We start from the raw sequence: 72,089 nt of genomic DNA, 5'->3' as shown, positions 1-72,089 counted from the left end.
TATGATTTTCGAATTTTCATAATTTGTTGCGAATTGATTTCGAAAAAGAAATTATTGATATAATAAAAAATAATGATCCAATACTCGTATTAAAATTTAATTTTGGGAATGGGAAATTCTTCTGGAATCAGATGCCCCATATTTTCCCCCAGAGTGGAGACTATGGTCATCCTCAATACATCGGAGAGGTGGCTAGGGTTATCGCGGGCCTTCAGGGGAGATCTACGGGGGAGGTGATAGAGGAGGCGTCCAGGAAATGGGCGCAACTCTACCCGTAAGGTGGTTCTTTATTATACAAATTTTATACCCCAGGTAGGGAGCTTTATCTTTAGAGTGATATATTATTAGTTGTGTATGGTGTAAATACCACTGAAGGAAATATATGGGTAATCTCAATTAAGTAATGGCCCATGAGAGAGAAGCTTAGATGGCATAGGGACCTGCATTTTGCTAGTCCTTATTTCCCACGTATATAATGGGGGCTATCTTCAAAACGGGGAGGAGCGTAGTGTCGATCGGGTTTGTCTACACCCGGCAGTGACGTCACCGGAAATATCTTTTACTGTGAAGCCTTTACAAAGACAATACGATATTCTCAGACACTTAGGTAAATCCATGTGTATCTAATCTCGTGTGGTATAAAGGAGTCGTTATTATTGTACCAAGTGTACAACATTGGCGCTGCGAGCAAATCGTATCGCTTGGAGAATATTATTTTCACGTATTTTTAGAATTTGAAGCGAGTTCACGTGCTGTTGGCGATTTTTTCGTCTGCACAAGGAGCTTGGGGGTTCAATAGAGGGCTGGGAATATTGTTAAACGGGGTAACAAAGTTGGTTTAACAATATAGTTTCATTATCTACAGTTCGTAGATATATTTTTGGATGTGAAACTGATCTTCGGAATGTGGCAAGTCTGTTCTGCACATCTGTTTTTGTACTTTTCCATTGCTAAACGGGGATAAAAGTTGGTTTGGCGAGGGTTCAGTAAACAATTTAAGCTAAACAGGGATAAAAGTTGGCTTGGCGACGATTGTTTATTTAAATTTGCACCTTGGTGTGTGTAACATTTTACATCACTATACGGGAATAAAAGTTTGTTTGGCGTGGATAAAGTGAACAAAACCTATTAAACGGGAATAAAGGTTGGTTTGGTGGGGTTTGTTTATTTTAATTGGTAGTACTAAGGTAGATATACAAGGTAAAACACTGACATAAATTTGTCTTTTTTTTTCTTTCTCTAAATCGGTGATTAATATTTTTACAAGCTTATTCAATTTGATAAGTTATTAAATCAATTAACAATCAGTCAATCTGAAATAAAAATTCGAGGATATCAGTCAAAATACTCTTAATATAAACAAAAAAAATCTTATCTTATTTGTTTTTTTAGATTTAATATAGGTTTTATTATTCTGATGTCAATCTAACACATTATATAATGCGTTTAATTTTCATGAAAATATCCCGTATTACACGAGAGGAAGAATATAGTTAATAATTATACCTTCTCTGGAAGAAACTTAATATTGTAAATTTTGATTCTTTATTGTCAAAACGGAAGGATATTTTAGCTATTAAAAGATATTGTTTTAAAATTATTTTACTTTAATAGATTTAATCATATATGCACATTTATGTCTCTTGTGGAAGAACCTTAATATTGTGAATTTTGTTTCTTAATTTTATAAAACCGCATGATATTTTAGCTTTTTATTGTTGTAAAATTATTTCACCAATTTTCTAGATAGAGAATTTACAACTTCTCCAAGGAGATTACTTTGAAACAAGAACAGACGCCCGCCGCCGATAGTTGTCATAAACCCTATATAAGATGTGTAATAATCAGTCTGCCCCAAAAATCCGCGCAACTAACATAGATTATACAAAATGTATACAAGATATATACGCATCGCAACTCTTCGATACAACAGGTGAACTTCGTGTTCAATTTCGATTTCTACAAATTGATTGATTTTAATGAACAGATAAACATCAAGACGCCTTGGCGTAATGGAAAGCACAGACTTTCATGCGGGGGTGGGGTTGGGGGTTGGGGTTCGATTCTGGCTTCCTGCAAGAATTTTTTTGGCATTTTTAATTTTTTTTTTTTATCGAAAATGGATTATTTAATGCTATTATAATAGGAAAACGTGAAATAAAATTCCTAAGTTAAAACATAAGCCGATTATTCAATAAAAGATACAACTGAAAGGTCACTGAAATGTATCTGCCATTCAGTCGACTGAATGATAACTGAAAGATCACGGAAAAGTCACGGGAAGAGATCTTTTCAGTGACTATTCACTGGGCATTCAGTTACTATTCCGTCGACTGAATGTTGTAATTTCATCCTGTGATAAATACAACTTTTTTTTTTTACTATGAAATACGCTTCATAAACATCATAAATATTCCTTCATCAAAATCATGTCTTTTATGCACGCAATAGCAAGAGAAGTAAGGGGAAAAGATAACGTTATCAAACAGAGATAAATGTAATGTTATTAAGTAAACCAAATGACCAGGGAACTTTCTTAGATCATGCAAGGAACCTCCAATAAACTGAGAATTTTTAAGGAACATGCATGTGTGTCGAAATCATATAATGCTAAAAAATAGCGATAGATCTCTCAAAATAGTATTTACTGACTCTACACTGCTTAAGAACTTTTTGATCTATTAATTGAGACCGATAACTGCATATAAATATCACGATCAACTATAGCCTTTTTATATGACTTGCCAGAATTTCCTCTGCCTTTTATTGGACTCTGTAAGTGTATAATTGATTTTTCGAAAACTTAAAAATTATTTGTTAAAAAATCAGGGTTAAACACTGGTACTATCCTTACAAAAAAGGACTAATTTAGGAATGACTCTAATTCTTGGCCAAATTATTCGAGTATAACCTGGTTTGGGTCAGTTTACGCTTTATAATCCGCGAAGCGGATTATAAAACAGAGTAAACTGACCCAAACCAGGTTATACTCGAATAATTTGGCCGAGAATTAGAGTCATTCCTTATAATTTAATTTTAAAATCATTAAATAAGTAAGGGCGTAAAATTTCGTTGCTTTTTATTAGTTCAAATTTGCCGCTCAATAATACAACCGTAGTAACGGAAGTAACGGAAGTGATGGGAAGCGAGGGGAGGTAAAAACTGATGCATAGGCCTAGTGGCAGCCTTGTTGTTTGTTTACATGTGGTAAGATCGAATTATTGTTAAGTTAAAGGTACATTTATTAAATCTGGAATTTTCCATGAATCCCGAGGACTGAAAATGAGAGGATTGTATGGATACAGATGATTCAGCTGGTTGTCAGGGGGGTGTGTCCCCATACCAAACCAGGTTATACAGAAATAATTTGTGTTCCTTTTTGGATATTAACCAATCAGAGGCTAGAATACAAACAAAATTAAATTATTGTTAAATATAGCTCATTTCACTTAACTATAGTATACTTTTTAATCAAAGTTTGTACTATAGGAATCAAAGTTTTATTAGGGATGGCAATTTCTAATCGGTTAACCAATCGGAACAAGAGGAATCGATTAGAAAATCTGTTACCGGTTAGTCGTAGAAATATAATATTAGTGTAAATTCTAACAAAATTTCCATAAAATTCAGTTCTAAAAATCACAAATAAAATATATAAAATGATAACATTTTCACCTGATGACTTGGAGATAATTAAGGCTCTCTGAATTGACACTATGGGGATAATCGGTTTTTGAGATGTACATTGTTGTTCAAACACTATGTCGTTACCCAGTCTGACTCGTGTTTCCTTAATGATTTAAATTAAATGATCGAAAAGTGCTACGAACTGATTATAACACTTCAATTACTTCATTTATCCTTTGCAGTTACCTATCACATTATATTATTAAAAATATACAAACATTGTTAATTAAGCGACAGATCAGATTTAGTTTCAGACCTGCCTAATCCTATTATACCAAAAATCGTAATCTAGCACTTATTTTGGTTGAATTTTAGAGACAAATGCGTAATTTTAACTTTTTTCTTATTTAATTTCTGATTATCTGATTGTGATTCTATACAATCTAAACCAGACTTTAAGTATAACACTGTATTTGATATGGACGTAAAATCTATTGGAAAACCATTAAGTAATATACTAAACTCTTCGTTTCGTACATTGTATGATATTTAATCAGGATCAACATCTGCCCTCTAATACACTGAACCATACTTCTAAGTGTTCACCTAACATTTTTTAAGTTATAAAAAACAAATGCATACATTAAATGTTTTCTTTAATTCATGGTTAATGATGCATATTTCAGTTCGATTTTGCGTAAATTTTATGTAAGTATCTCGTCAGACTTTAAAGCAAAGTGGCAAGGACATGATGTACATATGTACCCTTAAAATGAAAATTCACATAAAATAACCTCTATGGAGTAAGACCACCACTCGCTCTAATTACTGAAAAACATCCTTTTCTCATTGATACCATGTACCCCTGAATAGGAGGTTGACCTATCTGCTGCTACACCTACTGCATGGATCTTTCTAAACCGTTGAAATTGTGTGGAAGTGGGGGGGGGGGGCTTTGACATTCCCTTTAAAAGTCCGAAATGTGTTCAATAGGATTCAGATCCGGGGATTTGGCAGGCCAGTGCATCATACAGATGCCTTTTGGTCAACACTTAGACCCTCCTTGGGCGTCTCGCACGTAAGTGTACCTCTTTAAGGATGATTCAGACTGTTTGAGATGATACTGGACTGCCATGAGCTCCAATGCAATTTGTTGCCATTTTCTTATCATTGAAGTTGCCGATTTAAATGTTTCTAAAGTGGTTCAGGACCATGTAGCAATCTTTTAACCTGGTTGTGACGCGCGGAACCTTGACCTCAGACGAAGATCCAGATCACTTCCGGTTTGATTTAATTTTGTCCAAAGCTTTCAAATTGTCATAAGTTGGCGATAAAAATGACGCACAACCTATAGAAAAAATGTGTTTAAATGGATTTTTATACTGGTTGTTAATTTTCAAAAGTAATATCAAGGACAAATAAGCGCTAAAATAAAAGTGAGTAAAACGTGTCATAAGGATGATCCAGATATCAACATTCCAACGGTTCTCCCTCCTTCCCCAATGGACATTTTGCCCATGTTTTGTGTTTTTAATTAAACCAGTTGTTAAAAATTAATAATGGTTACAAAAAGAAGCTGATTACGCAAAACACATGCCGCAAAGTACAGATTTATTGTTTTTAACCTTCGTCACGGGACATTGGTTTTCATCGGTGATAATTGATTTTCTTTCGACAGTTGTTGAGAAGACTCATTGTTAATAATAATTTGAAAATATCATATCATTCTATCATGCAGTTTTTAATTAAATACATTTATTAGAGTGAACACTTAGAAGTTTTATTAAGTGCATAACATTCCATCATGTCTAAAACTTAGGATAGTTTCACACGGTCGTATTTGGTCTTTTTAGTGGTATAATATAAATTGATAATATACGTTTATGAAAGTCTCTTATGGATTTGCATCTGCTTCTTCCAAATATTTGGTATGTGTCGTGTGCTTAACTTGACATCTTCTCTATGCCTATAGTGTCAAGTTATACATTTTGTTTAATTGAGTAAAGCTGCCTAAGAATAATTTATACGATTAACACGCATTCTCAATTTATAGTGCCAAATCGACCTTGGGAAAAGTCAAAAAAAAATTGTGAACTGAAACTTACACTTTTATATGTCATTTGAAACATGAAAGTGTATAGTTATTAAAAATCACAGTTTGAATTGCAAATAAAAGTTTCCAGTTGTAAACCAGTTTTCACTGAGCTTTTTTAAAACATTTAATATCACAACTTTTTATGGTCTTCACAGTTCTATTTACGCTTGAAAAAGGAGCCGGGGTCTAATATAGACGGGGAATGTTTGACTTCATACAAAAAGCAACTCTTCAAAATATTGGAAAATTAATAATTTGAAATTATAACAGTATAAAACCATAAATCTACACAAAAATTTGCAAACACTGTATTCAGTTTTTGTTAAGTACCACACATCAAGATGCAAACAAGTTACTGATTGTAAATGCAGTTTTCGACATGAAATCATATTGGAAAACTTTGACGCTTATTATGTGCTCTAAAGATGAATAAAAAATATACAGTGAAAAAAGTATACTATTAAACAGGTCTTGTGTAAAGAAAATTCTTACCGATTTGAAGTCAAAAGGTCAAAGGTCAAAAATTTATATATTGAATGAAATGATTTCCAGAAAACAACTTTCTTTCTTTTTTTTAGCTTTTTTTCAAAAAAGTTATTGACCCTAACTCCTGATGACTTAAAAAATAATTTTAGTTCTTAAGGTCAAATTGCAAAAAAAAAAACAAAAAAAAAACGTTTCCACATGATAACTTCTCTACCTTGATTTAAAGAATGCCATTGCGATTTTTAGAGGCAAATTATAGGTAAAAGTGCCCCTGTTCAGTAAAATATGAATGCTGCAGTAAGGCAATCTTAATATATAAATTGTGATATCAAGTTAATTTTACAGTTTTTACTTGTTTGGAGAAATGTACATCATTATGTCTTTAATGTGTTGTAAGCACTATTTAAAATCCACATACATGTATCACTTAACTCCAGGAAGCAAACAAGTACAGGCATAGCAAGATGACAATATTGAGCATTGTTAAAAAAATTCAGCAAAAATTGTCTGAATTCTGAAAAAAAAATGATAAAGATTCTTCATTTATTATTGCTTATTGAATTAATGTGTAATTTGAATATATCTTTGTCCAGTAAAGAATAACATAAAATGGAAATGTTACGTTATGAAAACAAATATATATACAAGGATATACAAATATATATGCAAGTTAAATACTTTTATGTCCTGAATAATACGTAAAATTAAACAATTGATTTTTGACATGAAGATAATATAACTTAATCAGGACCTTAATTTTTTTTGACTATTTTTTGGTTTGTTTGTTTTTTCTATCGTTAATAAATAAGAAAAACAGTACTATTTTACTCTTAATTTTGCTAGTTTAATAATTTTGCATGTATTAATCAAATAAGTCTTTCTTCCTTCAAATTCTATGGTGGTTATAATAACCTTTTTAGCAAATACAACCGAGCATTTCTTGTATTTTGACTAGCATTTCATACCCATTGTTAGGCGTTTGTTTTTTCTTTAATCTTAAATTTGTCTACGGGTAATTCCGTCTTCCTGATCAAAACATAATGTGTGATCGGTCAAACGGGGATGTTTACTCTTCCCAGACATCAGATCGATCGTTGTCCCTTATTGTCATATTGTGTTTTATCATATCATTCAGTTTTACTGCATAAGATCTTAAAAGATAACCAATTCTCCGAAATGAGAGGGAGAGGAAAATATATGTTTTTCCAAAGTATATGATGTCTTATCAATAATTTAATTTTAAATGATGTGTTGTGAAATGAGTTTCCTTTTGTAGAGTAAATATAAAATTTGCTTTGATAATAATGTCTTCATAATTTGGCGTAGAATTAATTGGTCCATAAAAATAACGATTATATGTAATGATTGAAACAATCAATAACGTTTATACTTTTCAATCCATTAACCAACTATCTGCAAGGAAAACAAAACGTATCATTTTTCGTAAAGAGAACTTTTTTTTGCTTTTAGTTATTCATGAAGGGAGAAGAATTTTATAGAAACGCTTTGTCTACTAAAGATCAATGAAAACGAAGCTAAAATATTACATATCATCTTCCTACTAATAGAATTTCTAATTGGATTTCTCATTCATAATTCATCTACACAGATAATTTAAATGAATTCAGGGAAAAAGATCGTCATGAAAATTCTAAAAATCAATTACCAAATGTTTGAATGTTTTTTGTTTTCTTTTTACTTTATAAAGGTATGTGAAATAATTTGAATATCGTTTTTCGGTTGAATAATTGTGGATTAACGGCCATATTTTGTGACTTATTTTGTTACTCAGTCTTTTTATTTTAACTTTCTTAGATGTACAAAGAATATTTGCTTCTTCAAAAACGGTTAGGTTTATCATTTCTAGATAAATGTAGGAATGGTTTATAGGGGTGCAATTCTTAATTCACAATAATTAGGAACCTAGATAATTTTTTTTACGCATGGTTTAAGTAATGGATAAATAACGAGATGGTGTTGAATAGTTTAGAGAAAACATTCCCTCCGAGGGCCGAAGGCCCAAGGAGAGGATGTTTCTCTAAACTATTCAACACTATCGAGTTATTTATCTTACTTAAAAATCTTCCCTACTGTGGACTCGAAAGAAACATTCATATATCCAACTTTGCTGTAATACAATAGGATCTAGCCCATTTAGATATCCAACAGTGACACAATACAATAGCCTAATCGAACACCCCTTTTATTCATGGACTAGTGAGCATGAAACTGCATGGTGCTAATGTCATTTCAAACCTTTCCATTGTACTGAACAGTCATGAAATCAGATGAAGAATAGTTTTAAATCCAAAGTAAAATTAGAGCGGTTCAGATAGTGTTCTGAATACTTTTGACCTGAAAGCAGAAGAAAACTACAGAATTTTGATAAAAGGTTGGAAATCTATCATTACATATAAGATGATGATTTGTTGGGGAAAAATGTTTGAATCTTATGGAGTTCCACTCGGACAATACTTCTAGTAGTGCTAAAACAGATGAAAAGATTGTCGGTGTTATGCGGAACCTGCTTTAAAAATATTCCATATCAAGATCTGCAATAAAAAAGGAATCAAAAATAGATGGGCTGTCAATTTATTAAATTGTTTTGGGAAGTATGCTGGAAAAGTATCAGAACAGAGATGAACCTCGAATAATCTGAGAGGATTTGCTGATAACGGACCCCTGAAATAATTTTCAGCAACAGGAATTGATGTGATTTAAGGTTCAAGGTGAAAATGTATTTAAAAGCGTGTCAAAATGTGATACTTTCAAAATTTAAGACCGAAAACATTCTGTTAAAAAACTATGGATAAGTATTGGATATTTTATTGACGACAAGAGTCAAACAGTGTGCAAATTCAGAGGAATTGTAATTTTTGTGAGCATTGGAAGTACATTTTTAACACGATTCTAATGGTGTGATAAATGCAAAGTGATTAATTCTGTGTGCATTGGACAAATTCTAATAATGTGACAAATTCGGAGTAATTGTTTTTTATTTGCATTGGAAATACATTTTAAACTCTTTTATCTCCTTTTTTCCATTGCTTAATTATGTTTGTTTGCACAGTTGGATATTTAAATATCCAACCGATGAGCAGTTGGATATTTGAATATCCAACTGATGGCCAGTTGGATCTTTAAATATCCAACTAGTGCTGGTTAAATTGGTAAGATATACGTAGACTAATAACACTGGGTGACGTCATTGAAGTTTTTTAAGCTGTTTGTAAAAAATGCCTTTTTATGGATCCTTAATATAACGTGAGTCTCAGACTTCCTTTCTCTATTGACAAGTAAGACAAGCTTAGGAAGACATACTATAAATGACATTGTCACATATTAAAAGGGCCAAAATTTAGGGAACCCCGATTCTTAACTTAGTTTTTTTTAATATGACTTTTTTTGGAAAATTACGCCAGGCGATGAGCCAAACATGATAAAGAAGACCTTGACACTTTGTCAGAATGGATTAAATGTATCAGGTTGATGTTAAAATCTAGCAATATGCGATTGAGGGGCAAAATGAAAACATCTATCCTTCTGTGTTCAATAACTCAGAAGGGAAAAAAGAAATTAGATAGATTACACGATCAGTTTGTACTGGTCCGAGCTGACAAAGCAGTTAACAGCATTTCCTTTGTTTGTAAGGCTGATTATTTTAATTGTATTTTAGAAGAACTGGGATTTAATTCTGCAAGTCGTAGTCCAATTTATACCCATAGCACCCTTTCCAAGGTGCAAAATCTTAAAAATCATATGTCAGTTTTAAATATTAGCAGCAGTGAAGGAGAAACTTAAGAAGTATTGTACAAGGAAATATTCAAGAAGTGTTGTACATAGGAAGTTGACACTTTAAATCCCAAGGAACTTTTTGAAAAGTTGAAATTAAATTTTTTTACAAAAATCAATAATATCAAAACGAAAGACTTTTCAACACTTTTTACAACCATTCACCACGATTAATTAAAGTCCGGACTTTTTGATTTCATTGACAGATGCTTTTTCAATAAAAAAAAAAAATCGTAACTCATAAATTTGCTTACATTGTCACTCGTTATTTAATTTGTAAAAGTATTTTGATAAAATAAACAAAAGGGTACTCTTAACGTGACATTCAGAAGATGCTTTAGTTTTTCACCTACAATCTATACGTAGTTTTTGGAGACCAGGTCTTCCAGCACTCTGTCGGAATTGCAATGGATGCCAATTAGGCCCCTTTAAAAACAGATGTTTTTTTCTATTCATACGAAGCAGAATTAAATCAAAAACTTTACACGAGAAGAGAGGAACACTTGCTGTGGCCTTCAACTCGACATTTAGATATATCGACAATGTATTATCAATTAACAATAGTTATTTCCATTCATATGCCGACACGATATATCCCAGTGAGCTTGAAATAAAAAATAACACATTTGTTTTATATTTGGATATTTTACTTGTAAAAGATGTCAATGGTAATTTAACAACCAATCTTTATGATAAACGTCAACTTCCTTTTCATTTGCAACATTCTACTACGATTATTGCAAAGATCAAAGAGATGCCGCGGACATTATTATCTAATAGATCACCAACCTAATAAAAAAATTATGGATAATTTTAAATCGGTTATCTTTAATTTTTTATTGCCCTCACTAGGAAAAGGACAGAGGTATCTTTTGATTGTGATGCAAAGTTGTTGGAAAAAATGTAGTTTGGGTTCGGATTACATCGTACTTTTTCTGATCATTGAGATACAAATGAAAGAGAATAGCATTCAATTGTGACGTCATGAAACACTTATGATGACGTCCAAACCTTGCTTTTGCATTTCTCTTTAAAGACGTTTAACGTAGGTCGCGGGTTTGATGGCGTCATTAAACTGGGTATGCAACTTAGATGATTTGGGCGACTTTCTTGTGCACATTTGATTATGACGTCACAATGAAAACGAAATCTGTATTGATATTTTTTGTATAACATTCTTTAGTATATCATTATTTAGCTATAACTATTGTTGGAATTGCTAGTTTAGGCAACAACTTATCACAAATAATGAAGGTTTTTAACGATTTGAATAGTCCATACAATATTTAGATATAACTTTTGTTGGCTGTTAGTTTAGTGAGTGCTGTCCGACCAGAGTGAAATTCTCTAAACCCAGATTGTTATTTTGGAAGTTGAGGTTAAATCCCGAATTTGGTTTCCTATTTGCTTTTCATTTTATTTGGATAAAACTGCTTGCGATGCAAAGTCATAACATTCTTTCAGTCAGAGATAAAGCATTTACATAAGAAAAAAAATAAATTGAAATGATTCCGAATATGCAGGCTCAATTTTTTTAAATTTCGATCACTTATATTTATGAATCACAGAAAACTGCATGTTATTCGATTTTTGGCTCTAAAAAACATCATTTTACTAGTTTATTTTTTTTATACTATATATGTATATTTTTGAATTATAAATGATAGGTTTTTTGGCTGGCATTACAAATGATGTTAAATCTTTTGTAAGTATAATTGTAAGTATTTATATATATAAATATATATATATATATATAAATATATATATATATATATATATATATATATATATATATATATATATATATATATATATATATATATATATATATATATATATATATATATATATATATATATATATATATATATATATATATATATATATATATATATATATATATATATATATATATATATTGTATGAAATGAAGTTTAAGCATAATAAGCAATTGAATATTATTTTTAATTGACTGTCATATAAGTTTTTGGGTGTTAAATTAATTAGACATGATGAAAATAGTAAAATTGCTGAGTTTGTTTGATGAAATAAAATTTGTAATGAAAGGGTTTTTTTTAATTATTACAGGATATATTTATTATTTGTGAAAAATAAGTAACCCTACTATTGAGTGATTGTTTATCAAACAACTTTAAAAAAAATGTTTTATTGTAATCAAAATTTTATTAGTTGAACTTCCTTTGTCAAAAAGTTATAAAGTTGTAAAAGATGACTACTGTCTGTGTCCCATTTTTCTACGACGATTTACATTTAATACACAATGATTTTGATAATTTTCAAACAAGAGGGAATAAATACGACGTCTTTTTAATAGTTTCATACTTCCGACATATTATGAATTTGAGAATTATTGCATTATCTATGAATATTTATACCCCATTATAACTAAAGTCGGCCTGTTTTGTGATAATGTTTTTTATGGAAAGAGAATAGGCGGGTCTTAGTAAAATAGAGGGATATGCATGTCCGAGAAATCTACCATATATTGCTATTGTTATTATTTCGCATATTGTCACTTATACCGAGAACAGTTGTCTAATCCGATGACTGAACGGCAAACATGCTGGTTTACTACCCGTTTAAATTTTATCAGAGACATGTGTTTTAGGTCAATTGAAACATTATTATCGTCTTCCTTGGAAGATGGTATACAGAGTGGAAGTTTTTTTACAGTCTCCTGACTATGCAATTTCTCTCTTTTGTGATTGCATGATGAGAAAATTCTCAATTATTTCATCGGTTGAAAAGCTGTTCAAGACAAGGGAGATAATTTTCTGATGATCTAATTTTCGTACGACTTAACAATTTTTCAAAATTTTCAATCGTCAAAAAATATGACAAAACGAACAGTCGAAATTAACAGTAATCAATTTAAAAAAAAATATGCTAGTTTTTTATAGCAATAACTAAAAACGTTTTTTGTTTTCATTGTAAACAGAATTCATCTTTATTGTATGAAAGCTTTAGAACTTGTATTTATTCTTTTTTTCCCCTTTGTTTTGAACTTTATTTTGTTTGAAGAAGGTGACAGAATCAGTCGAGGTTTTCCGAATGATCTCGTCTCGGGAGCAGAGTCGAAGTTTACGGAGATAGCCGAGCGTCTGGTTAACCTTTAACTTAGTAAGGCTAATACCAGTAAAAGCTACTGAAGAAATACAAAACCAAGAAATTGTCAAGAATAATACGGCCTAATAGGTGTAGGTCAGTTTACTGTTGAAGGTTGTTGCTAATGACGGTAAGCTTTGTAAAAAAAGCTCTACGAGGGCCGTTCAAAAATTACGCGGACTCTGCTATTATTTACCCTTACAGACGTCATATAGTTATGAGATTTCACAGAAACATATATCTTAAAGATTCCAATAATTTTTGGCAAAATTTCTGGATTTTAAAAATTTCTCCTAAAATTATCGTTGTTTTGATATCGCTGATGGAGAGGTACGGAGCACGACAAAAAATTGAAACACAAAGAATTGGAATTCAAAATTTTACTCATTTATTTTCTATAGTTTGCGATATTTTTCGACAATTTTCCCAAATGTATCTTTATATTGTTCTTTTATTATGTATTTAGATTTCTGACGTAATATTTGCAGTACTAACAGAAATATAGTGATTTTTCTCCGATGCAATTCCCGTGAAAACAACTGCGAAAATGACGTCTCCTGAATTGACGGAGCACCGCACTTTTGTCAAATTATGTGTATGTATAATCGAGAAATCGCCAACACAGATCAAAAATATGCATGAAAAAACATGTAGTAAACCAGGATATTCCCGACATTTGTCTACAAATAGCAAACTGGAATTCTAGACGGTTAGACCTCTGTGAAAGGCTATACGGGAAGGGATGGAAAGAAGATCATCGACGAAACTTTATTTGGACTGTTGAGAACTTGATTGAGAGTGACCAACGTCATACTGTATCTCATAAATACGGGATTAAAACTAAAAGAATAAGATATATTTGTTTTATAGATTTTAAACTTGACAGGAAATGGTATATGGATGTTAATACTGAGTAGATAATGTAACTGAAACTGTACAGGATCGAACTCTGAGGGAAAATGTTGAAAAAAATGAAATCTCACATTTTCTATAATGAGCGTGAAGTCGATGATTTTACTGCACCGTGACTTAATGATATGTTCTGTTAAATCACCTAAAATTTATATCAATTTACAATATTTTGATATGAAATTTTGAAGACCATATAAGTAAAGAGTCTTTTATATTATGTGTGACATTTTGCCCGATTATGTCGTAAAATATTTTTTTATGTGCAACAAGTCCCCGTAATTTTTGAACGGCCCTCTTACTTGTCTACACTACATTCCAAACTTTGAATGTTCAGCAAAACTTTTTTATACAAGATTATACGCATGGAACCTCAGCGTTTATTGTTTTGGGTCCAAAAATGCACATGAAACTTGTATTCACTGATGTTCGGGAATACATGTAGCCAATTACTTACCGACGCCTTAAAAACTATGAAATTATACAGTTTATGTTTATAAATCGATTCTTTGTAATAATGAGCAGGGAATTGTTGACTCGGGTCTAATCTTTGACCGAAATACAAAAAATATTGTCAATCAGAAAACAATTAAACGAAATGCCTTTTTCCATGCATGACATTTCCCTGGTATTTTGTGGTACCCCCTCTTTATGCATTTTATTTAGCACATTGGTCAGTCAGAAAGCCACAACGGTTCCTCACTTATCATATGAATGAAATATATGGAGATAACGAACAGTATTCAAGCTCAAAAGTCCATTAATCAATACAAAATAGGAGCAGAGCAAACACGGACCTCTAAACATCAGAGGTGGGATCAGGTGCCATGGAGGAGTGAGCATCCCCTGCCGACCGGTCACATCCGCCGTGTGCTCCTTGTCAGGATCGGGAAATAACGGAAAAATCCGTCGACAACCCAGTGTGTAAATAATGGCCTAACAATTAGTATGAAAAACTTCAGTTAGCATTTGACTCAATGATAAATTGTATTTGCTGACAAGGTCATTGTATCGACCATAGAACTTACGAAATGATGACTTTAAACGAGACAGCTGATATTCTTGTTTCATCAACTTATTTGTCAATAATTTACCTCGTTTTAGAAATTGTACATACGTAGAGCATGCTCTTGCGTATCGAATCAACTGAGAGATATATACCCCGGATGCAGGTGATGAAGGTATGTTGCTGCATAAGTAAGGGAAGTTGACGATTGAAAAGTTAAAGTCATCACGTTTATCATAAAGTTTGGTTGTTAGATTACCATTAACGTCTTTTTCAAGTAAAATATCCAAATATGAAACAGATGTGTCAGAATCTGTGGTATCTTTTATCTCATGTTCACAAGGATATATCGTATCGACATAGGAATGGAAATAGCCATTGTTAATTGACAATACATCGTCGATATATCTAAATGTCGAGTTGAAGGCCACAGCAAGTGTTTTCTTCTTTTCACGTACAAGATTTTGGACAAATTCTGCTTCATATGAATACAAAAAAAAGGTCTGCTAATAACGGGGCACAATTGGTACCCATGGGAATTCCAATAGATTGTTGGAAGACCTGGTCTCCAAAAACCACATAGATATTGTCAATCAGAAACTCATGCATCTTTTTAATGTCAACTTCAGAGTACTTGTGTGAACAATCAGAATGTTTTTTAACAAAATAATTTTGCAAATGACCAATGACAAGGTAAGTATATTTACGAGTTCCATTTTTATTGAAAAAGCAGCTGTCAATGATATCAAAAAGCCTGGACTTTAATTTATCTTGGGGAATGGTTGTGTACAAAGTTGAAAAGTCGTAAGTTTTTAAGCTGTTGATTTTGGTAAAATCTTGTGATTTCAAATTTTCCAAAAGTTCCTTGGAATTTTTAAGTATTCACATCTGATTTACACCACTTCTCGAATATATTGTTGCACAGTACTTTATTCTTATTTCAGAAAAATAGTTTCATCGATCTGTTCATAATGTGAAAGGCCTACATATGCTAAATAGGACAATTGTTTAAAACACATCATATGAGCGCTGTTAGGTACAAATTTCTCCTTTCACATATAAATAGATTTCAATAAATACAATGACTAGTCAAAGGAGAAAAATTAACCTACTTACGTTCGTATGTTTATTGGGCTTCAAAGAGTGGGGCTTGGCAAAAATTCAATGGAATTGGATGTAAGTATGGTACCTCTACTCAAATTAAAGATAAATATCTTCCAAATTATGTTTCTATTTTTGGTGTTTAGAGCATGTATCGTAAAAACATGCCATTTTTGACAGATTTTTTTTAAAACGCCTTAGATTTCTTTTAAGATTGTGTATAACAAAGTCTACGTAATGTTTTTCTACCTTGTGTTCAGGATTGTTGTCCGAAAAATTAAATTCAAGAGTAAATAAACCAATGATGGTGTAACGTGTTTCATTGACATTTGGAGGTTAATGTATAAAATAAATTCTTAATATATCTAAGAATTAGACAATTGTTTCTTTGAACTTAAAAACCGAATTAGCTGAATTTTAATTGCATTAAGAGTAAAAGGCTTACTAGTATGTTGAATTAAGAAAATATATATAAAAAAATCGATACTTCAAAGACAGCTAACTAAAAAAACACACGACAGTAGTTTAACATAAGAGACATAAACTATGTTATAAAACAGCAAACTTTTCATTGTGGTATTTTGCATCTCAATTGCAAAGTTAACATTTATGACAACTCATACTAACTTCAATAAAATCGATACTTCAACAATCGTAAAATACAGAGTACGTAACAATTAGCCAATCACTTCTCAGTCATTATTTTAGGTTCTGATATATATATATATATATTTGGCGGTTAAAAGACCATTTAACAAAATTTCACTGGAACGCAGCAGTTACATTTTTCTTTTAAAAAGAAAGGGAAAAAATGAGCAACCAGCGTGTTATCTCTTTAATTGTCGGCTTCATAGCTTTATCTAAAGCTACCATTATTTCTCTGAAATATACCGCGAAACCGGAATTTAAAGACAAGAAATCAAATTACGAACTTAATTCCCATTCATTGACCGAGTGCGCCGCGATGTGTCAAAGGGAGGGCGTCTTCTTTAGTTTCAACTATCAAATGAAGAAATGTCGTATCCACAAGAAAAGATTAACGTCTGAGCTGTCTGATGAGGCCGGTTGGAGATATTACTCTGATAACAGTATGTAAAATTGTAATGTTTCTTTCTGTTTGCTTCTTTGGTTGTTTGTTTTTTAAGGTCCCTCTCGAGAAGATACGATTTTTTTCTCTGACACTTCTGATTTATGTGGTATTAACAATTGTATTTTCAACATAATTGATTCTAAATTATATTCTTATCTCTTTGCTGATTTTTTTTTTGTATTTTTTTTTAAAAATTTTTAATTAATGATTAATTTGAGATTGATTGAATTATAACTTGTGATTTTCTATATTCTCTATTTTCTCTGTTCTTATTATCTTTTAGTATATAATGCAAAACATAAGATACAATTTTCACATGGTGAGGATTTAGTAATAATATTAATATTCATTTAAGCTTAATGACAAGGATCATTCTAAACCATTAGAAAATTATAGCTTGTAATTGACTAAATAATAAAAAAGAGCACTTTAAGCTAGTAGCTCGAAATTGCTTTCTTGAAAATAACTGTCCTGAAAGCTGAGATGTGAATGAAATATATGGAGATAACGAACAGTATTCAAGCTCAAAAGTCCATTAAACAATACAAAATAGGAGCAGAGCAAACACGGACCTCTAAACATCAGAGGTGGGATCAGGTGCCATGGAGGAGTGAGCATTCCCTGCCGACCGGTCACACCCGCCGTGTGCTCCTTGTCAGGATCGGGAAATAACGGAAAAATCCGTCGACAATTCAGTGTGTAAATAATGGCCTAACAATTAGTATGAAAAACTTCAGTCAGCATTTGACTCAATGATAAATTGTATTTGCTGACAAGGTCATTGTATCGACCATAGAACTTACGAAATGATGACTTTAAACGAGACAGCTGATATTCTTGTTTCATCAACTTGTTTGTCAATAATTTACTTCGTTTTAGAAATTGTACATACGTAGAGCTTGCTCTTGCGTATCGAATCAACTGAGAGATATGTACCCCGGATGCAGGTGATGAAGGTATATTGTTGCATAAGTAAGGGAAGTTGACGATTGAAAAGTTAAAGTCATCACGTTTATCATAAAGTTTGGTTGTTAGATTACCATTAACGTCTTTTTCAAGTAAAATATCCAAATATGAAACAGATGTGTCAGAATCTGTGGTATCTTTTATCTCAAGCTCACCAGAATATATCATATCGACATAAGAATTGAAATAGCCATTGTTAATTGACAATACATCGTCGATATATCTAAATGTCGAGTTGAAGGCCACAGCAAGTGTTTTCTTCTTTTCACGTGCAAGATTTTGGACAAATTCTGCTTCATATGAATACAAAAAAGGTGTGCTAAAAACGGAGCACAATTGGTACCCATGGGAATTCCAATAGATTGTTGGAAGACCTGGTCTCCAAAAACCACATAGATATTGTCAATCAGAAACTCAAGGGTCTTTTTAATGTCAAATGCAGAGTACTTGTGTGTATAATCAGAATTTTTTTAAACAAAATAATTTTGCAAATGACCAGTGACAAGGTAAGTATATTTACGAGTTCCATTTTTATTGAAAAAGCAGCTGTCAATGATATCAAAAAGCCTGGACTTTAATTTATCTTGGGGAATGGTTGTGTATAAAGTAGAAAAGTTGTAAGTTTTTAAGCTGTTGATTTTGGTAAAATCTTGTGATTTCAAATTTTCCAAAAGTTCCTTGGAATTTTTAAGTATCCACATCTGATTTACACCACTTCTCGAATATATTATTGCACAGTACTCTTGAAGTTTCTCCTTCACCACTGTTAATATCTTAGTGAGGAGTAAAAAAAGAGGCTTGGTTGAACATTTACTGGAACCCGCTATGTATCTTTGCTTGTAAGGATTTTTCTGAAGTTTCGGAATCCAAGATAAATATAGTAATTCAAATTCATTTTGGTTGTTTGGAATATCAAAAATATTCAAAATAGAAGGATAGATGGTTCTCATGTTGCCCTTCAATCTTTTAATGCGTGATTTTAACATACATCTGATACATTTAATCCATTCTGACAAAGTATCAAGGTCTTCTTTTTCATGTCTGGCCCAATCGCCTGGCGTAGTCCTCTACAGAATCCATAAAATGTATGTAATTCCGACGCCAGTTGAAGGATCGGGGTTCCCTAAATTTAGGACCTTTTAAAATTAGTGATCTAAGGTCCTCAATATAAACTATATTTACGTCACCAGTAATAGCGTGTCCAGCAGGACTATAGTTAAAGGGCGAAGAAGAACATGAACACGATGGAGGATTATGTTTCAGATATTCGATATCCAGGCCCTGTTTGTTTCTTGTTTTCTTGTAATTAAAAGTTTGGAAGCAATAGTCGATGTATATTTGTTGGAAATACAAGGTGTAGTCTTTAACTGGACCCTTTTGTGATTAAGAATATTACTTATATTAACCGCGTCCCTTTGTTGGCATATTGAATTTTAAGGAAAAAACGGATTGTTTTAGCTGTATTTTCTTCAGTAAAACGCGGAGGTTTAAAAAGCCTATGATTTGCAATATCCATAATCACAGATCCCAGCCTATATTCTGGTGTCGAGGAATCAAAAACTGGACTTTTCTTGACCTTTTCAAGAAGACTATTTAAAAGTTTCAAAGGGACAGAGTAAAATTTGGTGCGAATATGATGTAGACCTAACTGTTGATTTACGTAAGATAGTAATGAATCAAAAGAGACATCGTGTATTAAAGGTTTATTGTAAGACCGATGCCCATGACTACGCTTACGTCTCTGTGTATGGTTAAAAAGTCCCATCACGTTTACATTGTTACACTGTGGACTGGATTTCCAACACTATCCACATTGTCATTACCTCCATAGGGAAAGGATGTCCCTAGCTTTCTAATCAAAAATCTTCTCGTTGTCTACGGAAAGGTGTACTCAGTGATGGACTGTGATGGACTGTTTGTGTGCCATGGAGGAGTAAACATCCTCTGTCGACCGCCCAGATCCACCTTGTTTCCCTTGTCCTGATCTGGAAAACGAAAAGTTCGTGGACATTTTATTGTGAAAATAAAGGCCTAACAATCTGTGTTAAAGACGTCAGTCTAAATTTGATACAACGACAGACTGTGTCGGAAAACATGGTCATTGTATCGACCTTAGAATTTACGAAATGTTCAATTTCAGATCCATTATATCAATGCAAAAAAAAAAAAAAAAAAAAAAAACAAAACAAAAAAAACAAAACAAAAAAACAAAACAAAACAAAACAAAAACAAACGATATCATGGCCAATAATTTTACTAGATTTTACTACATCTCTTTCACTGTCCAAATGGTTTATCATCAGATCTCATAATGTATTCCTCTTTATGTTCGAATCCTCAACAGAGTATTGGAAATGATTGTATTTAATTTTTAAAATACTTTTAACCATGTCATTGATCAGAGATTTGTAGCAATTAGAAAGCTAAAATGATTTTAGATAATGAGGAACAGTTTAACATAATCTGCATTGTACATGTAGTTTACATGTAGTTCACACATGATGCAAAAAATATTGTTAAAAAAGCAACATGTTTTACTAAGATTGGGAAACCATCTCTGTTAGATGTGATTATAACTAATGAAAATGATAAATGTGGAAAAGTGTGTAATTTTGGAACTGGTATTAGTGACTGTCACAATTTTATTTCTGTGTGAATATTGAAATTAGAGAAAGGGAAACAATGAAAAGGTTATGTAGAAGTTTTAAAAATTTTAATGTTGAACATTTCACTACGGAATTAGAAGATAAACTATCATTACTGTCTGAAAGCACAGATGCCAATGAGGCATATGAAAGTTTTAGTAATTGTTTTTTAGATGTAGCCAACAACATGCACCCCTTAAAGAAAGGAAAATTTTGACAAAACAAGTGCCATATATGAATAAAGAGCTTCGTAAGGCTATATACAAGAAAAAAAATGTTTTTTAAATAAATATCAGTCAATAAGATCAAACCAGAACTGGGAGAATTATAGGCAACAAAGAAATCTTGTAACAAAATTAAAAAACAAATCTATCAATCAGTATTTTATTGAAAGATGTGCTGGAGGACCTAAATCAAAAGACTTTTGGCCAACTGTAAAGCCTTTTTTAACAAATAAGGGATGTCTCATACAGAAAGATGTAACTCTTTCAGAAAACAGTAAACTTGTAAATAATCAAAATGAGATAAGCGAGATTTTTAATGAATATTTCATAAATGGTGCTAATGATATTGGAAATCCAGATGAGAAGGTTGATGAGGACCACCCAAGTATCAAAGCAATTAGAGAAAATACTCTAGGTACAACACAACTGAATGCATTTTCTTTCTCGCCCATAATGAAAGATTTTGTCGACAAAAGTATAAAAAAAATTAATGTGAAAAAAGCTACAGGTATAGATGGAATTTCTCCAAAATTCTTGCACATTGCTAATCCAATTATCAGTAAACCTTTGACCAAAATAATTAATCTGTCCCTGGCAACATCAACCTTTCCTGATAAGTTAAAAATTGCTCAGGTGACTCCGATACACAAGAAAAACAGTACCTTAGAGAAGGGTAATTATAGACATCCTTCTAAGTGTCCTTCTAACAATGTCAAAACTTTTCGAAAGAGCAATAGAAACACAGTTAACTAACTTTTTTAATGAAATTTTTAATCCATTTTTATCAGCTTTTCGGTCTGGTTTTGGATGTCAGTCAACTTTATTAAGAGTTATTGAAGACTGGAAATATGCCCTGGATAAAAATGAATATACTGCAGCCATTTTAATGGATCTTTCCAAGGCCTTTGATTGCCTTCCCCACGAACTACTTCTTCTGAAACTAAAAGCCTACGGCCTATCTGAATCAGCACAAGATATGCTAAACAGCTACCTTTCACACAGAAAACAATGTGTTAAATTAGGGTATCATGTTAGTGACATGCTAAACATCATTAAAGGTGTCCCACAAGGATCTATTCTTGGTCCCCTACTATTTAACATATTTATAAATGACTTGTTCTTCTTTGTAGAAAAATGTAATCTCTACAATTATGCAGACGATAACACATTATCAAAGTCTGATAAATCTTTAGAACAGGTGGTAGCAGCTCTAGAATATGACAGTAGATCTCTCATTAGATGGATTTCTTCAAATAAAATGCAGGCTAATCCTGAAAAATTTCAGGCAATTTCTATTGGTAACAAAACACAAAGTAAAAACATTATATTTGATTTAGATGGAGTCAAAATTCCCTGTGATGGTGAGGTTAAGCTTCTAGGCATCACCATTGACTTCAGGTTGTCATTCGATACACATATCACAAATATGTGTAAAAAGGCAGCAAGGCAATTAAATGTTCTTAAACGAATAGGAAAGCATTTAACTAAGTTAGGAAAACTTACAATATATCATTCTTTCATAATGTCCAACTTCAGTTATTGTCCTTTAACATGGCACTTTCGTACAGAGCAAAACACTCGTAAAATAGAAAAAATTCAGGAAAGGGCTTTAAGATTTATCTATGAAGATTATAAAAGCTCATATGAAAGTTTATTGAATAAATCTAAACTACCATCCCTGAAAACTAGAAGAATGCAAGCCATTGCTCTAGAAACTTTTAAAATTATCCAAGGTTTAAGTCCTGTCTTTTTGCAAGACCTAGTTGTTTTTAAAAATAATTCATACAATTTTAGATATACAAATACTGCAGAGGTCCCAAGACCAAGAACAACAAGGTATGGAATGAAATCATTCAGGTATGAGGCAGCAAAGCTCTGGAAATCCCTGCCAAATGAAGTCAGGAAATTCTCCTCTTATAATCAGTTTTCAAACTACATTTCATCTTGGTGTGGAGAAATAAATTGTAAATGTAGTTCTTGCAGACTCCAGACTTTTAAGCCTCATACCTGATGTCCCCCCTTTGTAGCTTACTGTTTGTTGGTTTTAAGTTATGATTTTACTATATTAGTGCTATCTTAACCCCTCTTCTTCTTCTTTTTTTTTAATATATATATATATATATATATATATATATATATATATATATATATATATATATATATATATATATATATATATATATATGTGTGTGTGTGTGTGTGTGTGTGTGTGTGTGTGTGTGTGTGCATGATCTTTGTTGTATATGTGTGTGTTTGTGTCTTTCTTATGTTATGTCTTTTATGTCCTTTTTTATGTGTGTTTACCAGTGTCTTTAGTTCCATTCTTGTGTTCTATGTGTGCTTCTGTCTTGTCAAATTTAAGCATGTTTTCTCATATATGTATATGTACATTTTATTTGTGCTAAATGTGTTTCTATGTTACTAGTCGGTAAAAGAGCCTTAAAGCTCATGTTTTTTTGTTAAATGTATATAGTCCGACTATAAATAAAATTTACTACTACTACTACTACTACTACTACATTTTAGCTTCGACGATTAACCTATATATAATGCAGGTATTATGTGTATCCTTTCATTACTTGTATATATACATTATATGACTCCGTTATTTTTTGTAGTTATTCTTGTATATTGTATTTTTTCTGCTTTAGTTATGCCCAAAGATTGTAAGGATATTCGTGAAGACGATCAAACTAGTACAGGGGTGTACGACATTTACCCCTACGGCACCTTAACCATTCCTGTCAGTGTTTACTGCGACATGGAAACAATAGGCGGAGGATGGACGGTACATTTTATCTAGTTTATTTCAAAATTCAAAAGTACATAACATAATTCACATTGTTTTAGGTGTTTTAAGGATTGTAGGATAAAAAATTGAATATTTTGAGTTTATATCATAACAGACGGATCCTATGATTGTTCGAAGCAACTAACTGAATTGTTATGCATGGTAATTTTCAAAGGCCATTCAGAAACGCGTAGACGGATCCGTGAGCTTTTACAGGACCTGGAGGGAATATAAAAATGGTTTTGGTTCACCGGAACAGGATGTCTGGGCTGGTAAGTATAAATCATTTTCAAATAGGAACTTTTTATTCCTTCAAAGTTTGAAAAACATTTCTTGTGGCAGGTAAGAAAATTAAAGCGTAATAAAGAGCTAATTTTAAGACTAGGTAATATGTGCTCTACGATATTCACATATCGTGTTTAATTGATATTTCAGATAATTAGAAAAAAGAAGAGAAGAAAATCATTTAGCGACATAGTCTTAATGAGACCAAATTTAGCACCAATGTCTACAGCTTAGGAAAATAATTTGATTTTTCATCACGATATATTCATATCTTTAATAGAATTAACTGTATTGTAATGGACTTTTCAGCTGATTTCAAGCATATCTTAATACAGGAAATGACGTAATCCATCAGTTAACAAAAGAGAAGAACGCATCCCTCTATGTGTCCATCACTCTTCAAAATGGCACAACGCTGTATGAAATGTACGATCAATTCTCCGTCTCCGACGAAACAGGGAAATATCAACTCTTCCTTGCTGGACCTGCCTCGGGAACCTTAGGTTAATGTATTCATGTTAAGTTCTTCAAATCAAGTATATCATCATATATTTTTTTTTTACACTGAAAGATTATTAAGTTGATGAAAAAAGAGACAAAAATACATTTTTTTTCTATATTCTGTATCCGTTTTTGATTCCACGCTAATTAAACATGTTTAATATTTCAGGATATCATTTGTAGGTACAATTCACGAATTCCGCAGACATTGAATTTGTCATTGTCAAGTAGCTAAAATTTTGAATTATATATTCTAAATACTATCATATACCCAAGTGTGTATCACTCAATTTTACTATAGATTTCGTACAATCTCGTGGTGGTGTGATCCGACATTCCGGATCACCACACTGTGATTTCTGAAACCATATCACCACTCTCTGAAATTGATGACGTAGTACGCAGAAACATGACGTAATTTTTCTTATGCATCAAAACGTTCCTTGACAAAATGCTTTTTTAATCGAAAAATATATAATTGATCTCAAAGGTTTTTAAAACATTTTGCTAGTTGTAAGGGGGTATATAATAAATTTATCATTATAACAGTGACTAGATCCGGAGAGCCGTATCACGTCTCATTGACAGGCGCGAATCATCAGATCAAACTCGACCTTCGCATCTCGCTTGATCTGATGATCCGCATCTGTCAACTATTTTGATGTAGTATATCACACCTGTATTGTGTCGTAGTACATTACACCTGCATTGTGTCGTAGTACATCACATCTGTATTGTGTCGTAGTGCATCACGTCTGTATTGTGTCTTAGTATATCACATCTGTATTGTGTCGTAGTACATCACATCTGTATTGTGTTAAAGTACAACACACCTGTATCGTGTCGTAATACATCACATCTGTATTGTGTCGTAGTGCATCACATCTGTATTGTGTCGTAGTACATCACATTTGTATTGTGTCGAAGTACATCACACCTGTATCGTGTCGTAGTACATCACATCTGTATCGTGTCGTAGTACATCACATCTGTATCGTGTCGTAGCACATCATATCTGTATTGTGTCGTAGTACATCACATCTGTATTATATAATAGTACATCACACCTGAATTGTGTCGTAATACATCACATCTGTATTTTGTCGTAGTACATCACACCTGTATCAGGTTAAAGTACATCTCACGTGTATTGTGTCGGAGTACATAAAATAATTATCATACATCTACTTATCTAGATAGATAGATTATCTAGATAGATTACATCTATCTTACATACAGGTGTGTTGTACTTTAAAATTCTTGTCGGAGTACATCAAACCTGTATTTTGTCAAAGTACATAACATATGTAAGAACAATCCCATATCATATCAGCTTAAATACTTTTTTCGTCAGAGCTCATCGCGAACATAAAAAATTGCATTATTTCAGAATTTTATTTTAAAATTCCATTATCGTCTTGGAGTCTTTTTCGTGTTGACGTACTCAGTATCTTTATCATGCCATACCATTATTTTCTCGGATTGCAGTCTTGTAAAACATAAAACCACATTTCACCTATATAACACCATTATAACCGAAGAGTACATCACACCAAGTTTGTAATTCTGACTTATATGAATCATATATATATCATAAAGAGTACACTAAAGGTGCTTGAGGTAGCTGTTGATTCAGATTGGACACCCATGTTGTATGACACTGTACATGTGTCTTTAAACGATGAAATATATGGAGATAGCGAACATTATTCAAGCTCAAAAGTCCATTAAACAATGAAAATCAAATGCAGGCGACCGTTTCACTAACTCATCGTAGCTCGTAAACGTAGACGTAAACTTGAACGTAGAACATGAGTGCGTTTCATTAAGAGTTACGATTTGCGAGTTACGATTAAAGTTGATCGCAAGTCTACGAGCAGTCAGGGGCACTCGTAAGATACTTACGTGCGAGTAATTTCATGAAAAAATCAACTTAAACCAAAAATAGTTGTAAGAAAACCTATTTTTACCATCGAGATCTGCTCTCGGTCATAATACTGGTTAATTGTGTAGACCGAGTCCGATCTTAAATCTCACGCTTAGTAAAAAAAAATTATATATACTCGCAACGTAGATAAAGTTTAAATAATTAAAAAAAAACTTCAAGTTTACAATTTCATTCTAAAGCTCAATATACCCCCGCCCCCTAAAACCAATAAAAATACAGTCGGAAATCGGGATAAGATAGGTGCGATTGCATTGTCTTTCAACAGCAAAAAAAACCTCAGAAGATATATACATGAACATCCCCTTTATAGAAATCAACACTGACCCAGAACCCAAAAATAAAAATTAAACAAAGAAAGATCCTTTTCCCACTGTTACTTTCTTCTTTTCTAAATATTAAATCACTGAAATATTTGAGCATGCAGTATACGGTGAATTGGTGTGAAATAACGATAAAAAGATATGAAAATTTTGTTTGGAAAAGAGCTGGAGCCACGAACCACCAAAATGTGCCTTAAGTTGTAGACAAAATTCACGTTTGAAATCACAATGCCTGTTATATGTTATTTTGTTGCCCACAATATCGTGTTACTCTACATAGAAATTTTTGTCACACAAGCCACCGTCTTTAGCACATGCGCAGCATTAAAAATACCAATGATGTTAAAAACTGCTAAAAAATTTATTTTGCGGTAATTATTTTAAAAAATTGAATGTGGCCACACTCAAGTACCTCTTCCAAACTTTGCAGACGGATAAATATTACATATATGCGTCTTTATGCAAAGTATCTTAGAGGTACTCACGTGTGGCCAATATGAATTTTACATTTTATGAACGTTGAGCTATCAGAAATTGAAGCAAGTTCTTCCATTAGTACAGTAATTACAAGTTCATTATAAGCGTAAATACAAGTAGCCTAAATTAGTTATCAACATATCAGATTTATTCTTGATTACTACATTATCCGAAATTGTCAATTATTTTGATGTAAATTATCTTAAATATTTAACTTGTATTATTTCATCTAAAATTTAAAATTACGTTCTTTTGATTCAGGCTTACGTACATCAATGATGACGTCATAATTTGACGTTTTGATCCTATCGTGAACAAGAATAATTGATGAAATTCATTAAGATAATTTAATTTTTAAATAGTTGAAAAGTGTCAAGAACCAGTTACCGATTTGTTGCCGTACTAGATGTTGAACTTAATACTTTTTTTCAGATTCTTTATATTAAAAGAAAATACAAATGTCTAATGCAAAGCAATTATCTAAAATACATGCAATTGCAACAATCATGTGCGTTTTAGATATACATGAAGCGTAAATAGTTTGATTTTTTCACACATTAATATTTTTAATGTAGAAATATACAGCATTTGTGCCTTCAAAATTGTGTTTTTGATTTAATTAACAATAACGTTTGTTACATTTAGCTAATACTAAAACAATAAACACTGAAACACCCCCTCCATCTCTCTCTCTCAAAAATTTTTTTGATGAACACAAAAAGGAAAAAAAAAGAAAAAAAATCTTCACCAATGGGGGGGGGGGGCTTACACATCTCAGAAATGTTTTGACAAGAAAAAAAAAACCTGAAAGAAGCAGGGGTTGTAAGACACTTGTCGTGAACAAACCGCTAGACTCTTTTTACGGACTTGCAGTGGTCCGTAATTTAATTGTGCGTATGCAGGGGAATTCCAAACACATCTATTATTTTATTATATAAATCTAATAACTCTGAAATTAAATAACACCAGGCTAGCCCCCTCTTCAAATCTGCGCATACGTATATATATAAACATTTACATCAAGTTTTGTGTACAGTAATAATCGGTGTTAGACAACAACAACAACAACAATTTGGAGCTATTTACTCCCTCCCGTTATTATACGTATTTGAATTTATTGTTTCTTTTTGTCAGATATGTATCTCGTCCTTGAAGTGTAATTATGTTTTTTTTTAAATTTATTGTGTTCTCTCGATTCCATGTTTTTTTTTTTTTTTTTTTTTTTTTTTGGGGGGGGGGGGGGGCAGACTGTCGTGGCGGAACAACGTATCACATGCGTTTTAATTTCAAAACACATGTACATTATAGTGCAAGCATAAGTAAGTGCGCCATTATTTTTATTCTTTGTTATCGAACAGTTCAAGTATTTTAATCAGTAAAGAATTGCTGTTTGTCTCCATTCATGCGTGTATAATTAAATAATTCCCCTGACTATTATTTCCAAAGCTATTTTTTTTTAAATTATAATCCCGAAGTAATATTTTACATTACATCTATGAGATACAACACCTTCTCAGATTTGATTAAAACTACTGGAAAAACGGTGAGATACTGTAAACCAACTTTAATTTGCATGTGAGAAACATGCACCAGTTTCGCAAACCATTTATATTGCTTTGAATTTGTTGAAAATTTTTATTAGTCGCAAAAACAAAACGTCACGGATTGATTTCAAACGGACGAATCGCGAATAAAAGATGACGCAATTAATAGTTGGTTTACAGTGTGCTCTTTATTTCATGTACAAGAGGATTAGGATATAATGCAATCAGTTATGCTCGTGCACAGTTATCGCATTAACTGCTATGAAATCTTTTTATAATATATTGTTAAACTGATCATGATGCTGTTTGATAATTCTCTTTCCAATTTTTATTTTTTTTTTTTTGAATGTGTTATATAACTGCAATATAGATTTTTTTTTAACGACGTTACAATGTAACGTAATGACGTTACGTTATAAATAATGACGTTCCTCCAGCAAATTTCAATCAAAACAATGCCATACTGTAAAATCTTTAAAAAGTATTACAGATACATTAAAGAGAAAAACAGTGATGAAAAACTAAAAGTCTACACTATTTATATTGAAAACCTCATTAATTTTTTTAGCTAAGGCACATTTCCGTGGTTCGTGGCTCTAGCTCTTTACGAATTGGGGCAAAGTAAAATCAAATAAACACTTCTACCTTTATAGGTACGGTTACTTTTATTTACAAACTCTATTAGGAGTGGGTAGCCGATTGTTGGATCAGCGCATGTTATTGAAGACTGTCGTGTCAATTTATATATAGAGATTTGAATTTAGTAATTTAGTTTGATAACTTAGAAATTGTGACAGTAGACCTAATATAATTATTTTGCCGCAATTATACCCTCCCTCCCTCCCCCCACCGGTGTTTTAAATTTGCATGGGACATTGCGATGGATAGTTTGCTTAAACATTTACGTAAAGATTTGTGTTCTGAACAAGTGCAGAATCTTAAGTACTTGTAAAGCAATTGCTCTCTGAGAAGTTGATGAAGCGGAAAGCAGAGAAAGAATATGAATAATACATACTAATATGCGTTAACATTTAAAAAAAATACTCTTGACAAATATGCATTAGAGTATGGGCAATATTTTTAATGAAAAAACCGAATTGTATTATTTATTTGTGTCATGGTGCGGTACTTTTTCCGTTGATGTAAGCCATACTTTAAATCAGATAGAAAACCTTTGGCTGAATTCCAGTATACTGTAACTTATAGGAGGCGGAGCTTAGCTTTTCTATAACTTCTACTGTACTGTACTTTAACTTCCCAATTATGAAGTTTCAAAATATCCTTTTTTGGGTTGAATTGATTTTATTTTCTAAACACACAAGATTTAAACAAAGTATGACAAAATCATACCATAGATTCAAAAACTCGTCAACTGAAACCTAAACAGCTCTGTACCTGCATATACATGTAATATGTTGATTAATTAAGAACATTGCATAAAACAAAATTAAGAAATGCAAGAATTATTCCAATTCAATTGAAATTGAAAGTAAATTGACAATTTAGAAACAGAGCTTTTTCAGTAATTTCCGAGAGAACACTCCTGTTTCCTGGGTTTCTTGTGCTACGAGAAGTAGAATTATTAGAACATTTCTCATCAAATTCCATGGGTTCGTCTTCAGCGGCTGAAGCGGCATTTAAAGAACAAGTCGGTGGTTCAACTTTGATCTTCTTTGGTGCGGGCGGATCCAGTACGGAACTAACTGTTTCTAGTATTTTATCAGACGATTTCTCGGACAGCTTTCTCCAAACGATGACCTGTACGGGCCATTATTTCTTGCTCATCAATTCCGGACAAATACATCTGAGTTGCGCAGGTTCTCTTAACAGAGTGGTTTGTAAAGTTGCATATTGAACAACCGGCAGCGACATTTCCTTCATCATCGATTTGAACTTGTTAATTCCAAGTGCTTGAGTACCATATCGAATCTCGGGACTAGGTAAAGGCTTTCGGTAAAAGAGTCCATTGTTGCCCAGTGTTGTCAGATACAAATCGAAAATTCCATAAAGGCTTCCCCTGTAAAAAAGTAACAATAATATAAGTGCGGAAAACCACGTCGGAAGCATATTGAAAGAAGGGTGGGGGCCGGGGGGGGGGGGTAATTGAAATTGTCCTAACCCGAAAATCCTATCTCGAGGGGGTAGGGGGGGGTAAGATCGAACTCCTTTCAATATCATTTTTTTCATATCCTACCACACTTACCCTCTTTGACTATACTGTAGGGGGGGGGGAGGAATCGGCCTTTCAACAAACATAATATTGCTACGTGCCTGTTGAAAAGGGGGGGGGGCGGCTCAACCAACAAAACAAAAGTTTGAAGACTACGCCCCAATGTTCCATGCCTATATTATTTCTATCTTTGTAAACAAAAAATCGGGGGGGGGGGGGGTGTGCAGAAGAACCCCTAGCCCCCCCCCCCCGCTCCAGTTTGGACGCCTATCTGACTTTGACCCTAAACCTGGGATTTATAGATCTATGGACTTAATTATTAAAAAAAAACTTTAACAAACTATGTATATTCTTGTACAGTAAATACAAACTTTAATGTAGATGTTATTTAATCAGATGACTTACCTGCCTGACAGTAATGCTTTATGTTTTTGTTGCTCAGCTGCATTTGACGTAGTCCTCCCTGGTACGTCTTGTTCTGTCTGCCCACAAAGTGAATGAATTTCCCCTGCGCGTCAGACCCAATTTTGAACTGTGAGCTGACGATGTTCATCACATCCACGTAGTCCAAACACTTTACAGGCATAGAAGAAAACCGTGTTTTTTAAGGAAATGACGAAATTTTGCCCAAGCACACCTTTCTCCCACAGAATATCTTCTTGTTCTGGCAGTATTGGGTCGGCCTGTCGCACAGTCGTTCCCATTCCCTGGGCTACGAGGCTTTTTATTCGGGCGTCGAGTACTTTACGTGTCCGTGCAAATCTATCGTCATTATGGTCAAGAAGGTTCATTCCAAATATTTCAATATCACGCAAATGTCGCAGCAAACCACACATAAGATAATATAACGATTTGGGCGTGTATTCATTCCCCTTTTGATTGCAAACCTCGACGACAAATCTTTGCAACCAATAGTCCATACAAGTAGCGTCCATTGCAGAAAATTCTAGAATAAACTCACCGGTATTCGACGAAAGTTTATTTCTCTCCTCCCGCCATTTTCTCCAAACGCCAAATGCCCACCTCGTGTTTGCCTTGTTATTCTTACACTCCTGATACTCCGTGAGAAGCTTTATTTTCTTATCGGTTATAGGTCTCGCAAACATTCCCTGTGGTTCGTCGGTTTCTGTGGGTGGTTCGGGGGTTTCTGGGGGTGGCTCAGTATTAAAAACTTCTTGTTCTCCGAAAAGAAATCCGAAATCAAAATCTCCGATACTCATGTCGTTTATTCCTTCTAATACAAACTCCTCATTTTCAATAACTTCACATATTTGTCTAAATCACTTTTTTAAATCAAAGTACTGAAAGTACTGGAAAGCGCTAAGCAATGTTTACAATTTGACATTCTTCAGAATTATTTTGAATTTAAATTGCCTATTGTATTGGAATAAGTAATATGTTGACAGTGCAAACGCTAGGGGCGAGCACAGTTGTTTGATACACATTTACTTTAACCGCACGAGGATATATTTGAAGATTCGAGACTGTGACATCCCATGACGTCGTATATACGTTGCTATTTAAGGTATGTCACTCGTTAGCTTTTAAGAAAAGTTTAGTAATAACCTCTCGCTTCAAAACTATTTATTACAATTTCATTTTCTATAACATATTTGAATTATAAAATTATAAAACGTTCAATTTAAAAACTGGCCATAAAATCATAAAGAACAAGATTTATGGGGGGCTGTTTCTTGTGGTGGAAAGATATTTAATAGAAAGTTCTACAAATCTACACAATCTAATATCTTGGAATGTTAGCCCTACATATTTTTACTCGGAGCATTTTCCCCGTTATCATACGCTAGGAATTTGAAATGCAGGTGTCAATTAATATTTTTGGAACAAATTTTACATGTTCACTCAACAGAATTTGCCAAAAAATGAATATATATTTAAAAAGTCAAGATAAAATTCACACAGTTTTTTGCCTGAGCGTCAAATTTACTATCTCTCAGCAAATTGGATTAAAGCAATTCAGTTACTTTTTTTGTTTTTGAAGTTTAATTTATTTATGGCAAGAAAGAGCAATACAACAGTTATGGAAAAACTGTCTATTTGTGTTAAATTGCAATTCCGGAATTATTTTAGAAAAAAGTTCATTTTGGAGCAATGTGCACAGTCCGAATTTTACTCTTCGTCTCGGCGTTCCTTTAAGAGCTAGTTTGCCGTTATGAGCAGCACTCGCTTCTAGTTTTCTTTTTCTTTAACATCATTAAATCTATGCAGATAGAACAAATCTGACCTCTCTAGGCTTTTCGTGTAATTCCGAGGCGCCTCTACATTTTACGTTATTAGAAATCGTCACATCCGTTGCTTTCAGTTTCAGTTTATTAGACTGAAACACTACAGCACTGTGATAATTTTTAATAATAAATTCATTTCGTGTTCACGAGTGTTTCAAAATGAAGATTTGCTGTTGGTGACATAGGCGCTTGGTTTCAGGTGCATGGATGGTGTATTTTGTGTATTATGTGTTTTTCTAGGTGTGTCTGAATACACTCATTAAAATAAAAATCGAAGATCGCTGAAATTAGCACGTTTTAAAAATATCATATAACTGTATATAAAAAAGAACCAAGGTACGACAGTTGCCACCTTAGATTTCAGGGGGTGTCTTGGTTCACACTTGATTTTAATCAATATCTACACTTTTCCTACCGTTGTCGGATGAGATCTAGCTTCAAAAATGATTGAATAACGCCCTTCAATCGTGTGCCGATTTAAACTGAAACCAAGCGCCTATGGTTGGCGAATGTCATTTTATTTGTTAGAAAATGTAGGTGTTATTTCTTATTGCATACAATACTGCATATCGATAAAAAAATCCTTATTGATAACATTTATTAAAGTTATGAATAAAAGATCTTTAAAATAACGAAAATAATATTCTGAATTGGTTTTTTTTTAATCATATCTCAATTTATTCTCATATTCATAAGCGATTTATAAATTTACGATTTCATAGAAAGGATTTTACAAGAAGTACATTCAATGGAGTGTGTAAGATATTTACACAATCGCCGGTATTAATTAATGATAAATAAGACTTAGACTATTACATTTTGTTTTGAATATGCTACAGCTGTGCCTTACACATTTTTAACACTTCACATTCATCGCGCTGTGCAACATATCGGCATCAACATGTTACAAAATCCAGGAAATTAGCACCTGAAGCGTTTTCGTAGTTTTGTCAGAGATAATAGGTATATATAGAATTTGAGTATAAGTATATTATATTTGTCTTCTTCGTTTGATGAAAAAACATTCAGTGCTATTCTTTAATCTTTGACTTTCATATACATGATTTATAATGTATTTGCGTCGAAAATTAGTCTTTTCTGTTGATCTCACAATATTTGTAGCTGATTTGTAAATATCACATTTTTAAATAAAAAATTTATACTTTTTTCTTCGGAATAAAAATATGTCATTAAAAACTCGAGTATTTTTTTTTTAACTCTTTCTTGTTAAAATACTTTAAAATGAATCGGTAATTTTTTTTTACAGACATTTGATGCTTTAGCTTAATTTTAACTTGTTTAGGTATGATATCAACTACCACTCAAAACATGCTGATAGGAATAAAATAAAATATCCACAGCACTGGTGTGTTCCTTGAAAAGAAATCCTGAAAATAATTGACCAGTAATTTTTGTGCTAGTTCCATGATAAATAATTCAACAACCCAAAAAAGAAAAGATAGTATATTAATCTCAAGTATGAACAAATATGAAACCCTATTTTCTGATTTTCATGAAGATATACAACATTGTTTCATTCTGTTTTCATTTAGTGCTCATAAAGTTGCTAAGCAGACAAATCGGTAACTCAAACATACCTGTCCCGTTACTGAGAACGTTTAAGTAAGGTTTTACATTTTCGACATATCTTGCGCACAGCACACACAAAGCGCCATATTTGTCATCAATATTTCCGAGAAATTAGTTTTCCTCTCGAAGTGGATTCAGCCACTACGTGTCCTACATGTACGTACAGTCGTAAACTGCCTTTCCTTGCGAAACAATGCTATATTACACGAATATAGACAGTTCATGAATGCATTTACGTCTGTTAATAATTGATACTGAGATGCGAAAATCAACATCATTGATAGCTCTCTGCATGGTGCAAGGGTGATAATAGAAAGACTTGTTTTTTTTGTCTGAAATAAGGGTCTAGAAGAAAAAAAAGTTAGTTAATATGGATATAAATTATATAGATCATACATGTAAGAACATTGTATATCAATTTTATGCGAGATTTTCTATTAAATAACTTATTTCCAGTTTGAGTTTTAAATACTTATTAAAATCCCATATGAGTTTTAAACAATCACTATATACATGACATATGATAAACCGTTTTTAAAGTATTTGCACCATTGATGGTTTTTTTAATACTTCTTCGATACATGTATTATCACTGCAGCAATTGTTAGCTACATGTTACACAGTGCCGACATAATTTTTTTAATGAACTACAGTGTATAGAGATAAGAACCGCCTTTATCCACTAACAGCAGATTTTCTTACAATGTATACTATCTACCTCACTTATTGACACCTATTATTAGACATGTGCGTAACACAGTATTACTCTAAAATAGCCGAAAGCGAGTTGGGGATTTCCAGTTGCATATTTTTAGAAGACTCGGTGGAGTAATCTTACTTGCTAAGTGGCGCTGGATCGCGAACGGAAGTAGTATTAAGATGACAATAAGCGCTTTGCGCTGCGCTTAGCGCTTAAAAATCAATCTCGTCTAGCTCCATCTTCGTCTAACTTTCGGCGCAGTTTGACGCTGGGCATTTAGGATGGACTTATGACGTCATGTCGCGTGCAGTTTGGTGCTTCAAAGAACACAAATTTTGCATATTTATAAATAGATTTTATATACTATTTACTTCACTATTTAATGAATATGCAAATGACCAAGACACAAGTCATTTACAGATGTTTTGTTTCGTTTGTTGGAATTTATTACACAGAGAGGCGTGACCGTCCAGTCGCTACAAACGAAGCAAAAAAATGTAAATATAACTTATTATATTTATTTAAAACAGAAACATGAAACGAGAACCGCCAATGTGTACAATCACAAGTTGACTTGAGTAAAAATTTTATGTTACACAGAAATTTTAGCTTGAAGTAACATAGAATATTATATACTTGTACACCATCGTGGACTATGCATGTCAATTAAGAGACGTAAAATGTAAGAATTCATTTTCCATTAATTTATTGTCCTTTCTTTCTTTAATTATTTATTTTTTAAGATTAAGAAAAATGGTGAAATATTTTTTTTAATTTTGTAATCTCTCTCTCTCTCTCTCTCTCTCTCTCTCTCTCTCTCTCTCTCTCTCTCTCTCTCAGTCAAATATTCCTTCTTTGTCAGAATTGTTCTAATAAGTTGATCGTAACTCGCCAGTCGTAAGTGTTACGTTTACGATAGGTTTAGTGAAACGCTCATTTACGTGCACCTCTGGCAGTCGTAAATATTATCCTACGTTTACGATTAGCGATTTGTTAGTGAAACGGTCGCCAGAGCAAACACTGACCTCCAAAACATCAGAGGTGGGATCAGATGTCATGGAACCTCCCGTGCCACCCCCCCCCCCCGTTCCTACGGCCATGATATGTACTAGTAACTATTTTCCATTCATTCAATAGGTGACAGGATGTTAGACACGGGGGTTTCTTACAGAGATCTGTCAGGAATGTACTTCAGCACCCCAGACATTGATAACGACAGACATAGCGGTCACTGTGCTGATAACGTGTATGGAGGAGGAGGAGGCGGCTGGTGGTTTAACCACTGTCACTACGCCTTCCTAAACGGTCCCTGGTCTACGGCAGACTGGATCTGGCCTTGGTACCCTACAGTAGAGAACGGTACAGAAGTGAAGAAAACTGTGATGATGATCAGGCGTCACTAGGTACGTCATGAATTGATCAGTCGTCACTAGGTACGTCATGAATTGATCAGTCTTCACTAGGTACGTCATGAATTGATCAGGCGTCAATAGGTACGTCATAAATTGATCACTCGTTACTAGCTACGTCATGAATTGATCAGGCGTCACTAAGTACGTTATAAATTGATCAGGATTCATTAAGTACGTCATGAATTGATCAGGCGTTACTAGGTACGTCATAAATTGATCAGGCATTACTAGGTACGTCATAAACTGATCAGGCGTCACTAAGTACGTCATGAATTGATCAGATGTCACTAAGTACGTCATTCTTATAAATATGCTGTATTTACTGGCGGTTTCGATTTCGGGCGTAGAAAAAATTATCTATTGATTATATTTATATTTCAGATTTTTAGACGTTTTTACCAAACACTCGGGGAAGGAAAAAAAGGAAAGAAATCGTATGCTACATACCATGAAAGTCGTTTTCATTCCGCTGTAGTAGCGTGACATTCTGATACAAAGACAAGTTTTTTTTAATTATCCATGTTATCAGTAAATGCATATACTCTTCCTACCCTAATTTAAAATTCATGATTTATATGAAACGGAAATACTTGTTAATGCTCACTTTTATCGTAGTTTTAGCGGTTTTAATACATGTACTTTTCCGACACTAGCTATAAATTATATTAATTATTTACATTGAAAGCAGTTGTACAGTCATATATACTTGACGTCGTTAATAAATTGGAAATTGAAATTATTGTTTTTATTAACAAATACTGTCGCATGGACCTGGCGCTGGGGTCAGGAAACATCTTAAGCTAAAGTCGAAATCTTTATGTTGTACCCGGTACTCAAAGGTTATATAAGTCAAACAGTCCAAAACAAAAATATATATCAACATTGTATAACAAAATGATGTTATCTGCAGATTTAGAGATGAAGTTGACAACAAATAAATATTTTGAAGGATATTGAAAAATTGACATAAGTTTATGTCTGTTCTATGATCCTGGGGCCTATGGTATTTACAATTGTACCTCTAGACAGCCAGTTTTTTAATTCAGAGATGTCCGTACAACATTTAAAAAAAGGTTTAATGTTTTAACACTAAATATTTTCTTTAATTTGAGTTAGATCGATTTCAAGGTAAACAAGCTAATTCAGAGAATCTGTGTCTCCCGCAGGAAAAGCATGCGTGGATCGGGGGGGGGGGTACTTTTAGAGGGGAGAGGGCGAATTAAGTTTTTAGAACGTGTGCCCAATCCAATTGTATATATTTATTGCAATAAAAAATGTTCATATCAAAAAGGGCGGGCGGGGTCATAGGGAATTATGGTATAAAATTTATTGCAAAAGCTAAAAAGCTTCTTGATGTATCGCCCGGAAATGAAAGTTTTACACAGACACAAAATGTATGAATTTACGACTTTGACTTTTGATCTTAAAATAAATAGGGTTTTCCTTAAACCATAGATAGTTGTGGTATACAATGTCATTGCAAAAGCTCAAAGACCTCTCGAGATAACGCACGGAAATGAGTGTTAAAACAGACAAAATTTTAAATTTATGACCTTGACCTTTGACTTTTTGACCTCGAAATCAATAGGGGATGACATTAGGTCATATGGAGTTGTTGTGTAAGATTTCATTGCAAAAGCTCAAAGACCTCTCGAAATATCGTGCAGAAAAGAGTGCTAAAACAGACAAAATCTTTAAATTTTTGACTTTTGACCTTTTGAACTCAAAATCATCAGAAGTCTTTCTTAGGTCATAGGGAGTTATTGTGTAAAATTTCATTGCAAAAACTGAAAGGCTTCTCTAGATATCCCGTGGAAACGAAAGTGCGGGGAGACGAAAGTACTTGCCTAACATAAATTTACATTAATATGCTATATCCTACTGTAGTTAACTATAGTAAGATCTTTGATACTTTGATTTACTATAAAACTTTATTCTGAAACTTTTCTTGAGATTAGAAAACTTAAAATTTCTTAGATTTCAGACCCGTAGGAAGCAATTTCAGTTGGGGGGGGGGGGGGGGCACAGCCAAACATTTTCAGTTGGGGGGGGGGGGCACTATCAACTACCAAAATTCCTTGACAAGCAAAAAAAAAAAAGAAGAAGAAAATGTCATCAGCCGTATTTATTAGGGGGACACAAGCATATAATAGCTAAGTTTTCTATAGTTTTCTATATATTGGCAAAATTATTGAAGGCAAGCCCCCCCCCCCCCTTCCCGGTTCCTACGGTCATGATTTGATAACAGTAATGAAAAAGTTGGAAATGTGAATATACAAATAATAATTCCATTTAATATAAAAAAATGTACATGTTTAAATTGATGAACAAAAAGATATTAACAACATAAAACGATATATATATATATACACTTTTTTTTCAATGGGTGGCACTGTAGCTCTCTAGTCATCCATCATATTTTTTTAGACCAGCGAGCTTCAGATCAGCAGCTAGTACACGTAGAAAAAAATGATAAACTCAATCAATTGATATTATAAATAAAGTGTTACATAATAAATTAAATCAACAACATGATTTCAACATTTTGAATGCTAAATAATTTATTATTTACTTATTTATTAATTCGTGCTATAACTTTATTTATCAAGTTCTTCACCAGTATTTATTTTGGGCAATTACTGCATGTTATTAAACTTTTGTTTAATACCTATCCGAAAGAGATAATTAAGAGTTCGTTCAAAAAGAAAATAAAAATACATGTCGATTTAGATTGTTTACATTTTCGCCCGTGCAGAGGGTTAAAAAATAAAAGGCATGCACGGATCTAGAGGGGTCGGGAGCCCCCCTCTGGAATTTGCAGAGTTATCAAATATATATACTAAACGAACTAAAAGTGACCTTGGACCCCCCCCATCCGAAAACACAGACCCCCCCCCCCCCCCCAGAATACGCGTATCCGTGTTAAGATGGTATGAAAAATCATCTATATCTAGAAGCTTTAGAAGTGAACGGCTACACACCCCTCCCACTTCCATCCCAAGAGATAGGTTTTTTACGTTTGGGAGAGGAGTTTAAATCGTATTTTTGATTTGCTTGTCAAGAAGTGTCTGGGTTGGATTTTTTTGTGTGGACCCCGCTGGAAAACAATTCTTGAATATACAAATGTACATGTATCTTTGATCTTGATTCTCTAATTTAGATCTACATGTAGTGTGACAGTAAATTAACCATACTTCTTTTTTTATTACATTTTCAACCCGTTCTCTATTCTCCGTGATCTTATCCAACTTTTAAATGCCTTATCACCGTTTCGAAAATTACCTCAATATTTTATTTCTACCTGAGGACTGAATGACAGATCTAAAAATAGATATCAGGGGGTCGTAACATGATTTATTCTTTTCAAAATCAGATATGATAAAGTACGATTTTATAAGGGAATAGGTGGAATTTTTGTGTAAACATATAATTAACTACATAAATATATAACAACTATATAAACAGTACTTAATGAACACCTGTTGGAATAGAGGACAGGTAAATTGGCTTTTTAAAATTATAAATCAGACTTTTCACTAATATTTGAATTAAAAAATGGAAATTTTTAAGTGAATTTAATCATATTTTTCCCTTTAATTGTATTTTCTAAAATTCAGCTAATTGAATACATTTTTAAATAAATCTATTTATTTTATGTTCTAAGATAAATGTATTAAAATGGGGTTTCTTTTTGTTTCATTTTCTAAAATCCATATATTTAATTTAAAATAAATTATTTTTATCATTTTCTTTCTTTCTAAAAATGTAGAAAATACAGGTAAATCTAAGATGGGATGTAATTAGTCAAATTACAGTAAAACATAATTACTATCAAAACATCTATTGTTATTTGCAAGTAGGAATAGGTATGGAGATTTTTAAAAAGTGGGGATAGGTAGCTGATCACTAATATCTAAGGCCGAGGAATGACATTTACCGACTTTTTAGAGAGAGAGAGAAAAAAGTAAAATTTTTAGTTTTTCTTGATTTAAAAAAAAGTGGTGGGTCATTTAACTTAATTCGAAGATGATCCCGGTACAACATTGAGTTCTGTGAATTGTATCGTAGGGATATGCATTTGAGATATCTATATACACAGTGTACCGTTATATTTTTGTGCAATATGGAATTAAAAACCACCTGTTTGACGTAAGAAATCTTTTTAATGCCATACCTGAAGAATATATATATTATTATAACAGTAACTTGATCCGACGAGTCGTATCACGTCGAGTTGACAGGCGCGGATCATCAGATCAAACGAGGCATCGCTGGTAATATAAAACTTGAAAAAAAAAATTGGTACACATTCTCTTAATTTTAACTTGTTGATTGTCTATTTGACAAAAGATTCAATTTACGGACCGGGAACATTTGAAATAGAAACACACTCAAACCGTTTGAGACAATAAGTTATGTACATGTCAAAAGTCCGTTATGATTATTTTTTTTCTTAAGTTGATGTGTGCTGCATTTTATTACTAAGTATGTAAATAACGTAATAAATGAAATATATGGAGATAACGAACAGTATTCAAAGTCAAAGTCCATTAAACAATACAAAATAGGAGCAGAGCAAACAAGGACCTCTAAAAGATCAGAGGTGGGATTAGGTGCCATGGAGGAGTGAACATCCCCTGCCGACAGGTCACACCTGCCGTGTGCTCCTTGTCATGATTGGGAAATAACGGAAAAATCCGTCAACAATTCAGTGTGTAAATAATGGCCTAACAATTAGTATGAAAAACGTCAGTCAGCATTTGACTCACTGAAAAATTGTATTTGCAGACAAGATCATTGTATCGACCATAGAACTTACGAAATGATGACTTTAAACGAGACAGCCGATATTCTTGATTCATCAACTTGTTTCTCAATAAATTACCTCGTTTTAGAAATTGTTCATACGTAGAGCATGCTCTTGCGTATCGAATCAACTGAGAGATATAAACCCCGTATGCAGGTGATGAAGGTATATTGCTGCATAAGTAAGGGAAGTTGACGATTGAAAAGTTAAAGTCATCACGTTTATCATAAAGCTTGGTTGTTAGATGACCATCAACGTCTTTTTCAAGTAAAATATCCAAATATGAAACAGATGTGTCAGAATCTGTGGTATCTTTTATCTCAAGCTCACCAGGATATATCGTATCGATATAAGAATGGAAATAAGCATTGGTAATTGACAATACGTCGTCTATATATCTAAATGTCGAGTTGAAAGCCACAGCAAGTGTTTTCTCCTTTTCACGTGCAAGATTTTGAACATATTTTGCTTCATATGAATACAAAAATAGGTCTGCTAATAAGGGGGCGCAATTGGTACCCATGGGAATTCCAATACATTGTTGGAAGACATGGTCTCCAAAAACCACATAGATATTGTCAATCAGAAACTCAAGCATCGTTTTAATGTCAACTTCAGAGTACTTGTGTGTACAATTAGAATGTTCTTTAACAAAATAATTTGCAAATGACCAATGACAAGGTAAGTAAATTTACGAGTTCCATTTTTATTGAAAAGCAGATGTCAATGATATCAAAAAGCCTGGACTTTAATTTATCGTGGGGAATGGTGGTGTATAAATTTGAAAAGTCGTAAGTCTTTAAGCTGTTGATTTTGGTAAAATCTTGTTTGTAAGGATTTTTATGAAGTTTCGGAATCCAATATAGATATGGTTAGTAAATGTTCAACCCCTTTGAGGATATGCACTGTAGTAATGTTATCTGGTGTGGTGATTTTAATTTAGTTTTAAACCCAGAATTAGATTATTATAATTATGAATCTATCAATAATCCAAAGGCAAGAGAAAAGGTTTTGGAAATAATAGAAAATAATTGTTATATTGACCCTTTTCGACAATTACATGAAAATGTTCGTAGATACTCTTGGAGAAGAAAAACTCCTTTGAAACAAAGTCAATTAGATTTCTTTTTAATATCAGAGTCCCTTTTGTCAGGATTAGAAAAATGTACTATATAATCTAGCTATAGATCAGATCACTCCATAATATCATTGTCTATAGCTTTTAACGACTTTAAGAAAGGAAGGGGTTTTTTGAAGTTCATTAACTCTTTACTTCATGATGAAAAATATCTGGAATGCCTTAAAAAAGTTATTTTAGAGGTTAAAAAAAAATATGCAACTCCAGTATACAATTTTGATAACAGAAATAATATTTTAGATTCAGACATTTCCTTCACTATTAGTGATCAATTATTCCTTGAAACCCTGCTCTTTGAAATAAGGGGTAAAACCATTTCCTATGCAACTTACATGTATATCAAAAAGAAGAAAGAAAACAAGGAGAAAGAATTAATAGAAAATATTAGAATATTGGAAGATGTTTGTGAAAATAATATTGATGAATTGTGTAGTAAAAAGCAAGAATTAGAGAACATTCGAAAACATAAGTTACAGGGTACATATATCAGAAGTAGAGCAAAATGGGTTGAGGAAGGTGGAAAACCATCAAATTATTTTTGCACACTAGAATCTAGAAACTTTACTAGTAAGATCATACCAAGATTGGAGGATGATGATGGAAATGTTATTTATGACCAATCAGAAATTTTGAGGGAAGCAAAATTATTTTATGAAGAGATATAAACAAAAAGCACAGTAAATACAAATATCGATTTTTTTTTTCAGCGAGTTAAGCAATAAAGAAATACCCAAGCTTTCATGCAAAGAGTCTGAATCTATAGAAGGCGAAATTACTCTGGAAGAAGCTTCTTCTACACTTCACAAAATGAAATCAAATAAATCCCTGGATCGGATGGGTTTTCTGCTGAATTATTGAAGATGTTTTGGAAATATATTAGTTTTTTTGTAGTTAGATCTATTAATTACGGATATAAAAATAACAGTCTGTCTATTACACAAAAACACGCTGTCATTACTTTGTTACCAAAAGGTGACAAGCCAAGACAATATTTAAAGAATTGGCGACCTATTACTTTGTTATATACTGTCTATAAAATTGCATCTGGGTCTATTACTAACAGAGTAAAATGTTATTTAGATGAAATGATTAATCAAGATCAAACAGGCTTCATTTCCAGTAGATATATAGAAGAAAACACAAGGCTAATTTATGACATAATGCATTACACTTAGGAAGAAAATATACCTGGACTATTACTACTTATTGACTTTGAAAAAGCCTTTGATACTTTATCATGGAGCTTTATATAAGGCGCACTCAATTTTTATAACTTTGGTCCTTCAATTAAGAAGTGGGTATCTCTTTTTAATACAGACATAACATCTGCAATAAACCAAGGTGGTAATCTCTCTGATAGAATTAACATTCAGAGGGGTTGCAGACAGGGTGATTCTTTGTCACCATATATATTTATTATATGTGCTGAAATTTTAGCAATTCAAATTAGATTAAACAAAAATGTTAAAGGTATTACTGTAAACAATATTGAAAAAAGATTTCTCAGTTAGTTGATGATACATCAATCATTCTTGATGGTAGGAAAGAGTCCCTCACAGAAACATTGGAAACATTAAAGAAATTTTCAGAAATGTCTGAATTACATATTAACTATGCCAAAACTCACATAGTGTGAATAGGTTCTAAAAAGTTGAGTGATGAAATTTTACTGCCAAATTACAAACTTAACTGGGGAACTACCAGATTTACTCTTCTAGGAATGCATTTTGATGTAGAATTGGATAAGATACAACAATTAAATTATGAACCAAAATTAGTACATATTAAACCAATACTTAAACAATGGGAGAAAAGGTTTTTAATTCCCATAGGGAAAATTACTGTCATTAAAACATTAGTTTTATTACCTTTATTAAATCATATTTTAATCAATCCCAAATCCCTCTGAATTGTATTGTAAGGAATTGGAAAAAATCTTCTCATTTATATGGAATAATTCAACTCATACAGTAAAAAAAGAAGTAATTGTAAGAACAAATATGAAGAAGGGGGTTTGAAAATGTTAAATCTGATGTCTTTTATAGCTTCCATGAAATTATTTTGGATAAGGCATCTCACTTTTTTTTACAAATAGGGGGATTAAACACCTCATTGCAAAATTCGATTTGTCTTTAAGTCATGGATAATGTTACAAAACCTTGAAAAAAAAGTTTGATGTTGCTGGTAACTCATGATTATTTTACAATCCACATTTACATATTGGTGCGCGAGTATGTTAAGGCTACAACCAGATATTCTACTTGTCTATACAATATGACGTCATAGTAAGCTATATGACGTGAACTTTGAACGTTTTTGGGTGGCATAAATAGCTATGTATTTGTCACAGGGGTTAAATACCAAACCCATGACGTCATAACTGTTAATCAGTATTAGCAGAGTGAAAGTGAAACGTAACGAGAACTCGGAGTTTAAAAGCATTTGACATGAATATTATGTGTGATTCATACGGAATTAAAGCTTATGAATAAGGTACGCTGATCTATTTTTACAATTTCTTCGTATAATGAAGGCAGACAGTGTTTTTACATCCCAATCAGCCTTTCCTCTGTCGTTCGTAACAAAAAAGATGCAAAAGTTCAACACTACGCCGCCTACTTTGAAACATAATTTTTGTTTTTATCGAAAGTTCTTACTCTATAGTTTTTGGAAAGTGCTGCTAGAATCGTATGGTTAACGGGAATTGATAATTTTTTTTCGATCTTATGTACAAAATGTAAAAAAAAATTGGTAAGATTTCATTCGAAATTGTTGAATAATTATTTCTGTGATAGGGGAGTAGGGTTCTAGCAGCACTTTTCATGGTACAAAGATTATTTTACATAACTATTATTGAAAATAGAAATTAATCATCCCCGGGGTAGTGTTGAACTTTTCACTTTTTCATTAAGGCATATTTTTTCTATTTATAGACTTCAAATGATGACGTCGTGGTGGAGTGCTTCCTGTAGTACAAGTCCCATTGAAGTCTTAAGATTGGATAATGATAGCAAAAGTTTTATCTATGACTTTTCCGATTTATCAGTGTTACATATTACAGAAAAAGTGTAAATTCGCCGAATTCTGATTTGTGTGCTGCCTTAACATACCTGCGTGGAAAATCATTTTATAACAAACAAATGTTGGATAGAAACATTAGGCAACTTAATTATATCATAAATGAGAACGGTTCACTCTTTACTTATGAGTGTTTCTGTAACACCTACCCAAAAATAAAGATTAATTTACAATAGTATTATTCATGCTATAAAGGCTTGGATGAAAAATTCTGGTCAGGAAAAAACAATAAAAAAGCTCACTAACACATTAATTATGCCAAATATCTACACAGTAATGAAATGAAAAAAATATAAATGCTATTATGAAATCCTTTAAAAAAGTTCTTCTGTTGCAACAGGTAAAACATATTGGAGTGAGTTTCTAGAAGTTGAAATTAAGGAATGGAAAAAAAATTCACTTAATACCCTTTAGAGTAACAAAAGACTGTAAACTCCAATGGTTCCAGTATATGATTATAAACAAAATCTTAGTAACAAATTCATTCTTATTCAAAATTAAGAAAAAATGACTGTAAGTTCAGCAGTTTTTGCCACACAGAGGAGGAAACAATAGAACATCTTTTGCGGGAATGCAATAATACACAAATTTTTCTAAAAGAATTTCTTCATTTACTTGAAGATAAGACTGGTCTAAAGATTATAGTTACTAAGAAATCTTTTATTTTAGGGTTTATCGATGAAAACACTGATGTTCAAAATGCTATTCTTCTTTGGCTGAAATATTATATTTATACTGCAAGATGCACCCAGAAACCTATTAATGTACTCACTGCAATATCACAAATGAAATTTCATTATGAAACACAAAAAATTTATTTCTTATAAGAATGGTGGAAAGGAAAAGTTTGATACCCAGTGGAACAGGTGGAACCTACTATTTTCTTAACTCTCACCTTCTCTCTCTCTCTCTCTCTCTCTCTCATAAAATAAAAACGCACGTGTGTTTCTGAAACTTGATGTATGTGTATAATGTTATGTATGTTATGTGAATAAAAAAAATATTCAAAACGGACGTATGAGTTTGAAGATTGTTTTCCTTAGAAAGGGAATTATGAGTATAAGTTGGATTACCATTTGTAGAATTAAATCCAAGTTCCTCTAAAATACATTTAATAAAATGAGCCTTACAAACAAAGACAGTGTTGTTACCTGCTTTGTCAACAGGGACCAGTATGTACTGATCATGTTATCTATCTTATTCTTTTTTCACTTCTGGATTATTGAATACAGAAGGATAGATGGTTTTCATATTGCCCCTCAATCTTCTAATGCGCGATTTTTTACATACAACGGATACATTTAATCCATTCTGACAGAGTATCAATGTCTTCTTTTTTCATGTCTGGTCCATCGTCTGGCATAATCTTCTACAGAATCCATAATATTTATGAAATTCCGACGCAATTTGAAGAATCGGGGTTCCCTATATTTAGGACCTCTTAAAATTAGTGATCCAAGGTCCTCATTATTAACTATATTTACGTCACCAGTAATAACGTGTCCAGCAGTACTATAATTGTAAGGGGAAGAAGAACATGAACACGATGGAGGATTATGTTTTAGATATTCGATATCCAGGCCATGTAAAGTTTTCTTGTAATTAAAAAGTTTGGATGCAATAGCCGAAGTATATTTGTAGGAAATACAAGGTGTAGTCTTTAACTTGAAATATGGTGGAATACAAGACTGGACCTTTTTGTGATTAAGAATATTACTTATATTAATTCCTTTGTTGGCATATTGAAGTTTAAGGAAAATTCGGATTGTTTTAGCTGCATTTTCTACAGTAAAACGTGCGGGTTTAAAAAGCCTATGACTTGCAATATCAAATTTTTCTGTTCAAATCTCTAAATATCACAATTTGGAATATAAATTTTAATTGTCAAAGTTACGCAGATCATCTTAATTCGGAAAGCCGTAATGTAACATTTTATAGCGAAATGTTCAATCAAATATGAATAGCAAAATCTGATTAAACTGAAATGTTCATATTACATAAAGATATTAAGAACACAGATTCCTAGTTCAAGAATAATTGCCCATTTTGCTTTTAGTCTTACAAATATGTTAAATTAGAAATAAAAAAAAAAACTAAGCAGTAATATTCTATTTTACCTTTTTTTTTTTTTTTTGGTTTTTTTGCTTATCTAAAGGAATTCTTACATACATCTTTACTAATACTTTAATTTCGCATCAATAATATTTAGTTCTTAAATTCTATCTTAATAACCTAACGATGAAATATTTTGCCTACCTTTTTCACGTCTTCTTTTTTCCGCTGTCTGTGAAACTATGCACTTACCCTATTCAAAGTCAGCGCGCGCTCAAAGTGTTGACCTAAGCATTTCACAGCTGTTGCAAATGTCATCCTATACATAAAGCCAGCGAGCGCTCTTTGATGACGCAAGATTTTCACACTTACAGCGGCCGCTGTATGTGATGACTTTATTAGTGGACGGAACTAATTTTTTTACCCGCGCTGATGTCTAGATAATTTTACAAAGATTAAAGTTGATTTCTTCATTTATCTGATTTCTCTTTTCTTTCCCTTTTTTATCCAATAAAGTTATTTCAAACCTATCCATTTATTTTAATCGATATTTCTAGTCCTAACGCTTACAACAATGAAGTTTAAGAAAAATAACATCTACTCTAGATTGATTAATATCCAAGTTTTTAAAGAAGTTTGAATATTATCCCGGGTTTTTTTTTTTTTTTTATCAAAAACATGAAGTAACTTGTTGTTAAATGGTAAATGGTAGATCTTTACATCTTCTAAAAATACCTGCCAAAATCGTTTTTGGATTTTTAAAATTATTATTAATATTTAAATATAAAAAAACACGAGCTTAAAAAATCAACTTTTAATCTTTTCTTACTTTCAATCAAACTGAAGTATATACACCCCGCACCCCCGTTTTATTATCATCTAAAATATCCTTCAAACTTCTGAAAATTGCCTGCCTAAATTATTTTTTTAATTCTAAAAATATTATTCAGATTTAAATATAAAAGACTTGAGCTAAAAACAACTTTTATCTTTTCTTAATCTCAATGAAACTGAAGTATATACCACCCCCCTTTTTGTCATCTAGGAAATTTCTCAAACTTCTAAAATTAACTGTCTCAGTTATTTTTTTTTATTTTCTTAAGATATTATTAATATTAAAATATAAAAGACATGAGCTAAAAAAGAACTTTTCTCTTTTCTTACTTTCAATCAAACTGAAATATATACCACTCCCCCCTTTTTTCATCTAAAAAAGCTTTCCATGTTTTAAAAATTGCCTGCCTACATTATCTCTTGATTTCGTAAAATATTATTTATATTTAAATATAAAAGACATGAGCTAAAAACAACTTTTATCTTTTCTTACTTTCAATCAAAGTGAAGTATATACATCCCCCATTTTGTTATCTAAGAAGTCCTTCAATCTTCTAAAAATTACCTGCCTAAATTATTTTTGATGTCTTAAAATAGTATTCAGATTTAAATATAAAAGACATGAGCTAAAAACAACTTTCATATTTTCTTACATTCAATCAAACTGAAGTATATACCCCCCCTTTTTTCCCCATCTAAAAAAGCTTTCCATTTTTTAAAAATTGCCTGCCTACATTATCTCCTGATTTCTTAAAATGTTATTTTCATTTAAATATAAAAGACCTTAGCTCGCCACGGTAAGATGTATTAAACTTAAGGAGAGCAATGGCATACGATTAGACGTTTTTGAAAAAAAGAAGTAAGCTATTTTTTAAAATATTTTAACGCCATTACTTATCACGGAATAAAATCATAAAGTAAAATTATGATTTCACATGTCCCTTAATGTTTATCCTATGTATAAATGTGGAAAGATGGAATATCAGGTAAATATATTTGATTAAAAAATTAATCAGATCACAAGGAATTTTCAGTGCAAATGAACTGAATTTTTTTTTTTACTTTTTTTTTTTTTATCTTTAAGTCAATGAAAGGTCTTCAGTGATGATCATGTCTTTATACTGTACTGCAAGTTCTTTTAAAGTATGAAAATAAATACCAATGCTTAATTTTAAAACATATACTGATGCATTTATTACTTTATGTACCTGTTCGTCCGTATTTTAATCATTGTAGTAATGGATTAGATTGAAGGTCAAAATCATTAATTTAAATATGTAAAATTAGAATATATTAAATTTTATAGTAAAAAAAGTTTTTAAAAAATTAGAAATGTTACATCATGGCACAGAATAACAATATGAATACATTTAAACAAATAACATACAGAAAAAAATACGACGTAATGTTTAGTTGCCCAGACAATTTAATTCACTTAAAATAATGTATCAACCAATATTCTTTGTAGAAATAATAGAATGCAGTGTTACTTACAGTTTACTCTGTTATTAAAAATAGAAAGAGGTTTGCTCATGGGTTAACTCACCTAATATCTCTAGGTTAACCTTCAATCGTTTAGCTACGATCACATTTAGCTCAACATTCAACCCTTTACCCACTGTTTCTCATGTGATAACATTTCCACCTTTTCTCACTTAGGTTAACCTACAACCCCTTACCCACCATAACCCAGTAGGTTAACCTACAACCCCTTACCCACCATAACCCAGTAGGTTAACCTACTACCCCTTACCCACCATAACCCTGTAGGTTAACCTATTACCTCTTACCCACCATAACCCAGTAGGTTAACCTACAACCCCTTACCCAGCATAACACAGTAGGTTAACCTACAACCTCTTAACCACCATAACCCAGTAGGTTAACCTAAAACCCCTTACCCAGCATTACCCAGTAGGTTAACCTACAACCGTTTACCCACCGTAACACAGTAGGTTAACCTACAACCCCTTACCCAGCATAACTCAGTGGGTTAACCTACAACCCCTTAACCACCATAACCCAGTAGGTTAACCTACAACCCATTATCCAGCATAACACACTGTGTTAACCTACAACCCCTTACCCAGCATAACAACAGTGGGTTAACCTACAACCCCTTACCCAGCATAACCCAGTAGGTTAACCTAAAACCCCTTACCCAGCATAACACAGTGGGTTAACCTACAACCCCTTACCCACCGCAACACAGTAGGTTAACCTACAACCCCTTACCTGACGCTAACCCCAACCCTAACTTTACCCACCTAAACCAGTAGGTTAACAACCTACAACCCCTTACCTTCTATATCTCGATAGGTTGACCTAACCCCTTACCCACCATAATCAATAAGGTTAACCCACAACCTCTAACTGACCTTAACCCATAGGATTATCCTACAACCCTTTACCTACCTCAACTCAGTATTTTATCTAACAACACTTTACCCACCACACCTCAATAAGTTGAATTAAAAAAACTTTACCTATAATAACTCAGAGTTTGGATTAGGGTTAGGGTCTGGATTAAAGTTAGGTAAGGATTAGGGGGTTAGGCACTTTGAGTGAGAGAGGAAAGAGGTATCCAGCCCATTTTTCTGTCAATCAAAAATTAATGCTTTTTGATTGGATAATAATTTAATAGGCTTTTGCCACAAAAAAGAAAGACAACTCTAATTTTTATCTCATTGTTGTCATGATTTATATTGGACTAAATGAACTATGACATATATTTTATCGCCAAGGTAAGATGTATTAAACTTTATAAGAGCAATGGCATACGATTAGACTTTTTTGGGGAAAAAAAGAAGTAGAGTATGTTTTTTTTTTAAATTTTAACACCATCACTTGTCATGGAATTAAATCATAAAGTAAAATTATGATTTTACATGTCCGTTACATGTTTATCCTATGTATAATTGTGAAAAGAGAGGATATCGGGTAAATATATTTGAAACAACAATTAAACAGATCACAAGAAATTTTCAGTGCCAAAGAAATGCGTTTTTTGGCTGTTTTTATGTTGAAGTCTCTGAAAGGTCTTCAGTGATGATCATGTGTTCACATCTTACCGCAAGCTATATAACTAGTGAAAGTATTGCTATTGCTTAATTTCATGCATTCATTACTTCATGTACTTGTTTGTCTGCAATTTAAGAATTTTAATAATGGGTTGGATTAATAGGCAAAACCATGAATATAGTAAATGTTAAAGATAAAAAACAAAAGAAATGCTACATCATGTTACAGAATAACAATATAAATACAACTAAATAAATACACACAAGAAAAAAAAAAAGACAGAATGCTTAGTTGTGCAATTAAATTAAAATAATGTATGATCCAGTGTTATTTGTGGAAATAATAGCATATATAGTTACCTATGGTTTACCCTGTTACTAAAAATAGATAAAGGTTTACTATTGGGTTAACCCACTTATTATCTCTAGGTTAACCTTCAACCGCTTAGCTACCATCACAATTAGGTCAACCTTCAACCCTTTACTCACCGTTTCTCATATGTTAACATTTCTACCTTTTCCCACCATTAATCATAGGTTAACCTACAACCCCTTACCCACCATAACCAAGTAGGTTAACCTACAACCACTAAACCACCATGACCCCATAGGTTAACCTACAATCATTCGTAACTATTTAAAAATGTGATCAGGTTTTGGGTAATTGAAAAAAAGGTAACTGAGTGTTATTCATCAATGTGAAAGAATACTGTTTGATTTCTTTTGCTTCAATTATACTTGATAATAGGAAAATATATTACGGTCACATTTAACCGTTTTTTAACATTGAAAACATCCACAAACATTCATTAAAACGAAAATATTAAGTTATCATCTGTTTAAATGCTTATCAATGATTTTTATATTCTGACTTGATTATATAAAGTTTGTTATATTTCAAAAATGTTCATTTCAAAGATTCAACTAAATAAATGTTAACTAAAATTTTGTACCATTCATCTCTATAGTTAAAAAAATCATCTTTGTTGCTTGATCGTTAAAATCTATGATTATAAACCTACTGGATTAGTCTACAATCGACTAAGTTTGTAAATGAATAACTTGACTTATTTACAGATGATGTCAGAATATAGTTTCGTTACCTCCAGTATCTTTATGGATCCATTTCCTAAGTTCCAGAAAATGAAACTATCTCCGTACCCCAATGAATGCATCTTAATTTCCACTGCCTACCTATATCGCGAAGTCTTCATGCGGGGCTATTGTTACTTAAAGCACGGATACGTCATGGCGTGTGCGGTTGATGTTGACGGTTACGTCTACAACTCGACAAGTAGGGCCAGAATTGTTATTGTGTTAATGCCGGAGACTTACAGTCGCACCATTGCACCTGCCGTGACGATTACCTGCAGATGCTCCTCAGATTATTGGCCCATAAAGTACTTATGTACTCTTTACGCAACAAAACTTTACATATGTCTTTACCAATTTACATATGCATTAACCAGGTAAATAGGTGGAAGTTGCAAGTGACTTCGGCACATCAATCTGATTTCGCAGACTGTCCCTGCCTCATTTTTCACTCTAATCTTATGCTCCCTACAACTGATCATCCACTTACCTGGAATGACGTGGCATACGATGAAAATAATTACATGCAGGAAGAACAGAGGACAGCCTTAATGGATACAAGTCATTGTAACGATGAAGAGATTTTGTCGGTTACACCCCCTATTGAAGATCTCTTTAAGGATAATGAAGATGTGCGGGCGGAGCTTCTAAAGAGACCTTACCCTCTTAAACGTCAAAAAATTGTGTAATATTAAATATATTTACGCATTGCACTTAAATTTTTTTCTTTATTGCTTTTATAACAATGAATCACTTGGCCATGAAAGTATCTGAAAAGGAAGTAAAATTTTTTATAAGTAAACCGTAACTCAATACGAACTACTCGTAACAAAGAATACCAGATCTCATCACTCATCATCACTTGCTTTAAACACTCTAACTCAGTAGCCATTACCCGATTTTGATACACTCAAATGTATATCCCATCACCCAATACTCAGTTCAGTTATTGTATTTTAAGCAATAAGTGATGGGTATGCGTAGTAATGGGTAATGGATTAGGGTTAGGGCTAGGGTTTAGGGTTGGGGTTAGGGTTAGGGTAATTAATATTTTTTTCTCGGTATCGATTTTTGAGTAAGAAATCAGGGTGTTTTATGCACTTGGGTAAAGGGTAAGAGTTTGGGTTAAGGTTAGGGTTAGATTCGGATTTGAGTATTCTTAGTAGAGGGTGAAGGGTAGTGAAGATACATTTTCCTTGTATCGACTGTTAGGTTGTCGGTTATAGTAAACCATGTTATAAGTGATGAGTAATTGTATTTTAGGTAATATTTGATGGCTAAACTTAGTAAGGGGTGATGGGTAATGAAGAACGTTCTTCTCGGTAATGATTATTGGGTAATAAATCAGAGTGTCTTATGCACATGAGTTAGGGGTTAGGATTAGGGTAATGGCATATTTACGAGTTGATTAGAGTTAGGATTAGGTTAGGGTTAAGGTTAGGTTACAGGATAAAAGCGAAAAGGGTTAGGGTTAGGGTTAGGGTATAGGTAAAAAACGAAGATGACGGAATTAGGTCATGACGGAATTAGGTCAAACAAAGTGAAAGTGAAAGTCTTGGGTAGAAGTAATAGTAAAGGAAATAGTGGAATTATCCGAAGCTCATAACTTTCTTATTTCTTATCGGATTTAGACGAGTTTGGTGTCGTTGGAAAGCTAAGAAAACAGAGAACATGACTAAGTCAGAGGCATAAAACCCAGGTGCCAGGAAAAGGGAGAAAAGATGGCTTGTACTTTACAACAAAGATTGTGCCTAGAAATTGACAAATTGAGATTTTTTGACCATGTTCAACCTGCAATATCTGGAGAATGGCATGCAATCGACACACCACACTTATGTCAGTGATGCACCTCGATAGGGACTCCCAGAAGCTGCAAAGAGTTAGCAGAAATACTTTCTCCCTCTAAAGATATTAATGACTAAACATGCGGAAAATGTACAAAAGTCTTAGAAAATCTGAAACAGGGGTTGGCCGGGTTAAAGTGGTCAGATCTCCACAACCTGGACGTTGCTGAGGAGGTCTCAGTGAGAGCTTTCCAAGTGCCAAGAAAAGGGGTTTGGCTGGGAATGAAGACAAAATTCCGTTTTGCACCAAGTTGGTTTTCGGCTTATAACTGGAAAAGGGTGCGAGCTAAAGCCCAAAATCTCGAAAGTTGTGTAGAGCTCAATGAATCCACATATCAAAGCTCAGCCTCAGTGCTCCAAGGGTTTGCAACCTATGGGCATTTGAAGAAAATGTGCTGTAATTCCAGTTGGACAGGAAGGCGACGTCGGCGGAAGTCGAAAATGTGGGACGAAAGGGAACTTCTCTTCCCATGAAAGGTCAAGTAGGTCTTGAAATGCTTACCTCAATCCTTCTTTCTGAAATGACCAAAAACTGCTCAGAAGGGGTGGTAAATTGACGCCAAATTCAACTTTCTGCTCTTTGAACTGACAGGACCCATGAAATCATCGTAAAGAGCTCTTCAGGACCTTTCCAACGACACAAAGAACGTTAACATCGGAGCAGTCTGTCGAAAGATATGAGCAAAAAACGAAAAGGAAGTGTTTGCAGGGGTTAAAGTCAGGATTTGTGGGGGTTAGGGTTAGGGTTAGTGGGGGTAAGGGTTAATGGGGGTTAGGGTTAGTGGAAATTAGGGTTAGGGTTAGTGGGGTTAGGGTTAGGGTTAATGGGGGTTAGTGGGGGTTAGGGTTAGGGTTAGTGGGGTTAGTGGGGTTAGTGGGGTTAGGGTTAATGGGGTTAGGGTTAGTGGGGGTTAGGGTTAGGGTAAGTGGGATTAGGGTTAATGGGGTTAGTGTTAGTGGGGGTTAGGGTCAGGGTTAGGGTTAGTAGGGTAAGTGGGGTTAGGGTTAGTGGGCTTAGGGTTAGGGTTAGTGGGGTTAGAGTTAGTGGGATTAGGGTTAGTTGGGGTTAGGGTTAGGGTTAGTGTTAGGGTTAGGGTTTGGGTTTGGGTTAGGGTTAGGGTTAAGGTTAATGGGGGTTAGGGTTAGTCAGGGTTAGGGTTAGGGTTAGGGTATAGGGGGTTTTACGAAGATTGCTCCGGAGACATCTCGTCAATGTCACTTTCTGTCACGTGATTTCAGTAGGCGTGGTTATTTTTTTTTTAATTTAAATACTTTGTGTAGCGAAACTATTAATGTTTATTTCGTCATTTCCATCATACACTTTGGCTCAGTAGGTAGAACAGCGGACTTCAGATTAAGGGGTGCCGGGTTCGATTCCCGATGGGATCGTTCATTTTATAGCTCTTTTTATTTTTTTTTTTAAGATGAAAGTCGCTGATTAATTACAGATTTTTTCGAGTCAAATATTAGTATGTATTGAGATTTTATACCCTTTTGTCCAAAGCTTGCTTCGAAATCATTTGTTTGGATATATAGAGAGATTATTGAAATCACAAGGAAGGAAGGGTTACAATAAAAAAAATAATAATTTCATTTCGTATAACAAGAATAATTCTCTGCCGCTCCCTAACCCCTCTTTTCTATCATGCAGTTTGGTACAACTCTTACTCTAAAGAATGTTTATTAGCATATTGATGCAGCTTTTACTCTTTGTTAGGGGAAGGGTAATGGGGCTTTTATTATAAACCATAAAATGAAAACCCGAAGAACAAATTCAATTTGACACACGAAAATATGTGATTTTGGAGTATACATATCAAAAGAAATTTTCCGTCGAAGAAACTATTTTAAAATATAAATTCTAAATTATTCTCCGAAAAAATAAATTGCCTACCTTTTAGCGTTTTCTTCCCTTTCCGTCCGTAATCTGCTGCGTTCGAGACACTGTGTGTTTAGACTGTTCTATATGACGACGCTAACCGCGCAGCTGGCGTGTATTGGAAATCTTCTCTGTTTTAGACGCGCAGAAGAGTTCCAAACACAAAAGAGTTCCAAACACAGAAGAGTTCCAAACACAAAAGAGCTCCAAATACAGAAGAGTTATTTTGTAACCTTCAGCGATAACTTTCCAACTTTATTAAACAAAAAGAACCAAGAATGAAAATAAAATATGCTATAACTGTTACAAATGATCTTATTACATTATTTAGGGGGGTAAAATGTAATATATATTCCCCTGAAAGCAATTTGTTCAGCATCAGTTCTTAAAATCTTAAAAGGAATAAACATGGGATATCGTATTTCCTCTTTTCCAGGTTTAGGATTCGAGATTCATCTATTATTTAAATATAGTTTAACTTGAAATCTTCCTCATAATTATTACTTACTCATGTTTCTAAGCTAAGTAATTATTTGTTTATTGGATCATCATTGTATGGTTAATTGTATTTCTTTTCTTTCTCTTATTTTGAGCAAATTTAAGTTATTTTAAACTAAACCATTTATTTAATGTGTTTTAACCGCGTGTTATTAATTTACGCTATGTATGAAGTCAATTTTTTTCGCGGACATTTGTACAACAAACTTATTGCAAAAATAATGCAATATAAAGAGAGTATTAAGATACCAGCGTAATTTTCTACCATGGAATGGATCAAGGATTTTTTTCCAAGAAGGGGGGGGGACCACAGTAAAAAACAATCCATTTTAACTCTTCAATTTCCTGGCAAGCAAAATAAAAGTTGCCAAACGTGAAATTACTATTTCATAGCTGGAGGGGGGTGGAGTGATTGAGAGAAATTTGTTGATAAGCGAAAAAAAAAAAAAAGAACAACACACACGCACACGCACAAACGTGAAAATCATAGGTAGACGGGGGATGGGGGGGGGGGGTGACAGATATTTGCTGACAAGTAATGAATTCTAATGCTTTAATATCTATTACTTCTCATACAAACTTAAACTGGGTCTGCGTCACAAAAGTAGTCTCCGTTTTTAGTCGGGGCGGTCTAAAGGTCACTTTTTACTTGCTTTTTTTTTTATCAGTTTAATATCTCTGAAAATTCAAGGTAGGGGGGGGGGCGGGGGCGGACCCACCACCGCACCCCCTCAAGATCTGCGCATGAAACATAATTAAAAATTAGACATTTCGAAGAATTATGACCCCAATGAAAAAAGTACGTTTCAATAATTTGATATTTCTAGACCTAATGTTTTCAACAAGTTTAAGAAAAATAAGATCTAGTAAAATGATCAATATCCAAAGTATTACCTTTTCTTGTTAACAAAAACCGGAAAACAATATTTTATATCTTACTTAAAGATACCAGATTAGTTTAAGATACCAGATTAGTTTAAGATACCAGGTTAGGTTTAAGATACCAGGTTAGGTTTAAGATACCAGAGAGCGGGATTTGGTAACTAACCCTAACCTATCTCCCGTTTGACTGGGTTTAAGGGCAATCGTTAACTACGTGGGGCTGGAGGGTCTTCATCTGTATAAGGTACTTAAAAATGGTGTTCAAACGAGGGTCCTAAGTATGAATTATGTATGAATTATATGAGCAAGCGTTAAATGGTAACTTAGAGCGGGATTTGGTAACTAACCCTAACCTATCTCCCGTTTGACTGGGTTTAAGGGCAATTAACTACGTGGGGCTGCAGGGTCTTCATCTGTATCAGGTAGTTAAAAATGGTGTTCCAACGAGGGTCCTAAGTATGACTTATGTATGAATTATATGAGCAAGCGTGATTTGGTAACTTAGAGCGGGATTTGGTAACGGTATAGCGGGATTGGGTAACAAAGCGGGATTGGGTAACTTGTGCCGGAAATGTTGACTTGATTTCATTTGAATCCTATCTTACGGGCATAGGGCATTGAGAAGAGTACCTAAATGTCTGTTAGACCGTACGTTCTCAGAGATATTTAAAGAACAAGCTCTTGGCTACTGTACTTCAGGAAATCAAAGCAAAAAGGTCAATTGGTCAATGAAATTATATTCCTTCTTGAATTTTCGGAAATGAAGTGCTATGTGTCCGATGAGATGGGGGCCTAGATAGCGTCTACTATAGTACAGAGTAAATTGACAGTAGAGACTTATGCTGCTTCATGTTCACGCTAGCAAGTACTAACAATACGATCACTTATTATTGGGAAACAAAATATGGGCAAAAATTTATGATATTTAGAAGAATAAGCCTTCATCAATTGTGTTTCAGACCGTTCCTTTTATCATCACTATATCACCTATTACACCTAATCTAATATACCTGTACACCTACCCATTGCCCTTTCCTAGTATACCCTGAACAATTACTCATTTACCTTGTATACCCATTACCCCTAACCCTGATCTAATATACTCTGACCCATTTCTCATTAAGCTGATCTAGTATACCTCCACCCATTACCCAATACACCTTACTTAGCATACCCTTTCTAATAATTCCTGATTTTTTTTTAATTTCATTTGATTTTTCGTCTTACTAGCTATTAGGATCTTCTCATGAAGAATTCAAAGTCTTCATGACATTCAAGGGTTTTGGAAAATATGCAAGATATTATTTAAGTATTTTGATCGTTTCAAACAAAGTATAGCTCTATAATTTCTTTTAGCGTTTTATTAAATGTGTTTTAATAAAGAGATTTTTCCGCTATTTGGTAACACTGAAAAAAAGACTAAGTCTAACAGAAAAAAAAAAAAAACGTTTTTTGGGGTCGTGTTTTCTATACGATTTGGGTCATTTCCTATCCAAAAAAATGGGTCAAATTTTGATCATTTTGTATTTTGTATTATTACTGAACGTTTTCAACGGTATTTGGTAACGTGAAGTGCGGGAAATGGTAACCTAAGCTCATTGAAACCATTTCTAAAGGGCATAAGAAATGGATAAGAGCATTATTTGGTCAATGGGTTCGTAATTTTTCACATGCAGGAAGATGACACCCTTGGCTTCAATAGTTTTTGAAAACAAAGCAAATGAGTGATTTGGTAACTTAGAGCGTTATTTTGTAACCTAAAGCGATAATTGGTAACTTGTGCGGGATTTGGTAGACTGTGCGGGAAATGGTAACCTAGAGCGGGATTTGGTAACGGTGTAGCGATAATTGGTAACTTGTGCGGGATTGGGTAACTTGCGCGGGATTTGGTAACTGCCCTAACCTATCTCCCCTTTGACTGGGTTTAAGGGCAATCGTTAACTACGTGGGGCTGCAGGGTCTTCATCTGTATCAGGTAGTTAAAAATGGTGTTCCAACGAGGGTCCCAAGTACGAATTATATGAGCAAACGTTAAATGGTAACTTAGAGAGCGGGATTTGGTAACTAACCCTAACCTATCTCCCGTTTGACTGGGTTTAAGGGCACTCGTTGACTACGTGGGGCTGGAGGGTCTTCATCTGTATCAGGTAGTTAAAAATGGTGTTCAAACGAGGGTCCTAAGTATGACTTATGTATGAATTATATGAGCAAGCGTTAAATGGTAACTTAGAGAGCGGGATTTGGTAACTAACCCTAACCTATCTCCCGTTTGACTGGGTTTAAGGGCAATCGTTAACTACGTGGGGCTGGAGGGTCTTCATCTGTATAAGGTACTTAAAAATGGTGTTCAAACGAGGGTCCTAAGTATGAATTATGTATGAATTATATGAGCAAGCGTTAAATGGTAACTTAGAGCGGGATTTGGTAACTAACCCTAACCTATCTCCCGTTTGACTGGGTTAAAGGGCACTCGTTGACTACGTGGGGCTGGAGGGTCTTCATCTGTATCAGGTAGTTAAAAATGGTGTTCAAACGAGGGTCCTAAGTATGACTTATGTATGAATTATATGAGCAAGCGGGATTTGGTAACTTAGAGAGCGGGATTTGGTAACTAACCCTAGCCTATCTCCCGTTTGACTGGGTTTAAGGGCAATCGTTAACTACGTGGGGCTGCAGGGTCTTCATCTGTATCAGGTAGTTAAAAATGGTGTTCCAACGAGGGTCCTAAGTACGAATTATATGAGCAAGCGTTAAATGGTAACTTAGAGAGCGGGATTTGGTAACTAACCCTAACCTATCTCCCGTTTGACTGGGTTTAAGGGCACTCGTTAACTGCGTGGGGCTGGAGGGTCTTCATCTGTATAAGGTACTTAAAAATGGTGTTCAAACGAGGGTCCTAAGTATGAATTATGTATGAATTATATGAGCAAGCGTTAAATGGTAACTTAGAGCGGGATTTGGTAACTAACCCTAACCTATCTCCCGTTTGACTGGGTTTAAGGGCACTCGTTGACTACGTGGGGCTGGAGGGTCTTCATCTGTATCAGGTAGTTAAAAATGGTGTTCCAACGAGGGTCCTAAGTATGACTTATGTATGAATTATATGAGCAAGCGTGATTTGGTAACTTAAAGCGGGATTTGGTAACGGTATAGCGGGATTGGGTAACAAAGCGGGATTGGGTAACTTGTGCCGGAAATGTTGACTTGATTTCATTTGAATCCTATCTTACGGGCATAGGGCATTGAGAAGAGTACCTAAATGTCTGTTAGACCGTACGTTCTCAGAGATATTTAAAGAACAAGCTCTTGGCTACTGTACTTCAGGAAATCAAAGCAAAAAGGTCAATTGGTCAATGAAATTATATTCCTTCTTGAATTTTCGGAAATGAAGTGCTATGTGTCCGATGAGATGGGGGCCTAGATAGCGTCTACTATAGTACAGAGTAAATTGACAGTAGAGACTTATGCTGCTTCATGTTCACGCTAGCAAGTACTAATAATACGATCACTTATTATTGGGAAACAAAATATGGGCAAAAATTTATGATATTTAGAAGAAATTCTCTGCCCCTTTATGAAAATGAGAGAATTCTAATTTTCTCAAATTATCTCCGGTATCTGATTTCTTTACATTTCAAATTGGGATCTTATACAATATTTTACCGAGAGATATGTATAAAATTCAAATTACTTTTTACAATATGTTAATTAAACCTGCTCTCTCCATAGACTTCAATGTAAAGTCAAATTGCAATTTATCAGACAATAATCAATCTTTGTAAATGTCTATGATAGATCCTTTTTATTTGATAATATCTTCTAAATGATACCGTAAACATAAAAAACTGCACTAATCATTTATAAGGCAAAACTATTTTAAGTCTATCGTCATGTTTTACACTCATTTTCATTCTCACAGAGAGGTACCTCGCAATTTGCTGGGGAACCTCCTAATTTATTGTATGCTCTCCGGGACTTAGGCGTTAATTGACGCCTTCGTCACCCCCAATCTTTATTTACATACACATATCACGCATATTCAATAATAACTAAATTTGAAATATTTTTCCAATGTGAGCAGAAAATTTCTTTGAATTGCGAATGTTTAAGAGAAATTCAATTGTTGTACAGGACAATAATTAATACCTTTCAATTATAGCTACTCAATTTTTTTCCCGACGCCAAAAAAATGAACAACCAAAATTTATAAACCTTCAATGTTTTATAGTGACTAACTAGCTTACAACAAGAAATTCCTGCTCATATTGGTTTAAGTTTTACAGAGTTATCAAATTACAATTATAAAAATTTAATTAAATAAAATTCTGTTTAATAGCAGTTGTTTTTTTTGTAATTAACGCATTCTTAAACTTGGCAGTTTTTCTCGTCTTTATTATTCAGTCATGAAATAAAATGCAACCTTAACTTAAAAAAAGGAAAAGGAAACGTACTGTTAAATCACTAATTTTCGTGGGGTTTAATTATCGTTATTTTCTTTGCATGTCGAGACCCAAGAAATTTATGTCATCTACGAAATGAAAAAAAGTTGAAGTTTGAGTAATTCTTTCTCATTGAACCATGAAATGAAAACCCGAAGAACAAATACAATTTGACACCACGAAAATATGTGATTTTGCAGTATACATATCAAAAGAAATTTTCCGTCGAAGAAACTGTTTCAAAATATAAATTCTAAAATATTCTCCCAAAAAATAAATTGCCTACCTTTTAGCGTTTTCTTCCCTGGTAAATTTTTCCATCCGCACTCTGCAGCGTTAGGGACACTGTGTGCTTACACTGTTCTATGTGACGACCTAAAGATGATACGCAACCCCGCTGGCGTCATCATATACACAAAGTCAACGCGCGCTCTGTGTGATCTTGGACGCGCAGAAGAGTTCCAAACACAAAAGAGCTCCAAACACAGAAGAGTTCCAAATACAAAAGAGCGGGTGTGATCTTGGACGCGCAGAAGAGTTCCAAACACAAAAATGCTCCAAACACAGAAGAGCTCCAAACACAAAAGAGCGGGTGTGATCTTGGACGCGCAGAAGAGTTCCAAACACAAAAGAGCTCCAAACACAGAAGAGTTCCAAACACAAAAGAGCTCCAAACACAGAAGAGTTCCAAACACAAAAGAGCGGGATTTGGTAACGGTATAGCGGGATTGGGTAACTTGTGCGGGAAATGGTAACCTTTTTCAATTGAAGCCTTTCTAAACTGCTCCGGAGCAATCGTCGTAAAAACCCCTATACCCTAACCCTAACCCTAACAGACATGGCTGATATATAAGAGATTTTGAAATACTTACAATAAGGTAGCTTCTCTGGCTGTGAGGTATGTATCACGCTTTGCATGACGCAAGTTAAGCGACGTCTAGCGTGACGTACTATTGGGTGGGTGACCACTGCACGTTGATAGCTACCAGTCGATATAATGATGGAGAAAGTAAAAGTCTGAAACACAGCTGATGAAGACTACACCTTCTGAATATTGACATTTTTTCTTCTTTCCTTAAGGAGTATATGACCATAAAAAGCAATCAAGTTCTAACTCAGTGATTGATTTGATATAATTCGTAGTGTTTACATACAGTAAGTGACAATATTACATACTCTAATATGTCTATATTTTGAACTTATAATATCAAGAAGTTAATATAACCCCTAACCTTGATCTAATAATCTCTGACTCATTTCTCATTAAGCTGATCTAGTATACCTCCACCCATTACCCAATGCACCTTATTTAGCATACCTTTTCTAATAATTCCTGATTTTTTTTTTCAAATTCATTTGATTTTTCGTCTTACTAGCTATTAGGATCTTCTAATGAAGAATTCAAAGTCTTCATGACATTCAAGGGTTTTGGAAGGTATGCAAGATATTATTTAAGTATTTTGATCGTTTCAAACAAAGTATAGCACTTTAATTTCTTTTAGCGTTTTATTAAATGTGTTTTAATGAAGAGTTCTTTCCGCTATTTGGTAACACTGAAAAAAAGACTAAGTCTAACAGAGAAAAAAAAACGTTTTTTGGGGTCGTGTTTTCTATACGATTTGGGTCATTTTCTATCCAAAAAAAAAATGGGTCAAATTTTGGTCATTTTGTATTTTGTATTATTACTGAACGTTTTCAACGGTATTTGGTAACGTGAAGTGCGGGAAATGGTAACCTAAGCTCATTGAAACCATTTCTAATGGGCATAACAAATGGATAAGAGCATTATTTGGTCAATGGGTTTGTAATTTTTCACATGTAGGAAGATGACACCCTTGGCTTCAATAGTTTTTGAAAACAAAGCAAATGAGTGATTTGGTAACTTAGAGCGTTATTTTGTAACCTAAAGCGATAATTGGTAACTTGTGCGGGATTGGGTAACTTGTGCGGGAAATGGTAACTTAGAGCGGGATTTGGTAACGGTAAAGCGATAATTGGTAACTTGTGCGGGATTGGGTAACTTGTGCGGGAAATGGTAACCTTTTTTCAATTGAAGCCTTTCTAAAGGGCAGGAGAATTAAAGAAGAGCAACAAGTGTTCAAAAAGTTGCAAGTTTATCACATTCTGAAAGATGACACTCTAGGCTTCTGTAGTTAAAGAGAACAAAGCAAAAGCGTGATTTGGTAACTTAGAGCGGGATTTGGTAACGGTATAGCGGGATTTGGTAACAAAGCGGGATTGGGTAACTTGTGCGGGAAATGGTAACCTTTTTCAATTGAAGCCTTTCTAAAGGGCAGGAGAATTGAAGAAGAGCAGCAAGTGGTCGAAAAGTTTCGGGTTTATCACATTCTGAAAGATGACACTCTAGGTTTTTGTAGTTGAAGAGAACAAAGGAAAGCGTGATGATCAACCCTACTACACCGACACGGATTTCCCTTGGACCGAGGGAGAATACGCCAATCTCTTCCAAAGTGACAGTGAGGAAGAGGAATTCCAAGGATTTGAGGAGGAAGACGTCAACTGGAACATTCATGGTCGCCAGTGAATTAGTGTCAATGTAGTAAACAATCAGTGCTGTGACGTGCTAAATGACAATTTAATATTTATTTTTGAAGTTGAATGTGCTAGTTAATGTGCTTGATTGTATCTATGTGCTTGTGATTTAACTATAGTATTGTTAATAAAGTTCTTTAAAAAAATTGTTGCTTTCATTACATGTGTTCAGGTGATAATTGTTAAAAAAACAATGGCCACCCTAACAAAAAATACTATAGTAAACTATAGTTAACTATAGTGTACTATAGATAACTATAGTATCAAGGTAAAAAATTTGGAACTTTGATTTACTATAGTAAAAACTTTGGAACTTTGATTTACTGTAGTGAAAACTTTGGAACTTTGACTTACTGTGGTAAAAACTTTGGTTTACTATAGTGAAAACTTTGGAACTTTGATTTACTATAGTAAAAACTTTGGAACTTTGATTTACTGTGGTGAAAACTTTGGAACTTTGATTTACTGTAGTGAAAACTTTGGAACTTTGATTTACTATAGTAAAAACTTTGTTTACTATAGTGAAAACTTCGGAAATTTGATTTATCGTGGAACTTTGATTAACTATAGTAAAAACTTTGGAACTTTGATTTACAGTAGTGAAAACTTTGGAACTTTGATTTACTATAGTAAAAAAGTTTGGTTTACTATAGTGAGAACTTTGGAACTTTGATTTACTATAGTGAAAACTTTGGAACTTTGATTTACTTTGGAACTTTGATTAACTGTAGTAAAAACTTTGGAACTTTGATTTACTGTAGTGAAAACTTTGGAACTTTGATTTACTATAGTAAAAAACTTTGGTTTACTATAGTGAGAACTTTGGAACTTTGATTTACTATAGTGAAAACTTTGGAACTTTGATTAGCTATAGTAAAAACTTTGGAACTTTGATTTACTGTAGTGAAAACTTTGGAACTTTGATTTACTATAGTAAAAACTTTGGTTTACTATAGTGAAAACTTTTGAACTTTGATTAACAATAGTAAAAACTTTGGAACTTTGATTTACTGTAGTGAAAACTTTGGAACTTTGATTTACTATAGTAAAAACTTTGGTTTACTATAGTGAAAACTTTGGAACTTTGATTTACTGTAGTGAAAACTTTGGAACTTTGATTTACTAATAGTAAAAACTTTGAAACTTTGATTTATTATAGTAAAGACTTTGATACTTGGATTTACTATAGTAAAACCCGTGGAATTATGTTTTTGATTCCCATTCTTGACATTTTATGATATTCAAAAAAGCTTTACTTACATGTGTTCAGGTGATAATTGTTAAAAGAACAATGGCCACCGTAACAAATAATACTATAGTAAACTATTGTTAACTATAGTTTACTATAGTTAACTATAGTATCAATGTAAAAAATTTGGAACTTTGATTTATTATAGTAAAAAACTTTGGAACTTTGATTAACAAAAGTAAAAACTTTGGAACTTTGATTTACTATAGAGAAAACTTTAGAACTTTGATTAACTATTGTAAAAACTTTGGAACTTTGATTTACTATAGTGAAAACTTTAGAGCTTTGATTTACTATAGTAAAAACTTTGGAACTTTGATTTACTATTGTGAAAACTTTGGAACTTTGATTTACTATAGGGAAAACTTTGGAACTTTGATTTACTATAGTAAAAACTTTGGAACTTTGATTTAGTATAGTTAACTATAGTAACCTATAGTTAACTATAGTTTACTATAGTATTTTTTTTGTTAGGGCATAGCCTACGTGACAATTTAGTAGTCTATGCTATATATAGCAATGACGCGACAATACAATGCCTAACGAATTGCACCTATAAATGCATATCTGAAATAAAAAAAAATAATAATAAAATACAACATTAAAGATAATTCAGAATATATAACAAAGATTATAGGTGTTTAATCATTTATTGGTATTATTTATGTTTCAAGCTACATGCAATTTGTGTGTACAATTGTAGATGATATAAGCCACAGCAGTTCAAAATGGCGGAATACACAATGGAAATAAAAGAAAAACAAAGATCGTTTTTCATTATGATTTATTATTATGAAACAAATATCTTTCTTCCAACAGATAGGGTAGATGTATACGACTACAACAGGTAGGACTGATGTATATGAATGTCTGAAATTAGAGTAATAGTAGTAAACTTAGACGTAACTTGTAACGAAGAGTAATCAATTGAAGAAAATGGTCCTTGGCACTGTGAAAACGACCTGGAAAAAAAGGGGTTGAATTTTGTTCCTATGTATTGAGCGCACCCCTACTTTTGAACGATTTTCTGACGAAAAAAAGTGCGGCCAATACACGGGATTTTACGGTAACCATGCCAACTGGAATCCTCGAGAACAGAATAAAATTAACAGAATATAAATCAAGTATAATTGAAATCAAACCAGAAATAAAGGAGGAATAGTATTCGAAAGAGCTATTATAGTTACTATGACGAAGTAGAAACGATACACAGAATTATGTCTCATAGAATAAAATATTTCTGGAGCGACGTCGAGATATATACCCTTGCTATAAATAATCCACCAGGAAAAATTAAAAGAAACTGAAAGTCTTTTATTTCTTCGTAATATCTCCTTTATTTCTTCAAATTGAGCTGTTTACTTTCAATTATGTTAATTAATATGAACTGCGGGAATTGGTAACGACGAGCGATATTTGGTAACCTAAGCGGGCGATAACTCGCATAGAATTTTAGGCAAATTATGGTCAAATTTTGAGCGGGATATGGTAACTACCCTAACCTATCTCGCTTCTGAGAAGAGTTATATGCATTTTAGTGGTGTGCATAGTAACAAGAAGGAATTTTCTATCAGGTGTGTTAAAAGAAACCTTCAATTCCGGAGAAAAATATGAAAAAATGATTTTAAAATAATTTCAGGGGCAGATAATTTTGCGATTTTTGGTAACTTTTTTTTCAAACTCTTGTCAGGGCAACATGCGTAATACGTTGAATCTCTCCCTTAAAGGGATGATAGAGTCAGACAAACCCTATCTAACTTCTGAAAGAGGACCCAAAAAACTCATTGAAAAGGGTCGAAAAGTCATTTTAGACGAATACACGGGGAATAACTCTTATAAATTGTCTGCCCCTGCGTGATTTGGTAACTTCATGTTACCAATTAACGCACAAGTTACTATTTCCCGCTAGTAGCAATGAACGGGGAATAACTCTTATAAATTGTCAGCCCCTGCGTGATTTGGTAACTTCAAGTTACCAATTAACGCACAAGTTACTATTTCCCGCTAGTACCAATGACCGCTGAAGTTACCAAATACCGCAATCTAGCGGCAAATGGTAACCTGTTTTTAAAGAGGACCAGGCAAATATATTAGAGTACGAGGGGCTGAAGGAGTTTAATTTACGTATATGACATGAAAATGGGGAAGGGGATTGGAGTCTGTGAAGAGAAATCAGATAAGGTGCCAGCGGTAAATGGTAACTGGCCCTTAATAAAGACCTGGAGAGGTAATAGGGAGCTGGAGGGGCTCACATATATCAAAAGGGGCCTCTTATATAGTGTAGAAATATGATAAATTTCGTGAGAGCGTTATTTGGTAACATGAAGCGGTAAACGGTAACCAACAAACTCTTACGCGTGGCTTAAAAGGAACTTTTCGAGCACTGGAAGGTGAAAGGGGGTCATATAAAGGTACACAGCTAAAGATGATCATCAAAGGGTGCTTAATTCTTGAAATCAAAGCAAAAGTGTGATTTGGTAACTTAGAGAGTGATTTGGTAACGTAAAGCGGGATTTGGTAACAAATGCGTTATTTGGTAACAAAACGATAAATGGTAACTCAGAGCGGGATTTGGTAACTAACCCTAACCTATCTCCCGTTTGACTGGGTTTAAGGGTAATCGTTAACTACGTGGGGCTGGAGGGTCTTCATCTGTATCAGGTAGTTAAAAATGGTGTTCCAACGAGGGTCCTAAGTATGAATTATGTATGAATTATATGAGCAAGCGTGATTTGGTAACTTAGAGCGGGATTTGGTAACGTTATAGCGGTATTTTGTAACAAAACGTTATTTGGTAACTTTAGCGTGAAATGGTAACCTAGAGCGGGATTTGGTAACGTTTTAGCGGTATTTTGTAACAAAACGTTATTTGGTAACTTAAGCGTGAAATGGTAACCTAGAGCGGGATTTGGTAACTACCCTAACCTATCTCCCGTTTGACTGGGTTTAAGGGCAATCGTTAACTACGTGGGGCTGGAGGGTCTTCATTTGTATAAGGTAGTTAAAAATGGTGTTCCAACGAGGGTCCTAAGTATGAATTATGTATGAATTATATGAGCAAGCGGTATTTGGTAACTTGCCCTAAACTATTACCTGTTTGAGTTGGTTTTAGTGGGTCTAATGATATGATAGGGGTGTGAGGGGCTGGAGGGGCTCAATCTTTATAGGGTATGTAAAAATGACGTTCTAAATAGTCTTAGAAATATGAAATATTAATGATAGCGTTATTTGGTAACCTGATCTCTTATAAAGGGCCTTGCGGGAGAACCCCAGAGGGTAGTGAGCTGGAGACTACTGAGCTCTATGGTGTCAAAAATTTTCAAGCTAAAACTTCAACAGAAACAAGCTTGAATGAATCAAAGTCGCTCGTGCGGTAATCGGTAACTAAGTTTTGGCTCAGTTACATTTTACCGCCAATGCCTTTAAGGGGATATCTCCGGACCCAGACGTGCAAATGAGATGGGGTCTTGTTTTCTTGGCAGGCCAAGAAGTGCTCTTTTGAGTTGCATAAACAGTCAAAAATCTAAAATTTGAAGTTTAAAAAATTCCCCCACCCACCCCCAGCAGAAAACATGAAACAGATTGGGGGACCCTTTTGGGTCTCTATCTATCACCCCATGGCAAAACCAGCGCACAGAAAGTGTCCTATGACCTCAAACGTTGAGTTGAACCCGAAGGAGCCGTTTTGCTGACCCCTTCCACTTTAGACCCTAACCCTGACCCTTACAAATGCTTCCTCGGACTGCGGGTTTGTTTTAAAAAAATTGTCCTTAGAAAGATCTTCCAGAAAATGTTGCGGAATTTGAAGAAAAAAGGTTCTTAGGGTAAGGAAAAAATTCTCAAAGATAAAGTAAATCGAGAAAAAATGCTTGAAGTTTGGCATTTTTGAAAAAAATGTTGCAATTGTTCGATTTTAAAATTTCTGCATTCCCATAATAGATATGCCCTTAAAGAAAAATTAGATTTTTTAATTAGGGCGGAAAACATCCCCTTTAGGGGCTTATTAATTTTTGGGGGGAAATGAATAAGGCAAAAATGTTAAATGTGCCCAATTTTCCTGACCTAGGGTAAGGTATTAGTTTTTGGTTTTGGACTTCGAAACTCAGAATATTGAAGGTTCTTGAAGGGTTCTAGAAGCCCTATTAAGGGGGATATCGAAATATTTGAGGAAGGTCCTCAACCTGATCCGGGGTTAGGGTTAGGGTTAGTCAGGGTTAGGGTTAGGGTTAGGGTATAGGGGGTTTTACGAAGATTGCTCCGGAGACATCTCGTCAATGTCACTCTGTCACGTGATTTCAGTAGGCGTGGTTATTGTTTTTTTAATTTAAATACTTTGTGTAGCGAAATTATTAAAGTTTATTTCGTCATTTCCATCATACACTTTGGCTCAGTAGGTACAGCGCATTTCAGTTTAAGGGGTGCCGGGTTCGATTCCCGATGGGATCGTTCATTTTATAGCTCTTTTTATTTTTTTTTAAGATGAAAGTCGCTGATTAATTACAGATCTTTTCGAGTCAAATATTAGTATATATTGAGATTTTATACCCTTTTGTCCAAAGCTTGCTTCGAAATCATTTGTTTGGATATATAGAGAGATTATTGAAATCACAAGGAAGGAAGTGTTACAATAAAAAAAATAATAATTTCATTTCGTATAACAAGAATAATTCTCTGCCGCTCCCTAACCCCTCTTTTCTATCATGCAGTTTGGTACAACTCTTACTCTAAAGAATGTTTATTAGCATATTGATGCAGCTTTTACTCTTTGTTAGGGGTAGGGTAATGGGGCTTTTATTGTAAACCATAAAATGAAAACCCGAAGAACAAACTCAATTTGACACACGAAAATATGTGATTTTGGAGTATACATATCAAAAGAAATTTTCCGTCGAAGAAACTATTTTAAAATATAAATTCTAAATTATTCTCCGAAAAAATAAATTGCCTACCTTTTAGCGTTTTCTTCCCTTTCCGTCCGTAATCTGCTGCGTTCGAGACACTGTGTGTTTAGACTGTTCTATATGACGACGCTAACCGCGCAGCTGGCGTGTATTGGAAATCTTCTCTGTTTTAGACGCGCAGAAGAGTTCCAAACACAAAAGAGTTCCAAACACAGAAGAGTTCCAAACACAAAAGAGCTCCAAATACAGAAGAGTTATTTTGTAACCTTCAGCGATAACTTTCCAACTTTATTAAACAAAAAGAACCAAGAATGAAAATAAAATATGCTATAACTGTTACAAATGATCTTATTACATTATTTAGGGGGGTAAAATGTAATATATATTCCCCTGAAAGCAATTTGTTCAGCATCAGTTCTTAAAATCTTAAAAGGAATAAACATGGGATATCGTATTTCCTCTTTTCCAGGTTTAGGATTCGAGATTCATCTATTATTTAAATATAGTTTAACTTGAAATCTTCCTCATAATTATTACTTACTCATGTTTCTAAGCTAAGTAATTATTTGTTTATTGGATCATCATTGTATGGTTAATTGTATTTCTTTTCTTTCTCTTATTTTGAGCAAATTTAAGTTATTTTAAACCAAACCATTTATTTAAGGTGGATGTGTTTTAACCGCGTGTTATTAATTTACGCTATGTATGAAGTCAATTTTTTTCGCGGACATTTGTACAACAAACTTAGTGCAAATATAATGCAATATACAGA

The 72,089-nt window shown here is 33.5% G+C and overlaps 2 protein-coding genes across 2 annotated transcripts; one reads left to right on the top strand and one right to left on the bottom strand.

Moving 5' to 3' along the window:
- The first annotated feature begins 23,828 nt into the window (after nucleotides 1–23,828).
- On the top strand, nucleotides 23,829–24,651 carry LOC133194299 (fibroleukin-like). The gene is made up of 3 exons (XM_061330281.1): nucleotides 23,829–23,855; nucleotides 24,034–24,130; nucleotides 24,479–24,651. The coding sequence occupies exons 1-3, from the start codon at nucleotides 23,829–23,831 to the stop codon at nucleotides 24,649–24,651; spliced, it is 297 nt and encodes a 98-aa protein (XP_061186265.1).
- Nucleotides 24,652–31,618: 6,967 nt separating this feature from the next.
- LOC133194296 (zinc finger MYM-type protein 2-like) lies at nucleotides 31,619–32,323 on the bottom strand. Its single transcript, XM_061330279.1, has one exon. The coding sequence runs from the start codon at nucleotides 32,321–32,323 to the stop codon at nucleotides 31,619–31,621; it is 705 nt and encodes a 234-aa protein (XP_061186263.1).
- Between the last annotated feature and the right edge of the window lie 39,766 nt (nucleotides 32,324–72,089).

The sequence above is a fragment of the Saccostrea echinata genome, unplaced genomic scaffold (genome assembly GCF_033153115.1).
Source record: "Saccostrea echinata isolate AGI-Se365-2 ecotype Australia unplaced genomic scaffold, CSIRO_AGI_Sech_v1 ptg000029l, whole genome shotgun sequence".
NCBI lineage: Eukaryota > Metazoa > Mollusca > Bivalvia > Ostreida > Ostreidae > Saccostrea > Saccostrea echinata.
Note: the sequence above shows the minus strand (reverse complement) of the source record. Positions and strands in the feature narration are given on the sequence as shown.

What these genes read in the sequence shown, in the direction of transcription:
- LOC133194299 (XM_061330281.1), top strand. Translation starts at nt 23,829, where the DNA reads ATGGAAACAATAGGCGGAGGATGGACG. An exon ending in CAATAGGCGGAGGATGGACG is followed by an intron (nt 23,856 to 24,033) that starts GTACATTTTATC and finishes TAATTTTCAAAG; the next exon opens with GCCATTCAGAAACGCGTAGA. An exon ending in GGAACAGGATGTCTGGGCTG is followed by an intron (nt 24,131 to 24,478) that starts GTAAGTATAAAT and finishes ATCTTAATACAG; the next exon opens with GAAATGACGTAATCCATCAG.
- LOC133194296 (XM_061330279.1), bottom strand. Translation starts at nt 32,323, where the DNA reads ATGAGTATCGGAGATTTTGATTTCGGATTTCTTTTCGGAGAACAAGAA.